This window comes from Aotus nancymaae, unplaced genomic scaffold (genome assembly GCF_030222135.1).
Source record: "Aotus nancymaae isolate 86718 unplaced genomic scaffold, 86718_ANA_hifiasm-v0.15.2.pri h1tg000020l, whole genome shotgun sequence".
Taxonomy (NCBI): domain Eukaryota; kingdom Metazoa; phylum Chordata; class Mammalia; order Primates; family Aotidae; genus Aotus; species Aotus nancymaae.
The window spans coordinates 56,666,932-56,739,020 of NW_026988432.1; the positions used below are offsets into that span (position 1 = coordinate 56,666,932).

At 41.8% G+C, this 72,089-nt stretch overlaps 1 protein-coding gene and 1 long non-coding RNA gene across 2 annotated transcripts; both read left to right on the forward strand.

The window, feature by feature from the left end:
* The first annotated feature begins 1,812 nt into the window (after window positions 1-1,812).
* Window positions 1,813-8,447, forward strand: LOC105712076 (uncharacterized). Its single transcript, XR_001106235.1, has 3 exons — window positions 1,813-1,918; window positions 7,253-7,350; window positions 8,043-8,447. It is a non-coding gene; the product is annotated as an uncharacterized LOC105712076 (long non-coding RNA).
* Window positions 8,448-53,495: 45,048 nt separating this feature from the next.
* Window positions 53,496-59,825, forward strand: ADCYAP1 (adenylate cyclase activating polypeptide 1). The gene is given in 7 exon segments (XM_012445064.2): window positions 53,496-53,746; window positions 53,956-53,985; window positions 53,988-54,254; window positions 54,577-54,688; window positions 56,864-56,995; window positions 57,457-57,555; window positions 58,681-59,825. Coding segments are annotated over 7 exon segments (1,008 nt in total). The 5' UTR covers window positions 53,496-53,565; the 3' UTR covers window positions 58,868-59,825.
* Window positions 59,826-72,089: the final 12,264 nt, after the last annotated feature.

A 72,089-nucleotide genomic window follows, 5' to 3' on the forward strand; every position in this document is an offset into this window, starting at 1 on the left:
CAGTCTAAATGGCCAAAGTCCCCTTGGAGCTGGGGCCTGGGCCAGTGGAAGATACGTTGACTCCCTTGTGCTATGTCACCCTTTGCTCTGGCACCAGGAAGGCACTTTGCATTGGCCTTTCCTTAGGCTGCAATAACTCCATCTACCCTAGGATTTGCAGTGAAATGGCAGATATTCATGTGGGAAGTTCCATTACCCTCAGTCCTAGGCCTTTCTGCAGGCCTTTTTTTGAGGCAGAGTTTTGCTCTTGTTGCCCAGGCTGGAGCACAGTGACACAATCTCGGCTCACTGCAACCTCCGCCTCCCGGGTTCAACTGGTTCTCCTGCCTCAGCCTCCCGAATAGCTGAGATTGCAGGTGTATGCTACCACACCCAGCTTATTTTTTTGTGTTATTAGTAGAGATGGGGTTTCACCGTATTGGCCAGGCTAGTCTCAAACTCCTGACCTCAGGTGATCCACCCGCCTCGGCCTCCCAAGGTGCTGGGATTATAGGCATGAGCCACTGTGCCTGGCCTCCAGTCCAGCTTTTAACAGAGCCAAGGGCTTGCTCAGCTCTTCACAAAGAGCCACTGCCTTGCCTCCTGAAGTTTTCCTGCTGTGCATGCTCCCCTTGTTGGGCTGCAGAAAGGTGCTGGGACCTCTGGGGTGCAGGACTTGCCGTCTCTGAAGCGCTCACACTGTGCTGGGAACTTTCTTTACCTTATCTTCTTTATTCTTCAGAATGACTCTGGGGGATAGGTGCGATCCCTGTTTCAAAGATGTGGAAGCAGAAAATTTGAGACATTAATAACTCCGGGCTACTTAGTGAGTAATAAAGCTGACATTCAGTTTTGTCTGGACTCTAAAACCTATACTTTCAGGACTTTGAAGACAAAGTTGTTTCTTCCATGTTTTATGTTATAGATTCATCAACAAAGCTCTTCTCTTTGAGTTTCTGAGTGGATCCAAAGCTGTTTTTTGAGAGAAACAATTGGTTCTGGTAGCACCCCTCAGGAAGCAGGACAGGCTTCTCTCTGGCAAGAATATAAATCACGTTCCTGCATTTTCTCAACACTTGCAGTCCTGCCATCTGCGTGTCTGGGGTCTAAGACATATGTGTTTTCTTCTACTCACAGCACAGAAGACTGGCATTTACTTACTCGCCACTATGAGTTGGTTGCAACTCAGCATTTGACAGAAGTTTGCTTGTGACATCTGGTGAGAGAGGGAGGGAGAAAGAGAGAAAGGAAGAAGTTTAATATGAAAGAAGATTTGTGGGAATTATATATGTCTAGTGTTTTAGGGTCTCTTATCTGACTGATATATTAGGTGATCAGAAATATTTTATTTATTTATTTATTTTGAGACGGAGTCTCTCTCTGTTGCCCAGATTGGAGTGCAGTGACGTGATCTTGACTCACTGCAACATCTGCCTTCATTCAAGCGATTCTCCTGCTTCAGCCTCCCTAGAAGCTGGGATTACAGGTGCCTGCCAACATGCCTGGCTAATTTTTGTATTTTTAGTAGAGATGGGGTTTCGCCATATTGGCCAGGCTGGTCTCGAACTCCTGACCTCAGGTGATCCACCTGCCTCGGCCTTCCAAAGTGCTGGGATTACAGGTGTGAGCCACCACGCCTGTCCTAGAAATAGTTTTTGACTCTCTCTCTCTCTGTCTCTCTGCAGGTGTGTGTGTGTGTCTTCTATTTCCCTTAGAAATATCAATCTAAAAGTAACCAAAAAAACACTTAGGTGTTTTTAGGTTAGGTGAAATCGTTTGTAACATCTGTCATTTTTCTAGTTACTAAAGCTGCTTTAATTGATCCTGCAGGAATGACAGGTGTCTCCTTTTCTCACTCTTGGGGTCTGCCTCATGAAACTGGATGTTTGGTGGAGGAGGTCGTTCTTTTCAGATACGGAAGGCTGGCTCTTCAGTCAAGGTATACAAATGTCTGGGCTTTCATACTCGTTAGAATAATTATTCACTACTTTACTGGAGGTATTTATGCAAGCATCCCTGTGAGAAATTCCTGCTGAAGTCCAGTTCACTTTTATGAAACAATTCATGTACCTTATTCCATTTGGAAGTGAGACCTCTAACTAAATATCTTTTTTTTTTTTTTTTTTGGGACAGAGTTTTGCTCTGTCACCCAGGTTGGAGTGTAGTGGTGCGATCTTGGCTCACTGCAACCTCCGCCTCCCAGGTTCAAGTGACTCTCTTGCCTCAGCCTCCTGAGTAGCTGGGATTACAGGCACCCACCACCATGCCTGGCTAATTTTTGTATTTTTAGTAGAGACGGGATTTTACCATGTTGACCAGGCTGGTCTTGACCTCCTGACCTCAGGTGATTCACCTGCCTCAGCCTTTCAAAAATGCTGGGATTACCGGCATGAACCACGGCGCCCAGCTCTTTAACTAAATATCTTTGCTTTATTGTTTTGGTTATCAGAAAATTCGGCACCAAATGAGTGCTCAGTTATACTCCTTGATTCCTTACAGATGATAAGTACACATATGGTTCTTTAAAATTATAAATTATTATTATTATTTAGACAGGGTCTTGCTCTGTCGCCCCCGCTGGAATGCAGTAGCATGATCATAGCTCACTGCGGTCTCCGACTCTGGGCTCAAGTGATCCTCCCACCACAGCCTTCTGAGCAGCTGGCACTATAGGTATGAGTCCTCATTTTTGAGTCCCTGGCCTATGTTTAATTTCAATTGTCACTGTCAGTTTTAATATTTTGTAAGTTATCTAAGACACCTCCTCCTTTTTTTTTTTGGCAATAGGCGTGGCATTTTCCTTGATAATTGCAAAGGGCAAAAATACTTTAAAATGGAGACATCTGGCTTTTATTACTTAAATGCAATCAATTTAAAAATTACTAATAGTGGACAAATCAGGCAGGATATGACTCAATGTAAATGTTAATCTGAATAAGATTAAGTCTTTAGGTCTTACTTCTAGTTCCTGGAAATACAGGGGATAGGGAAACAAGTCAAACAATGTCACAAAGAAATAAAGTCAAATCTGGAATGTGGGAGATTCTATTAGTTGGTGTAAAAGTATTCCGGTTTTTGCCATTACTTGGTTTTGGACTTGCTCATGTGGCCATTCCAGCCCAGATGACCTTCTAGGTGACTGCAGCCACATAAGCAAGTCCAAAACCAAGAAATGGCAAAAACTGCAATTACTCTTGCATCAACTAATGCAATGCATCTAGGCAGATCGCCTAAAACACTTAGTTTCATGAAAATAACTGGGTAGATGGAGTCTGTTCTAGAATAAAAGAGATTGGAAGATGTACAGAAACTAGATTAACTTTCATTACTTGTGAGAATGTAAAATAGTGAAGCCGCTTGGGAAACAATTACTGTTTCCAGTATGTGATCCAGCAATTCCATTCCTAGGTATCTACCCAAGAGAAAATATATGTGCACACGAGGACTTGTATATGAATGCTTATAGTAGCATTATTATTATTATTATTTGAGATGGAGTCTCGCTCTGTCACCCAGGCTAGAGTGCAGTGGAGAGAGCTCAGCTCACTGCAACCTCTGCTTTCTGGGTTCAAGTGATTCTCCTGCCTCAGCCTCCCAAGTAGCTGGGATTACAGGTGTGCGCCATCACACCCAGCTAACTTTTTTCTTTATATTTTTAGTAGAGATGAGGTTTCACCAAGTTTGCCAGGCTGCTCTTGAACTCCTGACCTCAAGTGATCCACCTGCCTTGGCCTCCCAAAGTGCTGGGGTTACAGGCATAACAACTGTATTTAGATGGTGGATAGATGATTATTTATTGTACTTGTTCTAGTTGTGTTTGAAAAATTCAAAATAAGAAGTTAAACCCAAATAGGCACATTTGAGAAATCATACTTGGAAAGGGAAATAGGAATTGGGGGTGGCTGTAAATCCTTCCCGAAATTCATGTCTGCACTTCTTCCCAGGCAATTCTTGGACACTTGGCAGAAGTCTTGAGTGAATAGCCACTCAAGGGAAGGCAGAGGGGATTCTGATCAGAGGACAGAGCAAATGTAGAGAGAAGGAGGAAAGGGTGTCATTCATTTGGGGATTACTCGCTTATATATTCAACAAAAATTATTGGCCTCTCTTATGTGGTCATCGGTACTGGGAATTGAGTGGTGAACAAGTGAGACAACATTCCTGCCCAAATGGAGCTTATGTTGGAGTGAAGGGAGACAGGTACTAACAAATAAACAAACAAGTGAGCAGTGCATATGGAATATGAGATAATCAGGAGTGGATCTGGGTTTTGTGAGGTCTGGAGCTTACACAGATTTGGGGCATATGTTAAGAAAATTAAAACCAAAATTATCTTCTACGGCAAATTTTGCAAAACGTACGACCATGAGAATACATGACTAGGGCCTGTGCCAGGGCCGTGGAAGGAGCCTCCGTGAGTGAGGGCTCTGGCTCGATTCATCAATAGCTTTGCGCTGAATCTGCTGAAGTGTCTTGGTTTGAATTTCTCCAGAAGAAGGACTGGGATGAGAATTTCAGTGTTTGTGGTTGATATGGGAAGTAACTTCAGGAATCGCTAGTAGGTGATGAGGAAGTGAGGTAGGAAAGGAAAGTAAGTCAATGCACGTGCTTAATCCTAAACTGAGGCCTGGAAGACAGCAGAGAACAGGAAGTTCAGGTTTTTTTTTTTTTTGAGACAGAATCTTGCTCTGCACCCAGGCTGGAGTGCAGTGGCATGATCTCAGCTCAGCTTCCTGAGTAGCTAGGATTATGGGCACGCGCCACCATGCCTGGCTAATTTTTGTATTTTTGGTAGAGACGTGGTTTCACTATGTTGGCCAGGCTGGTGTTGAGCTCCTGACCTCAGGTGATGCACTCACCTCAGTCTCCCAAAGTGCTGGGATTACAGGCATGAGCCACTGCACTGAGCCAGAAAGTTCAGATTTACCTCATTTGAAAGTCAAGGACACTGGGGCATGATTGTGTATGCTTCCTTCTGTCAGTCACTGGTTGAAGTTTGCTTCCATGGGCATATTTTGGAGGCATTCCAGCCTGCAGTCAGGGGTGTGGGTGCTAGCAGCTGGAAGTCAGACTGGCTGCATTAAGAGGCCGGAAATACGGGTGTCACATTGGGGGTGTCGCTGTTGTCCAGCGTTTATTTGCACCGCTCAGATCCATTCATGCCCACGATTGGTTCATGGCATTTTGTCACCAATTCCTCTGGGATGACCAGTCAAAATTCTAAAGACTAGACTTACAACAGGAGGCAGGAAGTTCACGTTACAGCTTCCTCTGCTGCGGTTGGTACCCACATTGGAACTGATATTCACCATTTCCCTTGTCCTCCATTCTAAATTCCCCTCGCCCTTGGCTAATCTTTCTGCTAGTCTCCATTGCTTGTCTAGTGGGAAACCCAGATCTTTTGCTGTGAGGGACCTGAGCCCTTAACTCCTGTGTTCTTGCCAGGCATAGTTGCTATGTAGGGAAACAAGGGATGGCCTAAGAATCCCTGAGTTCCAGACATATTCTCCCCTGCCTGCATTAGGTAGAACAATCTTACTTCCTCAGGATAACCAGGGGAAACTGCTGCCATTAGTATATGACTCCCGCACTGCTTTCTGATTCACTAGCATGAGAAGCCCCAAATGGCAGTTGAAGCTCCAGGTTCAGTGGAACCCTTACTTAGTCCTTTGGAAGAACCAGGACCTGAGGTCCAGCAGAGTCTAAACTTGCAGGGACAGCCACTGCTCCCATGCTTTGAGTTCCAAGACCTGTGAACTCCACCTAACAGTGATATAGCACCACATCATGACCATTGGTTTAGTGCAATTTTACCCTTTTGCACGTATAGAGAAGAAATACTGTGCCACAAAAGTCCATGCAGATAAAAACAGGTTGTCTATAAGGAATGAAACAGAGGCTTAGACCTCAGTGAATGCTGGAAGAAAACCAGATCAATGCCCAATGCCATCACTGCTTGTAGAGAAAAGTGTCCAGTTAGAGAAGGTGATGCTTGGCCAAACTATTGTCTGTCTGAGAAGATTAAAGAAATATGTAACCATATGTGCAAAAGCTCTGATATAGCTTATTCATAAAGCGATAAATTGAAATTGACTGGGTACTGTGACTCAAGCTTGTAATTCTAACACTTTGGGAGACCGAGGTGGGCGGATCGCTTGAGTTCAGGAGTTCAAGACCAACTGAGTGAGACTCCTCTGTGACACTCACACTTTGAATAATTATTTTTTTTCTATTTTGTATGCGAGACATACTGTTCAATATGTGTGTGTATGTGTGCGTGTGTTGAGAGACAGGTATCCCCTGTTGACCAGGCTGGATTGCAGCTGCTTGGCTAATTTTTAAAATTTTGTAGAGACCGAGTCTTGTGATGCTGCCTAGGCTGGTCTGAAGCTCCTGGCCTCGAGTGATTCTCCTACCTCAGCCTCCCAAAGTGCTGGGATTATAGGTGTGAGCCACTGCGTCTGGCTCAATGTGTTTTTTGATGAATCTTTTATTTGATACGTGAATCTTAATGAGTTATGTGACTTCTCACAGTTTTCTTTCACGTAGATGTTCTCAGAGCGGTAGCACACTCTGCGTGAGCTGTAGCTTCTTATTCTTTTGTTTTGACAATTTTCTAATAAGCTGCTAGTTGTAGCTTGTTACTCTTTTGTTTTGACAATTATAAGGATTAATTTCTCATAGTCTAAGAAATGAAGTCCATATGCTGTATACAAAGAGAATTAGCATAGTAATTATCTTCTCTCCTCTCTTCCTTTTCATTTTGTGTGGAATTATCTCTTAGGCCACGGCCAGGCAGCAGGAAATGAAGCTCAAGTTAGCAGGATGTAGTGAATTTTAGCCTCTCAGGCAGTCAGTGTGGTAATTTCAGTCCCCATTTTGACTTCACTTGGAACTGTGTACAAACTCTGAAAATTCTAGTGCTAACTGTAGTAATTCTAGTTTTGCAGGTTAGGCTGCAGAATTTGATTTCATTAAGGTTGATTTATTAGGTTCCTGGAATTATTTTTGAACAATCTGGGCTTGTGATGCCATTTAAAAGTGTAATACCATTTTAAAACAACACTCAGGTGTAAGAAAAACAGTAGGACACAAGCAGCCTCGTTGTAAAATTCGATTCAGTGTTGCTAGTCTTTTGTCAAAGTCTGTCTACTTTACATATTTGTGGTGAAAATGTATCCATAGCAACCAAGATCATTGGTTTGCTGTATAAAAGAAGACCCCAGACTGTTCTATTTTTATTTTTATGTAACTTTTTTCTTTTTTTAATCAGACAGAGGTTAAAGCGTGACCCAGACTGTTCTAACATCTAAAGATTCAGCTGCTTGACCCTGAGTTTGCTTTTCCTTCCCAATGATAAGGACTCAGATGGTAAGACACGGCGGTGGAAGTGCATGGGCCACCAGGAAGCATCTATTAATTTTGTAAATAAGAAAAATAGAAGAGGGCGATCAATGATAATGAAGAAAAACCTTCCTTTTTTGGCTCCTAGGTTTTGCATAGCCATTTCCTGAGTCAGCTTTGGTTCTCTTTAGCATCTGTATAATTATAGAAATTGTTTCTAGAATTGGTCATTCACACGTGTATTAGAAACATCTGCACTGACAAGTTATTTCAGAGTTATTTATTTATTTATTTTTAAATAAGTTAGTTAAGATTTTTTTCACCTTTTCTTTCTTCTTTTTTTTTTTTGAGGTGAGTCTTGCTCTGTCACCCAGGCTGGAGTGCAGTGGCGTGATCTCTGCTCACTGCAGCCGCCACCTCCCAGGTTGAGGTGATTTTCCTGCCTCAGTCTCCCGAGTAGCTGGAACTACAGGCACACACCACCATGCCTGGATAATTTTTGTATTTTTAGTAGATACAGAGTTTCACCATGTTGGCCAGGCTGGTCTTGAACTCCTGACCTCAGGTGATCCACCTGCTTCGTCCTCCTAAAGCGCTGGGATTGTAGGCATGAGCCACCGTGCCTGACCTCGCCCTTTTTTTCTTTTTTTTTTTTTTTTCTGACTGACCATCAAGTGACATTGGCAATTCAGGCAATGCTTTGTATTTCTGACCTGTAGGATAAGGAAGAGCAGCCCGAGGAAGCTCATTCTCCACAAGGCTACCCAGAATTCCCAGGGAAGACTCTGTTCCTTCCTGAAATGCAAAAATGCCTGAGATATGCAAGGAATTTCTCAGAACTTGTCTTGTAGAATGAAGATCCATTTTTACAATCTCCCAGTTTATGAAAGCCCAAGGTCACTTTCAACACGAGGCATCATCCAGTAACTGCTGGCAAGTGTCTGAAAGAGTAATCTACACACAGAAAGTGGGAGAGTCTGAGACTGCCAGTGTTTGCACTCATGGTTTTTGTGTTTTAAAACCCGGACATGATTTGTTGGATTCCTTTCTTGTGAATGAGTTCTTCTTAAGGCACTAACTCAAGCAGTTCTATTTTATTTTTTTTTCCTGCCTGAAATTACCAAATTCACTCTTACACTAATCAAATAAAACGTTGTTAAAAGTTACTTTCTGTTTTTTTTTTTTCCCCTGTGGAAAATCACTATGTAAAAAACTGCAGGCTTCTCTTATGCAGAATAAAATGCATGAACTACTTGGGAGGTAGAGTGTGAAGAGCAAAGTTTGGCCATTAACTTGGGATCCACCAATCAACCAAGACTCCTTCAGGCTTCATTCCTCCACTGTCAGTCTTTAAGGGTGAGGAGATTCTTTTTAAAAACGCCACTTTGGGCCAGGCACAGTGGCTGATACCTGTAATCCCAACACTTTGGGAGGTCCAGGTAGGTGAATAAGTTGAGGCCAGGAGTTCGAGACCAGCCTCGGCAACATAGCAAGACCCCCGTCTCTTCTAAAAACACAAAAAGTAGCTGGTCGTGGTGGCATGTGCCTGTAGTCTCAGTTACCTGGAGGCCAGAGCAGGAGAATTGCTTGAATCTAGGAGGCAGAGGTTAAAGTTAGCTGATATTGTGCCACTGCACTCCAGCCTGAGTGGAAGAGTGAGACTCTGTCTCGGAAAAGTCATTTTGGCTTACATCTAAAGAAGATGAGTCCAAATAAGCACAGCACAAGAACAGGTTTTTTTTTTTTTTTTTTGAGATGGAGTCTCACGAAACCGCCCAGAGTGGAGTGCAGTGGTGCAATCTCGGCTCACTGCAACCACCGTCTCTTGGGTTCAAGCAATTCTCCTGTCTCAGCTTCCCAGCATCATGCCCTGCTAATTTTTGTATTTTAGTAAAGACCGAGTTTCACTATGTTGGCCAGGCTGGTCTTGAACTCCTGACTTCAGGTGATCCACCTGCCTCAGCCTCCCAATGTGCTAGTGTGAGCCACCACAGCTGGCCAAACACGAGCTTTTATAAAGTTCCACTTCACATACCACTAACAGCCAAGCAAACCTGGAGAAAAATATCTGGTATTCCCTTTTGTTCTAACTATATTCAAAAATAATCAAGTTCCTCTTTGGTGCAGGATGTCGACTTTAGTATATACATGCTGGTCAAATAAATGCTGTATTTTCTCATTTTATTTTTGTGTTCTCTTTTCTGTCTCATGAAGGTTTCTGTAAAATGCTGCACTTCAGATTGCTGCTGTAAATTCTAATTTTGTCACCTTTTACATAGGAAGCAGCTGGAAAAAAACACAACAGTGCAGTTTAAATAATTGCGATGTTTATTCAAAGTGAAAGATATAAAGGTTGAGGTCTCTGCTCAACAAAATAAATTGTTTCTGGTCCCAATTGGCTTTATCACAGATGATTCCTCTGTGCTAGATGGAGTGTAATCTGTGGATCAGACGCGTCCTTGTAGTAAGGTAGAAATAATTTCAGGACCGCATCCTGGTCCCGATCATTTAAAAAGATCCGCAAACCAGAAAGGTCAAGGACTGAGCTTTTGGCCGCGTGAGTCCTTCAAAAGGCCACTAGGTGGCAGTGGTACACCGTAAGTGCCAGAACACCGCTCGTCCTGGTGCTTTCAGGGCTGGGAAATGTTACTGTAGAGAGAACTCTGGTAACTGGAGTTTGTCTCCAGGAGCCGTTAGGTTGGCCCAGCAAAGGCGGTCTCTCTGTGTTATAGATCTTGTAACCGAATTTTCTATTTAGCTTTTGTTGAGGCTGTAATTCATTAAATCATCAAACTACTGTTTGTCTTTCTAAAAGCTGTGATTGGCTTTTTTGAAAAATTGGCAAGGAACTTGTAAAGCCAAAGTTCAGATTTTGTAAAGATTATTAGCAACATTTCATTTCATTTCAATCTATCTATCATCTATCTATCTATCTATCTATCTATCTATCTATCTATCTATCTATTTTTGAGATGGAGTCTTGCTCTGTCACCCAGGCTAGGATGCAGTGGTGCAATCTTGGCTTGCTACAGCTTCTTGGGTTCAAACCATTCTCTTGCTTCAGCCTCCTGAGTAGCAGGGATTACAGGCGCGCACCACCATGTCTGGCTAATATTTGTATTTTTAGTAGAGACGGGGTTTCACCACGTTGGCCAGTCTGGTCTCGAGCTCCTGACCTCAGGTGATCCACCCACCTCTGCCTCCCAAAGTGTTGGGATTACAGATGTGAGCCATCGTGCCAGACCTACAATTTTTTTTTTGAGTCTTGCCCTGCCACCCAGGCTGGAGTGCAATGATGTGATCTCAACTCATTGCAACCTCCCCGTAACAGGTTCAAGTGATTCTTTTGCCTCAGACTCTAGAGCAGCTGGGATTATGGGCGTGTACAACCATGTTCAGCTAATTTTTGTATTTTTAGTAGAGACAGGGTCTCACCATGTTGGCCAGGCTGGTCTCGAGCTCCTGACCTCATATGAGCTACCTGTCTTGACATCCCAAAGTGCTGAGATTACAGGCATGAGCCACTGTGCCCAGCCAATGTATAATTTTTTAAATTTTTTTAATTAGCTGGGTGTGGTGGTGCACACCTGAAGTCCCAACTACTCGAGAGACGCTGAGGCAGGAGAATTCTTTGAGCCCAGGAGGTTGAGGCCGCAGTGAGCTTAGATTGGGCCACTGCACTCCAGCCTGGGTGACAGAGTGAGACCCTTGTCTCAAACAAACAAACAAAATGCCATTCGTTTTTTGTTGAATGATTAAAATTATGCTACAACTGAAGACACTTGATGGCTGAATGGAAAAGTGAAAAACTGGTGGCCCAAGTGGCATTCAGGTGGCCCAGGCTCCCCCACGGAATCTGGATAAGGAGTTGGCAGGTTGCTGGGTGAGGCACCTGCCTGCTGGGCCTCTTCTACCTGCAGTATGAGAGATTTGAACTGGAGACTCCAAGGTCCCTTCTAATCCTGGCAGCCTTCGATTATCTTATTTTAAGCAGTTGCAAAATAATCAAGTGTAGGAGATTTTGAGAGCCATTTAATTTGATTTCAATGTCTTCATTTCATAAGATGGTGCACACACACACACACACACACACACACGTGAATAATGTTCTTCTTTAATACCAGAAGTGATTTTTCATTCCTGGAATTCCAAGACACAGAATGAAAACTCGAAGTTTTAGTTAAAGAAATAATAGTTCAAGAGTTAAAGAGGCTGGGCTGGGCATAGTGGCTCACCCCTGTAATCCTAGCACTTTGGGAGCCTGGGCTGATCACTTGAGTTTGAGACCAACCTGGCCAACATGGTAAAACGCTGACTCTACTAAAAATACAAAAACTAGCTGGGCATGGTGGTGGGCACCTGTAATCCCAGCTACTCAGGAGGCTAAGGCAGGAGAATCACTTCAACTTAAGAGGCAGAGGTTGCAGTGAGCCGAGATCACGCCACTGCACTCCAGTCTGGGCGACAGAGAGAGACTGTCTTTCAAAAAACAAAACAAAACAAAACAACAAAACAACAACAAAAATAACAGATTTTTTAATACCTTGTTTTTTTTTTTGAGACTGAGTCTTGCTCTGTTGCCCAGGCTGGAGTGCAGTGGCTCAATCTTGGCTCACTGCAACCTCTGCCTCTTAAGTTCAAGAGATTCTCCTGCCTCAGCCTCCCAAGCAGCTGGGATTACAGGTGCCCGCCACTAAGCTCACTAATTTTTTGTATTTTTACTAGAGACGGGATTTCACCATGTTGGCCAGGCTTGTCTTGAACTCCTGACTTCGTGATCTGCCAGCCTCAGCCTCCCAAAGTGCTGGGATTATCGGTGTGAGCCACTGTGCCTGGCCAAAGAATCTATTATGATAGCATCTTAGTGCTGTAAATGTTTTAGAAACATTAGCCTTCTACTCACTATATTTAAAATAACTACAGAATTTCTGTATCACATATCTGACCTTGAAGAATCTGTATACAATTTTCTTTTGGAACCATGATATATTTTGCAAATGTCGTATGTATTCCCTTTGAATTAACATCATTGCTTTTCTTTTATATAACTTATTTATTGAGAGAACCAGTTATGGGCTCTGCCTTCACGTAGACTACATTTTTCTGGTCAGACAATTAGCCAAGTAATTATAAGAATGTGTAGTAAGTGATCTAAGTGGAGAAATAGAAGAATATCTGTGAGAACATAACAATAGAGATGAAGATTACTATTTATAGCAGCTTCATAAGGAAGAACTGTATGTTACATTAGATTGTACACAGATATTTATAAAAAATCCTTTAACAGAAAATAGAAGAAAAGCATTTTGTGTCTGTGCAAAATTTATTTATTTATTTATTTTTGCCTTTGGAAACCTGGAAACATATATAATTTTTTTGAACAAATCACTCATAGTCACTAGTGTAAACTTATGAAAATAAATGCTAGGGTAATATTTTTCTTTTAGCTTTTAAGGCATGTAAATAGTTGTATCTAACAAAACTTTGTTTTATTCTAGCAGGTGTAGCTAAAAGAAAAACAACTTTAAAAACTAAAAAAATTAAAAAAACTCTAAATATCAGTAGGCTTTTCATCCTCTGTGGAACCTTTTCCCCCATTCCTCATGGAGAATATCCTTTCTTTAGGAGATTTATGATCCTAATTAGAAACTCATAGTTACCCCCAAATTGACATTTAAAAAGCAACAGTTTGCATTTGCAATATAGACCATTTCAGGTTCATGGTAACTTTTGCTTATTTAAGAAATAAATATATGGAGATTTGTCATTCACACTGTGAAAAAAACAAGGGAGAAAATATTCACAGAATGAATGATTCATAGTTATTTTTGTTAGGGTGAAAAACCATCTCTTGAGAAGGACAATAGTTCAATGAACAAATGCCACAGTGCATGGGATGACACAGGCTATACTCTTACCTGAATGGAGGAGGAAGTAAATTTTTTTTGTTCAAGGGCAGTTTTGATGCAATTGAAATATTACAAAGTCCTACTCATTGTTCATGACTAATCTGATTTTAATAATGATCCTTTGTGTGAGATGCATATATTCTGACAATGAACTCCCCTTTCTACTCCCCAAATAGAATGTGTGAAGTTTCTTATTATTCGTTATTTTTTTTTAAGACAGAGTCTCACTGTGTCTCCCAAGCTGGAGTGCAGTGGCATGATCTGTGCTCACTGCAACCTCTGTCTCCAGGGTTCAAGAGAGTCTCCTGCCTCAGCCTCCCAAGTAACTGGGAATACAGGTGTGCACCACCACACCTGGTTATTATTATTATTTTTTGTATTTTTAGTAGAGATGGGGTTTCACCATCTTGGCCAGGGTGGTCTCTAACTTCTGGCCTCAAGTGATCCTCCTGCCTTGGCCTCCCAAAGTGTTGGGATTACAGACGTGAGCCACTGTGCCCAGCCAAAGTCTCCTATTATTCCTTATGAACATTTCTGTATTACTTCCACAGCTTGGGCTTCTTCTAAGTGCCAAATTCACTTTTAGAAATCACAATCTACTGTGACCCCTTCTCCCAGGGACAATTTTCAGAGTGTTTATATTGAATTGGAGAAAATTAGAGGTGGACATAGCAGTAAAGATCATCTAATCCCTTATTTTACAGGTGGAAAACTCAATCTTCAGAAGTTTAGTTCCATATCTGATAGGTTCAGTGCTCCAGCTAGAACTCAGGAAAGATGAGAAGGGACAAGAAAATGTCTGCTTATGAAGAATTGACTGTGATAGCCGTGGACACTCCTGGTTTAATTTTAGTCCTCACAATAATCTTATGTTGTTGGCAAATTCCTAATCTTATTCCACCACAGCATTATTGAGAAATAATTGACAAACAAACTTGCAGAAGTTTAAGGTGTACAACCACTGATTTGATATGCATATACATTATGAAATGACCACCACAATCAAGTTAGTTAACACATCTGTAACTTCACCTGCCTACCATTGTTTTTGGTTTTGTTTTGTGGTGAGAGCATTTAAGATCTATCTCTCAGCAAATTTCAACTATACAAATTCCATGCATTTAGTACATTTGCAATGTTGTCCAACCATTATTGCTATCCACTTTCAGAACTTTTTCATCATCCCAAATGGAAGCTCTATGCCCACTAAATAATAACTTCTTATGCTCCTTCCCGCCAGCCCCTGGTAATTTCTATTCTACTTTCAGTCTCTATGAATTTGCGTATTCTTGATGTTTAATATAAGTAGAATAATAAAATATTTGTCTTTCTATGTCTGGCTCATTTCACTTAGCATAATAGTTTCAAGATTTCAAGGGTTGATAACATGTATCAAGAGTTCATTTCTTAATTATTATTTGTAGAGACAGGGTCTCACTATGTTGCCCAGGCTGGTCTTGAACTCCAGGGCTCCGGCTACCTTCTCACCTTGGCCTCCCAAAGTGCTGGGATTCCAGGTGTGAGCCACTGCACCCAGCCTCATTATTTTTTTATGGCTGGATAATATTCTGTTGTACGCATGTACCACATTTTGTTTATCCATTCATCTGTCAGCGAGCATTTGAACTGTTTCCACCTTTTGGCTACTGTGAATAATGCTGCCATGAACATGGATGTACAAGTATCTGGCATGTAGTTTTATCATACCCTCAGAGAGTGTATATTTCCTCCCATTATTCTTCTCTTTAAACTTTTTTTCTAGCAATTCCTTCATGTTAGTATTTTCTGGTTAATCTGAAAATAGTTTGCTGGGTTTCTGCCCTTTAATTTCCAATGCTTTTAAAATTTTGTTTTGTGTAATATCAGAATTAATATTGGTTCACTATTGAAACTTCCCATTAAAGTATTATGGCTTTCCTTTCTATTATTCAGGTTTAAATAATTGTGCCCTCAATAGAGCTTTCAGCATGTTAATATTGCTCCTCTGCATTTTTGTTTTTTGAGACAGAGTCTTGCTTTGTTGCCGAGGCTGGAGTGCAGCGGCACCATTTTGGCTCACTGCAACCTCCATGTCCCAGGTTCAAGAAATTCTCCTGTCTTGGTCTCCTGAGTAGCTGGGATTATAGGCATGTGCCACCACTTCCAGCTAATTTTTGTATTTTTGGTAGAGACGGAGTTTTACCACGTTGGCCAGGCTGGTCTCGAACTCCTGACCTCATGTGATCCATCCGCCTTGGCCTCCCAAAGTGCTGGGATTACAGGTGTGAGTCACTGTGCCTGTCCCCTCTGCATTCTTTAAGATTATTCTTAGTTATGTTCTTTGATGGTTATTTATTTATTTATCTTGAGACAGGGTCTCGCTCTGTTGCCCAGGCTGGAGTATAGTGTCGCGCAATCTTGACTGACTGCAACCTCCACCACTTGGGTTCAAGCAATTCTCCTGCCTCAGGCTTCCAAGTAGCTGGGATTACAGATGCATGCCACTACGCCCAGCTAATTTTTGTATTTGTAGTAGGGATGGGGTTTCACCATATTGGCCAGGCTGGTCTTCAACTCCTCAAGTGATTGACCTGCCTTGGCCTCCCAAAGTGCTAGGATTACAGGTGTGAGCCACCGTGCCTAGCCTTTGATGGTTATTTTTAGTGGAATATTTATCATTTTATTTTCTACTGCTTATTGTTGGTACACAAGCCATTAATTCTTGCATAGTAATGTTACTGATACCATACTTTAATAATATTTATATGATACATTCTAAACTGTTATTTAATGTTTTAAATTGGTAGTGTGCTTAGGATCCTTCTCTTCATGGATTGCTTTTGTACTTACTAAATATATATATTTAATAGAAAGAACATATGCTTTAAAAGATTAAATTGTTGCTGCACATTATCCATATGTAGGGAGTAGCAGCATTTATCTTAGAGGCAGATGGTTTGTTTTTTTCTTTAGGCAAAATCTTAGTGGATCTTTTGGTTATAGAAGTCTTAGACTGTTAAAGATTGAAAAAAGGAAAATGAAGCTGTTCTGTCTAATAAAATAATATCATGAACATTCTCAAATTCCTTTGCTACATAAAGAGGGAGGGCATGGGAAACCCCAAGGTTTAGAAAAGAAAAACCATGGGGAAACATGGCGCCAGTGGGGAGTGGAGTCCCATGCAAATACGGCTGGTAAGAAATTCCCTTTAAGGGAATGTCTGAGTGACAATGATAACTAGTATTAAGTTATAAGTTGGTTCCTGTTCTGTGCTCTGTTGTGGTCTGTTCTAAAAGAAAATACATTAATAGAAAATCTGAGGTATAGTAAGGACAACAGATCGGGAAATGATTGCACTGAAAGATAGTTAATTACTCATAGTTCCCAAGGGGAAGAGGGCAGGGGCAATGAGGAAGGCAGGAGGCCCAGGCAGGGTGACTCACGCATGTTATGCTCCAAACCAGGCACGCTCAGCATACGCACATAGGGCAGATATGACAGCATCAAGTTCACAGGCGCTAGAAACATGGTCAGTACACAATCCTTCTCAGTTGTTCTAAACCTTCAATAAAGTTCTATCTATGTAACTAGCTTATGTTAATAATACTTTGGAGAATAAAGGAAACAGGGCTGTTTTTCAGGTTGCAAATGTTGCTACAGGAAGTGAGTAGAGTAGAAAATCCAAGTGAGAGGGGACCAGGAGAAATGCAACCACTTCCCACCAAGAATTCTTACAAGTACTGAGGAAGGCTGCAGACATCACGTGGGATGGAGGCCCAAGTCAACTTATTTGGGGAATAAATGCCTCAAGAAGGCTGGGGAAGTTGGAAATACCCAGTTTCAGGCCCTTGGGTTATGATGGCAGGAATTCTAGCTTTCAAAGCTTGGGGAACTTTAGGAGATGGCTTGAGGGATGGTCTGTTCTTAAAGGAAGGATCCTTTACAAAACTGATTCTGAGGTCATGGGCATGAATTTTGGGAATTGGAAAAAAATGATGCATTTTCTCTCCATAGAAACGTATAATATTTTATATATCACATCAACAGCTAACAGAAAGCTCTAGAGCCCATCTATAGATGTTGGTCCATGAACCTTGAGTGAAATATCTCTGTCTTAGAAGTCACAGTAAAAGAAACAAACATATGTTCTCTTTAAATTGGTCGTGACACACCTGGTTCAGTTATGCATCTTTAGTAGCAGTACATGTTTTGATTGAGATAACTATTTTTTCTTTAATCAACTCTATTGTCTGCGTTCTTACTTATAATGTAGTAAGAAATTAGGTCAACTTAAAATGATAGAAGTTCGTCGTAAATGCCAGTGTGAGGCCGGTTGCCTCTCTGGGAGCTCGGACGCACATCCCCCGACTTTTTTCTGAAAGCTCAGACATGCTCGGTATGTTCCCTTCTCCCCTTCTCGCACAGCCTGGCTTTCCCTTAAAGAACCCAGTATGCAAGCAGGGTCTTGTGATTCTAGCCAATAAGCAGCCAAGTCTTTCTAGCCAATAGCAGCCAAGTAATTCTAACCAATAGCAGCCAAGTCCTGTATGCAAACAAAGGCTTGTAACCTTACCCAATAGTAGTCCTGCTCTCCCACAACCAATCGAGGTCCTTCACTCCCTATAAAAACCCACATTTGAGAGGAGTCCGTGTGACTTCTCTGACCCCTCCTGTTGGACCACAGAACCTCGCCAGGGAGCCTGAGTAAACCTTTCATATTGGATCTTCTTGTGTTGGCCTCAGTTTCTTCCTTTTAAATTCGGCAAGAACCCAAGAACAAACCTTACAGCCAGGACAGTTTTCTAGTATTTATTATTAAGGGGTTATTATTTCTTTCTAAAATAAGTTGAGACTCATTTTCTTGTCCTTCTTTCTATTTAAGAGTGTGTATCATATTAGAAAATGTGGGTCCTTAAGTTCTGAGAAGAATCAAAGGAAATAATTACCAAAAGGGAGACTTTGCCAGGTGCAGTTGTGCACACTGGTAGTCCCAGCTACTTAGGAGGCTGTGGCAGGAGGGTGGCTTGAGTACAGGAGCTCTGGGCTGTAGTGCGCTATGCTGAATGGGTGTCTGCACTAAGTTTGGCATCAATGTGGTGACCTTTTGGGATCAGGTCAAAACTCCTGTGCTGATCAGTAGTGGAATCACACCTGTGAATAGCCACTATATTCTAATCTGGGCAACATGGTGAGACTCTGTCTCTGAAAAAAAAAAATTAATTAAAAAATAAAAAAAGATCACTGTCATGGTGGCTCATGCCTGTAATCCTAGCACTTTGAGAGGCTGAGGGTGGTGGATCCCTATGTCAGGAGTTCAAGACAAGCCTGGCCAAGATGGTGAAACCTTGTCTCTACTAAAAATACAAAAATTAGATGGGTGTGATGGCAGGTGCCTATAGTCCCAGCTACTCAGGAGGCTGAGTCAGGGGAATTTCTTGAATCCAGGAGGAGAAGGTTGCAGTGAGCCGAGATTGTACCACTGCACTTTAGCCTGGGAGACAGAGAGAGACTCTGTCTCAAAAAAAAAAAAAAAAAAAAAAAAAAAAAACAAAAGGGAGATTTTATTTTGAAGTTGTGGAAAAGTTTTCTGAATAGTTCAAAGGAGAAATAAAAATCACGTAATGAAATAATAAAAGATGGCTTGACATTTCCCTTAAAATTTTAATAAGTAATTTGATAATTTAATGTTGGTTAATACCTGCTTTGGGACCATAAATTAGAAGTCATTTTACTGGTAAAATGATACCTAGAGTGACTAAAACAAAGCAGTCTACAAGAGTTTCATAAGATACATCTCAACAGTCTCCATTTATCTATAGGCGTCATCTTAAGTCACATTAGGTATTGTATAATAAAGAATTTGTCATGGCATTAAACATGCACAATATGTTGGAAAAAAAACAAAAAAAAATTTGTCTAGTGTTTGCCTCAGGTTCCTGGGACAGAGAATTTAAACCACTGGCATCTCCTCAGTGATAGGAGTGTCTCCTTTTCCTGCTGGGCCCCTCAGACCCAGCCTGAGTTTACACTAATAAGGTGACTTACGGTGGGCCCCTAGTTTTGGAACGGGAACTGGCCATGCTAGAAAGACCAACAATGTGTTTAGAGAGTTGGAGCTTTGAGCCAAGTGGTATCAGTCCAACTTCCAGGAAGGGGAGTGGGGCTGGAGGTTGAGTTCAGTTATTTGCCAATGATGCAGTCAATCGTCCCCACATAATGAAACCCCAATAAAAACTATAGATGCTGAAGCTCCAGTGAGCTTCCCAGTTGGTGAACAAACACATCGATGGGCCAGGAGGGTGATACATCCTGATTCCACAGGGAAAGGACATGGGAGTTTCATGTTTGAGACCCTCCCAGCCCTCACTCTACAGGTCTCTTCTTTTGATTGGTCCTGATAAGTACTTTTTATAATAAAATGGAAGACAATAAGCTAGGTGTGGTGGCTTACACCTGTAATCCCAGCACTTTGGGAGGCTGAAGCTGGTTGATCACTTGAGGCCAGGAGTTTGAGACCTGCCCGGCCAACATGGTGAAACCCCTTCTCTACTAAAAATACAAAAATTAGCCAGGTGTGGTGGCACATGCCTATAATCCCAGCAACTTGGGAGGCTGAGGCATGAGAATCACTTGAACCCGGGAGGCAGAGGTTGCAGCGAGCTAAGGTCATGCCACTGCACTCTAACCTGGGTGACAGAGCAATATTCCATCTCAAAAATCTCCACATCCCCCCAGAAACCCCCAAAACTGAAGACAATCAATACAGTGCTATCCTGAGTTCTGTGAATTGTCCTATTAAATGATCAAATCTGAGGGAGATGAAGAACTTCCAGGTTTTTAACCAGGTGGACAGAAGCATGGGTGGCCATGGGACTCTGGAGCTGGTGGCTGGTGTCTAAGTGGGGAGGTTCTTGTGGAGGACTGTGTTCTCAGCCTGTGAGTTCTGTGTGATCTCCAAGTAGCTAGCATTGGAATTGCGCTGCAGAAGGAGTTCAGAGGAATGAAGAAAAACTTCTCAGCTGGGTGCAGTGACTCATGTCTGCAATCCCAGCTTTTTGGGAGGCTGAGGCAGGTGGATAACTTGAGGCCAGGAGTTTGAGACCAGCCTGGGCAACATAGCAAAACCTTGTCTCTACAAAAAATAAAAAATTATCTGGGAGTGGTGGCACACGCTTGTAATCCCAGCTATTTGGAAGGCTGAGATGGGAGTCACTTGAGCCTAGGAAGTAGAGTCGTGGTTGTGCCACTGCACTGCAGCCTGGGCAACAGAGCAAGACCCGGTCTCAAAAAAAAAAAAAAAAAAGGAGAAAAAAGAAAAGTTTCCCAACTGTTTGAGGTGGCTCATGCCTGTAATTTCAGCACTTTGGGAGGCTGAGGCAGGAGGTTCACTTGAGCTCAGTAGTTTGAGACCAGGTGGGCAAGATAGGGAGACTCCATCTCTACAAAAAAATAAAAAAATTAGCTGGGTGTGGTGGTGCATGCCTGTAGTCCCAGCTACTCTGAAGGCTGAGGTGGGAGGATCACTTAAGCCTGGGAGGTCGAGGCTGTAGTGAGCTGTGATCATGCCACTGCACTCCAGCCTGGGTGACAGAGTGAGATCTTGTCTCAAAAAAAAAAAAAAAAAAGAAAAAAAAAAAAGAACTTCCTTTGGTGAGGTAGTTAGATACTGAGACTGGCTACACACTGTCATGTTCAGGAGGATTGCTTGAGGCCACGAATTCTAGACAGGCTGAGCAACAGTGAGACCCCTGTCTTTATAAAAAAGAAAATATTAGCTGGGTGCAATGGTGTGTACCTGTAGCCCCAGCTACTTGGGAGGCTGAGGAAAGAGGATCATTTGAGCCCAGGAAGTTGAGGTTTCAGTGAGCTATGATCATGCTGCCACTGCATTCTAGCCTGGGTGACAAACTGAGACTGGTCTCCAAAAAAAAAAAAAAAAAAGAATATTTGTTTTGTGTGCCTGGGTAGTGGGTGATATGGTTTGGCTGTGTCCCCATCCAAATCTCATTTTCAATTGTATGTAACTCCCCATAGTTCCCATGTGTTATGGTAGGAATCCAGGGAACATAATTGAATCATGGGGGTGGTTTCCCTCATACTGTTCTCATGGAAGTGAGTAAGTCTCATGAGGTCTGATGGTGTTATAAAGGGAAACTCCTTTCACTTGGCTCTCACTTCTTTCTTGTCTACTGCCATGTAAGACGTGTCTTTCACCTTCTGCCATGATTGTGAGGCCTCCCCAGGCATGTGGAACTGTGAGTCTATTAAACCTCTTTTTCTTTTTAAATTACCCAGTCCTGCGTAATTTATCAACTTTGTCAGCAGTGTAAAAATGAACTGATAGAATGGGTAAATAAAAAGCATGAAGGAACTCCAGAAACCATAGAGCAAACAATCTCTGGAGATTGCCACGCATGCTAAGCCAGCTCTAAACACATATACAAACTAAGTGAAGTTTGTCTTCAGTGCCATTTGGGGACCTGGCCTTCACTCAAACCACCATCCTCCCTCTGTTCAGTTTCCCAATGCCATCAAGCTATCCAGGCAGACCAGAGTTGTCCACACAGTTGTCTTCCCAACTTCAAAACATGTTCTTCCCCTTCCTTGAATCAGAAGTAGCTTTCAATTATCATATTGGAAAGATCTGATAAACTTACTCTCCCTAAGCTCTACTCACTGACTGAGTGAAAAACATGATTCTTCCATGAGCATTTCTCCAGTCCCTTTTATGAGAGTTGAACTGTGATTGAGAGATTTCCTTTTCACCACCTGTTATATTTCCTAAAATCCTACCATTAACCTGATTCCTGAGGGTGTGAAGATTTTTGGCTTTTAATAGACCTCTATTAAAATATACTTTAGCACTCTACCAGCCAAAACCAGCTAGTTGAAGAGGTGCGAAAAGAATGGGTAATAAATGTTGAAGGAGGGCATGGGTGATGTGTGGGTGTGGAAGCAGAGGCAGAAGCCTGCCTTGTTGAGTGGAGTTAATTTCTAAAACTTTGATTTTTATGGTCTTAGACATGGCCATGTGGAAGGAAATCTGGAGGAAAAGATACAGGTAACTGTGTGACTGCTTCATCCACCTAGAGGAAGGTGGTCTCGGTCCAAGTTCTAGAAACAGAAAAGCAGTGGGAATGAGGCACAGTGGAAAAAGCATGGGCTGGTTCTGGTCTAACCTTTGCCACTGGGCAGCTGCATGAACTTGGTGCAGTCATTTAACCTTCCTGGGTCAGAATCTTCAAAGGTGACATACGGGGGTCAGACTAGATGACTGATTTCTAAGGCACCTCTGGGTAGAAACCCACTTTCTGATACTCATGGATATAGTGAATGGGATTCATCCCTTCTTTGCAAGGATGGTACAATACTGTAGGGTTTGAGCTCCTCTGCCTGTGAAATCGCTCATTTCTTAAAAGATCCCATCTCTGTCTCCTGTTGCCAGTCATATCTTCTTCAAGGGCCACCAAGCTTAGCATATGTCATCTTTCTCTTTTACTTTGATAGTGATCATTTTGCCTTAAACCTTTCAAATCCCTTTTGTTGCCTTTGGCTTTAAATTTAGTACAGCTTCCATGGGACTTTGGACTTAGGTCATCTCCCAGGGAGGGACACTGTGGGCAGCAGTGAATCCTGGAAGCAGGATCAGAAGCAAGACAGAAATAGCAGAGGTGAGTCTGGGGTTTAGATTGAGAATAGATCAAGTGAAAAACTCCCCTTAGGGGTGAAGAGCAAGTAACAAATCAGGAGCAAGCATCGATTCAGAAATGCAGGCACAGACACAATATCCATAGATCAAGGAGCCTCTAAACCACAGAAGACTTCTCACATAATCCCAGATGCACCAGTACCCAGTGTTTTGCCTTTTCAGGACATGGCCAAGCTAATGTTGAAAGGCTGCAGAGAGCTGGAGGCCATTATCCTAAGTGAATTAATGCAGGAACAGAAAACCAAATACCACATGTTCTCACTTATAAGTGAGATCTAAACATTGGGTACTCATGGACATGCAGATGGCAACAATAGACACTGGGGACAGAGCGAGGAGTGGAGAGGGGTGAAAGGAGTGAATAATGAACTATTGGGTACTATGCTCACTACCTGGGTGATGGCATCACTCGTATGCCAGACCTCAGCATCACACAGTATACCCATGCAACAACCTGCATGTGTACCTCCTGAATCTAAAAGTTGAAATTATAAATAAAATAAAATAAATAAAATAAAATGTTGCTCTAATTTCTAGACCAAAAAAACCCAACCAACTGACCAAACAAAAATACTGAACATAAAAGAAAAGCTGCTGCAATGTAAGAGCTGACACTCTGGGTAGATTCTGCTCTGCTGGTTGTGAAATAGAGTTTATGGAGTAGATATAATGTACGTGTGCATGTGTGGAAAGGGGTAGGGAGGGGTGAGTGACTGGCCTATGAGGTCATCCTATCTTGAATACTTAGATATTAAAATATCTTCAAAAGTATCCTGAATAGGTGGTTATTTTATCATAATTTCTTTTGTAAAGTGAAAGCAAGTTTATTGAGAAAGTAAAAGAATAGGCCGGGGGCAGTGGCTCATGCCTGTAATCCCAGGACTTTGGGAGGCTGAGGTGGGTGGATCACCTGAGGTCAGGAATTCGAGACCAGCCTGACCAACGTGGAGAAACCCTGTCTCCACTAAAAATACAAAATTAGCTGGGTGTGGTGGTGGGCACCTGTAATCCCAGCTACTTGGGAGGCTGAGGCAGGAGAATCGCTTGATTAAGGAATTTAATCTTGCGGTGAGCCAAGATTGTGCCATTGCACTCCATCCTGGGCAACAAGAGTGAAACTTGGTCTCAAAAGAAAAAAAAAGCAAGTAAAAGAATAAAAAAATGACTACTCCATAGAGCACCCCAGAGGGCTGCTTGTTGCTCATTTTTATGGTTATTTCTTGATGATATGCTAAACTAGGGGTGGATAATTCATGCCTCCCCTTTATAGAGCATATAGGGTAACTTCCTGACATTGCCATGGCATTTGTAAACTCTCATGGTGCTGGTGGGAGTGTAGCAGTGAGGATGACCAGCGGTCACTCTCCTCATGGCCATTTTGGTTTTGGTGGGTTTTGGCTTGCTCCTTCACTGCAACCTGTTTTATCAGCAAGGTCTTTATGACCTGTTTTTTGTGCTGACCTCCTGTCTCATCCTGTGACTTAGAATGCCTTAACTGTCTGGGAATGCAGCCTGGTAGGCTTCAGCCTCATTTGACCCAGCTCCTATTTAAAATGAAGTTGCTCTAGTTCACACCCTTCTTTTTTATAAGAGAACCCTTAATCCTAAGGATTGCAAAGGGATGAAGTCTTCTGTAACTTCTTCAGGCTGAATAGGGGCGATGATATTCCTGCCAAACTATGAGTCTCTTCAGGGTAGATTGGAGCTCAGTCAGAAAGCATCAGTATGGTAAGGTCCATTCATAAGTCTTGAGTTTTGACAAAAGGTGATATCTGGACGATTAATAAGTGTTTAAGAAAACATTCAGTAAGCTTGTCCTGTATTCCTACACAAAGAGTGTAACAGCAATATATCCCACAAGAGTAAAGCAAATAATAAAGAGTAAAGCAAATAAGTAAAATTATTCCAAGTAAAGTAAATTAGAAATCTTTTTCATGAACCGGGCAACTGTTGGAACTAAGCTGATATGAGGGTTGCTAGATGATTCCAATATGTGCCCAGGATTATCCAGATTTTTACATTACCAAACCTCTTGTTTCTTCTGAGTAGAAGTCAGAGATAACTGGTTGGTTCACAGGAATAAGCAAGGTTAGCCTAAATTGCAGAAACTAACTTAAAAACAACTAATGAAACTAGAATTTTTTTTTTTTTTTTTTTTTTTTGAGACAGAGTCTTGCTCTGTCGCCAGGCGCCAGGTTGGAGTACAGTGGTGCAATCTCAGCTCACTGCAATCTCCACCTCCTGGATTCAAGCAATTCTCCTGCCTCAGCCTCCCCAGTAGCTGGGACTACAGGTGCACGCCACAATGCCCAGCTAATTTTTGTATTTTTTAGGAGAGACGGGGTTTCACCATGTTGGCCAGGATGGTCTCAATCTCTGGACCCCGTGATCCGCCCACCTTGGCCTCCCAAAGTGCTGGGATTACAGGCGTGAGCCACTGCGCCCGGCTGAGACTAGAATTTAATAACAAGTGTACCACAATTCCTGAAACATAGTATTTCTCTCTCCAGTTTCCCATTTTTACTAAAGACAAATCATGGTAAGACTGACTGGCTAGCCGGGCGCGGTGGCTCACGCCTGTAATCCCAGCACTTTGGGAGGCCGAGGCGGGTGGATCACGAGGTCAAGAGATCAAGACCATCCTGGTCAACATGGTGAAACCCTGTCTCTACTAAAAATACAAAAAATTAGCTGGGCATGGTGGCGTGTGCCTGTAATCCCAGCTACTCAGGAGGCTGAGGTAGGAGAATTGCCTGAACCCAGGAGGCAGAGGTTGCGGTGAGCCGAGATCATGCCATTGCACTCCAGCCTGGGTAACGAGAGCAAAACTCTGTCTCAGAAAAAAAAAAAAAAAAAAAAAAAAGACTGACTGGCTTTATTACACTTGGCCTAATTATTCATATAAAATTCAGCAAGAATACTTATTTTTCACATAAGCTCTTTTTAAATTGGCTTTGGTGGCACTCTGTTCCACAGAAGAAATTTCAGATAAGACTTTTTAAAAGCTGAACCCATGAGTCTGTACCCTCAAATACCTATGAATTAGGTAAATTTCTTTCCACTTGAGGTCCCAAGATAACTTGGGGCTCCTGGACTTGTTAGACAGTGACATTCTTTACTTACAACAGGTTAGAAACCCTGTACAGAAACTGTTGTAGGCAAGGTATGAGGCCAGTTCCCCATGAGGCTTTTATTGGCTCTATAAGTTAAGTTTAATTCCTTAAAGGAAAACATACCATTCCAGTCAAAGCCTTGATAAAATAACCAATTTCTCCAATTGTGCCTGTTACAAAAGAAAAGATTCTTACTACACTTATGCAAATAACTATATTGTCATAAGTTAAGAATATTCACAACTAGCTTCCAAATTCTGGAGAAATTAGGTAGAGAGAAACAAATATGCTCCAAATTTTGTTCATGGCTGTATAATTTACTTACTGGCTACAAGCTGTAAATAGCTCAAAAGAAAAGTTTCCTTGACTATGAAAACGAAAACAAAGGATTAGCAACATTTTAAGCAAAGTTAAAAAGATTTACTTCAGTTTTCTGATGGTTTAGCTAATCCAGTTAACTTCTGTTCTATTTGATATTCATGAACATTCCACCTCTTCATGAGAGTTCTGAAAGTTTTTTCCTCTAATGTTACAATTTACAAAGGTATTAGAAACCTGCATTTAAGAACACCTGCTAGAGTTCTATAGTTATTTATCATGATTTTCTTACCATTATTTAATTTACAGAGAAATTTAGCATTTATACCATAGTTTATGTTGACATTGTGCCAATTGGGGCTTTCAAATTTTGCCTAATTGGATTATGAAACCAACATTTTTGGGGATAACAAGAGTAATTCATTTAACTCTCACAAGAAGCCATGAGATAGGTATGGGGAATGAGGAAAATGAATTTCAAAGAGGTTAAGTAACTTGTCCAAGAGCAATTAGAGGAAACATAATGGAACTGGGATTCACGTATAAGCCTGTTAGACCACTAAAACCCAAGAAAATTTCTCTACTATATGTGCCAATATCAATGGGGAACTAAAATGGTTCTCTGTATTAGAATATTGTAGCTATTGCAGCATGAAAGGCCAAAAGAAGGTTTTCTTCACTTTCATTTTCTGCCAAAACTCTCAGCTCATTACATCTGTGGAACTTTGTTTTTTTCTGGTGAGGGGGTGATACAGCCAAAATAAACAACAATCTTTACAAAAAAATATCTTTAGCATTTCCCTCAGGTAGGAAATAGGTTAGAGAGAAAAGCCTGTGAATACTAAGAGTCAGGGGTCTGTGTGTGCAACTCTCCCCCATCCAAGAGAATGATCTAATGGGAAAAGTATGTTTGTTCAGTGACAGTAGAGAGTAGAGTTGAAAAGGGTCCCAGTGTTCTGCCTCCCCTCCCTGGGCTGTGTATGTGTGTGTGTGTGTGTGTGTGTGTGTGTGTGTGTGTGTGTGGTATAATAACATTTGACTCCAGGTAAGCAAGTGGTGTGTGAGTGCTTCCTTTCCCAAGTAAGGCCTAGGGGAGACCCAAGCTTTGCAGAGAAGCCCTTTCCTACCAAAGCTTGGCATGGCAGTGGCAAATGCCTGTGAGGGTAGTGGCCAAGATTGGCTGAGAGAAGACAGATGGAGTAGAAGTGGCTGCCAATCATGATGAAGGGGCGCTGTCAGCAGATGCTGCGTGTCCCATTTGAAAGAGAAACCACAGCTGGCATAATGTCCCCGACTAAAGACCCAGCAAGGTAAGTGCTAGTAGCTCCGTGGAGTCACTGGAGACTGGAGAGCCATCAAGAACCAGATGCTGCTGGACCTGGGGGCTCATGCCTGCAATCACAGTACTTTGGAAGGCTGAAGGCTTTGAGACTAGGAGCTCATTTGAGCCCAGAAATTTGAGACCAGCCTGGGCAACATAGTGAGACCTGGTCTCTAAGGAAAAAAAAAAAAAAAAAAAAAGCCAAGTATGGCGGCACATGCCTGTAGTCCCAGCTACTCAGGAGGCTGAAGCAGTAGAATCGCTTCAGCCTGGAAGGTCAAGGCTGCAGTGAGCTGTGATCACATCAATGCCCTTTAGCCTGGGTGACAGAGTGGGACCCTGTCTCAAAACAACAACAACAACAACAACAAAACCCAGTTGCTTCTCCCACTTAAATATAGGCACTATCACAAGCTCTCTAAAACTCACACCCTTAGGTGAAAGTGGAAATAAGGTCCTTGGGTTTTCCTGGGAAAAAAATTCTGACTTAAATAATAACATCAGTGTTTTGTAATCATTGATTTCACTGAATTTACCTAGAAATTATTAGATTAAACTTTCTGCTAATAGTACTGGAAGCTCAGGGAAGCAATTAAATTCTGTTATAAGAAAATAAAAATACAATTTAATGTACTTTAGTCCTTGACTATAAAAACCCATTCTCCTGTATATAATAATGCAAAACATATCCTAATATTTTCCGCCTGCCTCCGTGTTTTCCCACAGTTTTCCATTTTTTTTTTTTTTTTTTTTTTTTTTTTTTTATTTCCTCCCACACAGGCTGAATTGCTAGGCTGTCCCTGTCAGCTTTCTTGGATTTAGAGGTCAGGAGCTCCAGGGGACCTTGAAGGTGTCAGATTGTTAGTTATTATTGTAATAACTGTTCAGTTAACTAAAAGCTTTATGAATTTGTATATTGAAAAGTTTCAGATGGTTGCTATTTATTTTAGCTTGCTCCTTTTGCAATAAAAGCTTTCTATTTAATTATTAATTTAACTGTTATTCCTGGCAATTCTTGGCTATAAATAAATGTTTTCAAAACACTATCCACAAAGCACTAAGGGTTTTTTCTCTAGTGGTAGAGCTGTTCTATTTGAGACTGTTGATGCTGTCAGTAGTGTTTAACCATGAATAAATACTACTGATAAAAATTAAATTAGTTTCTTCATGATTTTGGGAGGGTTGGGAGCAAATAATATAATTTAGACAAAACTTGTGGTGTCTTAATTGTAATTGGAGGACCAAAAGAATTCTGTTATTTACCAATCATAATGAAAGCAGAAATAACCGTTGGAGATTGTGATGGCTAGTTTTATGTGTCAACTTGGATAGGCTATAGGATTTAATTATTCAATCAAACACTAATCTAATTGTTGCTGTGAAGGTATTTTGTAAACGTGGTTAACAGCTACAATTAAGAGGGTTTAGGTAAAGGAAACTATTCTTGTGTGTGGGCCTCATTTAATCAGTTGAAAGCCGAAGAGCAAAATCAAAGTTTCTCTGAGAAAGAAGAAATCCTGCCTCAAGGCTGTAGCATTAGCTCCTGCCTCAGCGTCTCCAGTCTGCTAATCTTCCCTGTGGATTTTGAACGTGCCAGCCCTCACACTCTTGTAAGCCCATTTCGGGAAACCTCTCCCTGTCACTCCTGCCTCTGTGTCTCTGTCTCTGTGTTTATGTGTGTATGTATGCATGTATGTACCCATCCATTCTACTTACTGCTCTCCTACTGGTTCTGTTTCTCTGGAGAACTTTGCTGGATTGATATAGAGTTTTGTACTGAGAATGGCTCTAGAGGAACACATTTTAATGATGAGTTTTATGGATTGGTATAGAATATGATTAGGTTTAAATTCAGTGGTAAAAAGGACATTGATAATCTGTGGCATAATGTGGCAATAGAGATATGCAAAATGTCACCACTGGATACTCCTAATCAAATAGTTATAAGAGGCAAGGTTATGGGTGGCCATGTAATTGAAGCCTTAGAGCATTTTTTTTGTCAAAGGTAGCATAATGAGATTGGTTGTGTAATGGATGACTTTTATGTGTGAACTTGACTAGGTCAATGTCTAAACATTGTTTCTAAGTGTGTCTGTGAGTGTTTCTGGATTAGATTAACACTTGAATCAGTTGACTCAGCAAAGCAGATTACCCTCCTCAATGTTGGTGGGTATCATCCAATCTGTTGAGATCCTGAATAGAACAAAAGGCAGGGGAAGAGAGAACTTATTCCTTCTTTGCTTGGTTGTTGAGGTGAGACTTCAGTATTCTGCTGTAGGGGGACTGGAATTTACACCATCACTTCCCACGGGTCTCAGGCCTTTGAATTCACACTAAACTACATCACTAACTTCTGGATCTCCAAGTCACAGATGGAAAATTATATGACTTCTCAGCTTCCATAATTGCATTAGCCAATTCCTTATGACAAATATCTTTCTCTCTCTCTCTCTCTCTCTCTCTCTCTCTCTGTGTGTGTATGTGTGTGTGTGTGAGAGAGATATGCCATACAATGATGTTTTGTCCAATGATGGACTACAAATACAATTGTAGTCCTATAAGATTGTAACACCATTTTCCACTGTGCTTTTCTATATTTAGATATTTTTATATGTATTGCTATTATTTGAGATGGAGTTTAACTCTGTCACCCAGGTTGGAGTGCAGAGGCACGATCTCAGCTCACTGCAACCTTTGCTTCCCAGGTTCAAGTGATTCTTGTGCCTCAGCCTCCCAAGTAGCTGGGATTACAGGTGTGTTCCACCACACACAGCTAATTTTTGTATTTTCAGTAGAGATAGGGTTTTACCATGTTGGCCAGGCTGGTCTCAAACTCCTGACCTAAAATGATCTGCCCACCTTGGCCTCCCAAAATGCTGGGATTACAGGTGTGAGCCACTGCACCTAGCCTATATTTAGATATTTTAATATATGCAAATCTTATCATTGTGTTACAGTTACGGTATTTAGTATACTAACATGCCATGCAGGTTTGTAGCCTAGGAGCAATAGGCTATGCCATATAGCCTAGGTGTGGGGTAAGCTATACTATCTAGGTCTATGTCAGTACACTCTATGATGCTCACACAATGACAAAATCACGTAACAATGCATTTCTCAGAACATATCCCTGTCGTTAAGTGGTGTACGTCTGTGTGTATATATATCCTGTTGGCTCTGTTTGTCTGGGGAATGCCAATACAGGCTGCTTGCTCTGAATTGCACTGGAGAAAGTGGAGAAAGAAGAGGATGAGGTCAGGGCTTTAAATTCTCAGCTCAAGTTCTGCATAAATGACCTGAAAGTTTCTATGTCCTCAAAGAAACCTATATCTCTTGTAGGCTCAGAGCTGAGATTTCTGAAAACCAAGCTCATAGTGTCATCCTGCAAGTGGCCAAACTACATCACAAATTGAATTTCAAACCTTGCCAAGCATCTTCTGTTGAAGTGACTGCACTGATTGGGAAGAAATGGGAACCTGGAAATGGGAATGGAACATAGGGAAAGATCCCGATGAAGCTGGGGACATTGAACTTCTACCTTCTTCTGAGTTTTCTTTACAAGTGTAAGCAGCCTCCCACCCCTCTCAGAGGAGGCTGGCCCTGCTTTGCCTGAAGAACCCGTAATGGTCTCCCTTGAGCTTCTTGCCTTGCAAGACACTGCTGATTCTTCTGCATGTTTTTTGCAATTTATACAGACAGAAATCAGGCGAATGGATAGCGAGGGTGTAGGATAATTGGGAAAAGAACAGAAAGCTGAATCAGGATGAATTTATTGCCATGGGCCCACTAACTAGAAATTCTGAATTCAGTGTTGTAACTCAGTGAGTTAGAAAGAGCTGTAACAGTTTGGTATGTTGGTGACTGAAACATGAACTGAAAGGCGAGCCTACTCTAAGCGAAGATGAAATGCCAGAACTACCTTGGTACACGGTAGAGGAAGACATCTAAGGCTTAAGGAGATTGGGATGTATATTAGTCAGGGCTCTCTAGAGGGACAGGACTAATAGGTAGATGTACATGTGAAAGGGAGTTTATTAAGGAGTATTGACTCACAAATCATAAAGTGAAGTCCCACAATAGTCCATCTGCAAGTCGAGGGGAAGGAAGCCAGTCAGAGTCCCAAAATCTCAAAAGTAGGGAAGCTAACAGCTCAGCCTTCAGTCTGTGGTCGAAGGCCCAAGAGCCCCTGGCAAACCACTGGTGTAAGCCCAAGAGTCCAAAAGCTGAAGAACTTGGAGTCCAATGTTTGAGGGCAGGAAGCATCCAGCACAGGAAGAAAGATGGAGGCTGGAAGACTCAGCCAGTCTAGTCCTTCCACGTTCCTCTGCCTGCTTTTATCTCAGCAGCTGATTAGATGGTGCCCACCTAGATTGAGGGTGGGTCTGCCTCTCCCAGTTCCCCCACTCAAATGTTAATCTCTTCTGGTAAAACCCTCACAGCCACACCCAGGAACAATACTTTGCATCCTCCAATCCAATCAAGTTGACACTCAGTATTAACCATTACAGGATATTAGAGTAGATTTATCATGTAGGACCTGCTTGCCCTTCTTGTGGGGAGGGATTCCGAGGTCACACCTTTCATTGTAACTGTGAGAAACAAATTTGTGAAGGGAACCCTAACAGCTTTGAAGTATTCTGTTAGGTGACAAAATCACCTAACAATGCATTTCTCAGAACGTATTTCTGTCATTAAGCAGTGCGTGACTGTCTCTCTTCCATGTAGGTCAGAAATTGCAGTGTAGATTACTGTCACTCAACTGGGATCCTTAAATGAAATGGACTTTGGAATAGCTGGGACCAAGCGGTGGCAATTAATGCCAAAGACTAGGTGGGTTTGGTTTCTGTAAGGGACAGTAAATTTCAAGCAGGAATCAGAATAGTCTGATTCATGGAGACCCATGGCATTGGCTAGTTGAACATGCCATTTCTAAATACAAAAAATAGATGCCAGGTGCAATGGCTCATGCCTGTAATCCCAGCACTTTGTGAGGCCGAGCCGGGTGGATCACCTGAGGTCAGGAGTTCAAGACCAGCCTGGCCAACATGGTAAAACCCTGTCTGTACTAAAAATACAAAAAATTAGCCAGGCATTGTGGTGGGCACCTGTAATCCCAGCTACTTGGGAGGCTGAGGCAGGAGAATTACTTGAACTCGGGAGGTGAAGGTTGTACTGAGCTGAGATAGCTTGCATTCCAGCCTGGGCAACAAGAGTGAAACTCCATCTCAAAAAAAAAAAAAAAAAAAAAAAGATGGGCAGTCTACTAAACTGCTACGTGATCTGTATAAGTGCGAGGGTTCTAGGTCAAGATAACAGAAGTTTCATTTGAATCTCTGAAGCAGAGAGTCAGAGTTCCTCAATTTGTTCCCAGATTTGAGCCAGTTTATAGAGTAGAACCTCTTGAATGAAGAGAGAGCAGGTCCCTTTGAGGAAAAACCTCTACACGTGACAAATATTTACACTGTTACTCTTTCTCCCAGCCTTCCCAAAGAGATGTATGCCTTTTACAAGGGTAATTGTACATTGAAGAAAAAGAAATAATCCGACCTTTTTGGGACTACTGGACACGGACTCTAAACTGACACTAATTCTAGGAGACCCAAAATATCCCTGTGGTCCACCAGTTAGAGAAGTGGCTTATGGAGGTCAGGTGACCCATGAAGTTTTAGTTCTGGTCCATCTCACAGTGGATTCAGTGGGTCCCCAAACCTATCCTGTGGCTACTTCCCTAGTTCAGAATGCATAATTGGAATAGAGATACTCAGTAGCTGGCAGAAACTCCATATTGGTTCTCTGACCTGTGAGTGAGGGCTCCTATGACGGGAAAGGTCAAGTGGAAGCACCTACAATTGCCCCTACCTAAAAAAATAGTAAACTACAAGCTATACTACTTTCCTGGAGGGATTGCAGGGATTACTGCCAGCATTCAAAGTTCTGCCTACTGGGAGGATTACCCTTCACTACTGTCTTTCAGGGATGTCCTAGAAAGGGGCTATAGTGCTGTAGCTGTCCCCACTTTCATATCTGTATATCTGTTGTTTCCTGAGTTTGTAATGATGGCCCTTTGAAGTCTCAATTACAGCATTATCTCGGTGGCATTACCCTGCAGGACTGGAGTAATGTTCTCCAGGAGGCTATATATACCATAAATCAGCATCCAACATACAGTGCCATTTCTCCTATAGCCAGAATTCGTAGGAATCAAGGGGTGAAAATGGGAGTGGTATCACTCACTATTAGCCCTAGTGTTCCACTAGCAAGTTTTTTTCTTCCTTTTCCCATGACCTTACGCTCTGCCGGTCTAGAGGTCTTAGTTTCAAAGGGAGGAATTCTTTGACCAGAAGATAAAACAATGATTCCGTTGAACTAGAAGTTAGGACTGCCTCTGGGTTACTTTGGACTTCTCATGCATTTTAAACAACAGACAAAGAAAGGCACTACTGTACTGGATGGAGTAATCGAGCTTGCATGAAGTGGAAATCGGGCTGCTACTACACAAGGAGTTAAGGAGGAGTATGTCTGGAATACAGAACATCCCTTGGGGTATCTCTTAGTACTATTGTGCCCTGTGATTAAAGTCAATGGCAAACTACAGCCCAATTCTGTCAGGTTGCTAATGGCCCAGACTCTTCAGCAATGAAGGCTTGAGTCACCTTACCAGGCAAAGAACCATGATTAGCTGAGTTGTTTACCAAAGGTAAAGTGAATATGGAAGGGTATTGGGAGAAGGTAGTTATAATTACCAACTATGACCACGTGACCAGTTGTGGAAATGAGTACTGTGTTAAGAGTATTTGTTCCTTATTTTGTTATGAATGTGTTTGTGTGTATCTGTCTGTTTATCTATATCTATAGCAAATATCTGTGTTTTCTTTCCTCCCTTATTCCCCTACTGTACAACATTAAGATGTGTTAATAATAGTTAAGTTAAAGGATATCAAGGAAAAGAGTGAATATCACCCTAAGGACTTTGCTTCCTTTTCTGAGGAAGGGGTAGTGCATTTTTAATTGTATGTTTTGGATAGCTGTATCATGTTAGGCAAAAGTATGACTTTGTAATTGTCCTTATTTGGAGATTAAGTATGGCTTAATGTGTATGAATGCCAAATAAACAGGGGATAAATGGCTTAATTTTGTGTGTCACTTGGATAGACTATAGTACCCAGTGATTTAATCGGATGTTAATCTGTGTATTGCTGTGCAAATATTTTGTTGACATAGTTAACATCTATAATCATTTGATAATGTGGGTGAGCCTCATTTAATCAGATGTCAGGGGAGCAACTGTAGTTTTCCAGAGAAGGAATTCTGCCTGAAGACTGCAGCAGCAACCTTTGTTCAGGAGATCTCGGCCTGCCAACCTGCGTTACTATGGATTTTGGACCTGTCAGCTCCCACAATTACATAGGCCAATTTATTAAAAAATAGTATATTGTTTGGGGACTCTGGAAAACTCTGAGTGATACAGTAGAAGGGCATTTTTTCTCTATTAAGAGTCAATCTTTAATGTTGTTATATTGTCTTTAAAATATGAACAAATTTTTAAGAACACATTATTTTAAGGGAGTAAAAGTAGTTGCTATGCATATTTCACATGCAAATCGGTCATTTTAAAAATGCACTTCTAAGGCCAGGCACGGTGGCTCATGCCTGTAATCCCAGCACTTTGGGAGGCCAAGGCAGGCAGATCACTTTAGGCCAGAAGTTCGAGACTGGCCTGGCCAACATGGAGAAATCCTGTCTCCTACTAAAAATTAAAAAATTAGCTGGGCATGGTGGCACATGATCATAAACCCAGCTACTTGGGAGGCTGAGTAACGAGAATCGCTTGAACCCGGAGGCAGAGGTTGCAGTGAGCTGAGATCGTGCCACCGCACTCCAGCCTGGGTGAAGATGTGAGGCTCTCTCTCTCTCTCTTTCTGTCTCTATCTTTCTCTGTCTCCCTCTCTCTCTCTCACACACACACACACACACAAACAAACACACACACTATAAATGCACTTCTTTTTTTCTTCTTTCTGCAACGGAGTTTCACTCTTGTGCAGGCTGGAGTGCAATGGCACATTCTCGGCTCACTGCAACCTTTGCCTCCTGGGTTCAAGCGATTCTCCTGCCTCAGCCTCCTGAGTAGCTGGGATTACAGGTGCCTGCCACCACTCCTGGCTAATTTTTTGTATTTTTAGTAGAGACAGGGTTTCACCATGTTGGCCAGGCTGGTTGCAAACTCCTGATCTCAGGTAATCCACCTGCCTAGGCCTCCCAAAGTACTGGGATTACAGGTGTGAGCCACCATACCTGGCCTTAAAAATGGACTTCCGTACATACACAGGCTATGACATTTTGGGGTATTGAAAGATGATTTGGGCTTATATCTGCTACAACTAGCTCTTGGTGCTTGAAAAGAACAATTTTTAAAAGGATCTAGGCCTAGGATGGAAAATAAACTTCATTGATATGACGATTTTGATGGATTTCAGATGCCTAGAATGCTGTATTGAGAAGGTTTATGACTCTGAGTCTGGGCTCAGGAGGAAAGAGTGCCATGATTAATCACCTATGTCTGCCATAAGACGGTGAGGGGAAAGAGTGATAAATGACTCATTAACTTATTAGTATCTGAAATTCTCTTGTTAATTTATTTGTTGGCTTGTTTACCTTCTGCCAACCTACTTCTAGGATGTAAGCGCCATGAGAGCATGGGCCTTGTCTGTTTTCTGTATGGATCTGTCTTCAAAACCTAAACATGTATCTAGGTTTACAAAGTGTTCAAAAATATTTATAAATAAATATTCAAAAAATAGTTGTTGAATGTGTTTTCTTTTCTTGATCTGGCTTATGCTTGTTTTAATAAGCAATTTAAGTAAGAGCCAATACTTTGCAAGCTCTTGATTCCAGGGTTGGCTTTATGAATCTTTTCTTTTTTGTATAAATTTAAGGGTTACAAGTACAGTTTTGTTTTGTGAATATATTGTGTAGTGGTGAAGTCTGGACTTTCAGTGTAGCCATCACTTGAATAATGTATGTTGTACACATTAAGTAATTTTTCATGTCTCATCCCCACCCACCATCCCACCATTCTGAGTCTCCACCATCTATAATTCCACACTCTATGTCGATGTGTACACATTGTTTAGCTCCCACTTATAACTGAGAACATATAGTATCTGACTTTCTGTTTCTGAGCTATTTCACTTAAGATAATGGCTTCCAGTTCTGTCCATGTTGCTGCAAAAAACATGATTTCATTCCTTTTTATGGCTGAGTAGTATTCTATTATAGAGGCTATATGAATCTTAATAAATATCGATTAGATGAGATAAAATACATGAAATCACAGTAGCCGAGACATTTTAAGGTACTCAATAAATAATACTTGAATCTGCAATCTGCAGTGTTGCTGCATTCTATTCATTCAGATAGAATGGTTTATTAAATATCTATTATGTCCAAAGCCCTTTAGTTAATGTTGAGGAATAAAATACAAACATTGGCTTCAGTAATCCCACCTTTTTATTTAAAGGGAATCAGGAAAATGAATGTTGCAAATCAATGTGATAAGTGCTTTAATAGAGCTAAGTTTATGGTGATTCCAGAGATAGTACAAAAGAAGGAATAATCAACTTTGCCAAATTTAGGGAGAATCAGTTCTTAGGGAAGTTTTCATAGAACAGAAGATACTTGAGGGATGAGAAGAGCATTCTGATAGGGGAAACATCCTTTGAAAGAGCACAGAGATGTAGAATGAAATCCTGGGTTTATGAAATGCTAATATATTGCAGATGCCTAGCTAGTAGAATGGGTGGTTGAGGACGGGGTAAGGACTAGATCTGTTCTGTTCAACGTGGTAGTCACTAGCCGCACATGGCTGTCAAGTGCTTGAAATATGGCCAGTTAACATTGAGACGTGCCATAAATAAAGTACACATTGAATTTGAAGAGTTAGTGAAAAAAAGTATAAATGACCTCATTAATAACTTTTCAATTTTTTCAGATTTTAAATGGTAAGTGGTGGTGGCATGGTGGCTCACCCCTGTTATCCCAGCACTTTGGGAGAACAAGGTGAGAGAATTGCTTGAGCTCAGGAGTTCAAGACCAGCCTGAGTAACATGGTGACCCCCTATCTCTACTAATTAAAAAAAAAAAAAGAAAAGAAAAAGAAAAAAATAGTAAATGAAGGTTGTCTAGGCTAACATTTGAGGATTGGCTCTGCTGCAAAAGGACACTGAATTTTTCATAGCAGTGAACCAACTTCAAGGAAATTCTTTCCAGCGTCACAGTGTTGGGAATGGAGAGAGTTGGGTCCTGGGAACCTGGACCACATCTGTCAATTATTTATCCCTTTCCTGTGATTTGCATACAAGCAGAAGGCAAGAAACCGGAATGGTATTATCTTCCATGCCGAGCCCTCTTTTTGGCCCCCGGGAAGGGTGTTTCTCTTAGTGTGTTCTGTGACTGAATTCAGTATTCAGGCCTTGCCTGACTGGGGCTGAGAAACTGCAATTCATTTTTATTAGGGGCAGTATAACTGCCCCTGGGGCCTCAGGTTGCAGGAGCCAGTTACAGGTGGCTTTAAAGGTGACGTGAGTCTGGTGTTCAACAGGGGTTGGTCTTGCTCTCCCTGTGCTCATTGTGCTTTCGCAATAAGAAAGGAATTAGGTTTTAGGAAACAAACTTTTTCCACTCTGTTGATCCTTCAGATTCAACTATTGCCAACAAATATCTAGGCTTGGTTTTATGGCTAATCTATATTCATGGCCATGTGGTGGATATTTAACCATTGCATACAGGCTTCAAGGGATTTCATAACTTTTTTTTTTTTTTTTTTTTGAGACGGGGTCTTACTCTGTCGCCCAGGCTGGAGTGCAGTGGTGCTGTCATGGCTCACTGCAGTCTCAACCTCCTGGGCTCAAGCAATCTTCCTACCTCAATCTCCTGAGCAGCTGGAACTACAGGTGTGCACCACCGTCCCCCACTAATTTAAAAAACAATTTTTTTTTTTTTTTTTTTGTAGAGACAAGGTCTCACTATATTGCACAGGCTGGTCTCCAACTCCTGGCCTCAAGTGATCCCCCTGCCTTGGCCTCCCAAAGTGCTGGGATTATAGACATGAGCCACAATGTCTGGCTGATCTCATGACTTGTAAAATACAATAATTTTATTAATTCTTAACTTATTAATCTATAGGTTATTACTACTATAGCTTGACATAATATTGATTTATCTAATTTTGGGTAGGAATACATTTAATAGGCAGAAATAAAAATTTTTATTGTGGTATAACTTAAAGTGCACAAATCTCAAGTCTACATGTCGATAATCTTTTACTTATGTTTAAGTATATGAAACCATCAACCAGATTAAGGAATAGCACCATTCCAGAAGTCTCTTTCCTGTCTCTACCTTGTCAATATCTTTCCTTTAATGGAAACCACTACACCATTGTCATCGTAGGTTAAAGGCAGACATGATTTTAGCAACTTTTAAAGCATTGTAGATTTTTCTGTATCTGGCCAACTGCATGTTTTTAATTTCACAGCATTGTGGCTTTAAAAAAAAACCAGTGAAAGCAAGGAGATAGCAGTCATAAAATCATCTTCAGTATGTGTTCATGTCCTATAAGACTTTGGGGAAAACTCTAAGAGAAATAACATTGTAAGTAGAATGACATTTGATTTCTGCCTCTTCTATGTATTGTAATTTAATTGTTGGGTGAAATCTGCTATGTGGTATGAGAGTAAAGTAAATGAGGATGTGTGTGTGTGTGTGTGTGTGTGTGTGTGTGTGGTATGCTATTTGTAACAGAAAGATATATGCTATCTTTTTTTTGGAGACAGGGTCTCAGTTGCCCAGGCTGGAGGGCAGTGGTATGATCGTGGCTTACTGTAGCCTCAACCTTCTGGGCTCAAGTGATCCTCCCATGTCAACCTCCTCGTAGCTGGAAACACAGGCACATGTCACTGTGCCCATTAACTTTTGTTTTTTTTTTTTTTTTTTTTGAGACGGAGTTTCGCTCTTGTTACCCAGGCTGGAGTGCAATGGCACGATCTCGGCTCACCGCAACCTCCGCCTCCTGGGTTCAGGCAATTCTCCTGCCTCAGCCTCCTGAGTAGCTGGGATTACAGGTGCGCGCGCCACCGTGCCCAGCTAATTTTTTGTATTTTTAGTAGAGACAGAGTTTCACCATGTTGACCAGGATGGTCTCGATCGCTTGACCTCGTGATCCACCTGCCTTGGCCTCCCAAAGTGCTGGGATTACAGGCGTGAGCCACCGCGCCCAGCCAACTTTTGTATTTTTTGTAGAGATGGGGTTTCGCCATATTGCCAAGGCTGGTCTCGAACTCTTGAACTCAGACAACCACCTCGGCCTCTCAAAATGGTGGGATTAGAGATATGAGCCACTGCACTCAGCCTATTGTGTTATTTCTATTGTGGAACTGAAAGAGAATAGCCTGGGTAAAATCTGTATTAGGAAAATGCACAGTTTGCAGGCCACACAGTCTTCAGAAGCACAGTGATTTTCTTTCTTTTTTTTTATTGCGAGCCCACAACGAACATCATAGGCACAGTGATTTTTAAAAACAATTTGCAAAGCTGCTGAAGCTACCATTCATACCTACTGCCTTAGGTAACAACACAGCACTTACCCTTGTGAGTGGCAATATCTTCCCTACTGAATCAGTCTTCTTTAATTGGGATACTTGCTAGAAGTTTCAAAACAAAATATTTCTGGGAGCTGTGTGCATCTGCAGATGTTTTCTGAATGAGGGCAGTAGCAGATAAGTGGAGTGGATCTGACTTAAGGAACTCAACAGACAACTTATGAAAACGCATGTTGATGTTAATTATTTTGATTGCAAACTTCTTGATGACAGGGGTTTTTCTTTCTTCCCTTCCTTCCTCTCTTTTTCTTTCTTCTTTCTTTTCTTTCTTTCTTTCTAACTCTCCCCTCCCCTCCCCTTCCCTTCCCTTCTTTCTTTTTTCAGAGTTTCATTCTTGTTGCCCAGGCTAGAGTGCAATGGCAAGATCTTGGCTCACTGCAACCTCCACCTCCCGGGTTCAAGCAATTCTCCTGCTTCAGCCTCCTGAGTATCTGGGATTACAGGCACGAGCCAGGATGCCTGGCATGATGGCAGGGGGTTTTTAAGTCTTATGCTGCTTCTCTAGCCCCTTCAATGCTTGATGTTGTTAACTGACAAATGCTTGCTAATATTTGTATTCTGACTTGGCTTTAGAAGATGTAGCAGAGGTCTACTGACTACAGTTGTACATATAGTGCTGAACTGTTGACCTCAACCTTCCAGTTGCTCTATGTGCAACCTACACATCATATTACTGTGTTTAGATTTTTACATAATTCTGGGCTCAAGAGATGGGACGTTTGTTTCACGTTTTGGGGGAGCTTGTTCTAAATATAAAAGTTTGCTCAGCATTTAGGCTGCATTAAAAGAGGACAGTTAAAATTATTTCCAACTCTAAAATATGTATTTGTTTCTAGAGGGGGTGCATTTGGAGAGGAAAGATGAATGGTCCTGCCTTCAGAATGAGGCTGACATGAGGCTGACTTTTTTAGAGTGGTGTCTTTCACTGAATCTAGAACCTGTGTATTTTGAGACACCTTCAGGATGCTTCATCTTAAAGGTACTGTGATCTCCTTCTTTTATTCTCTATTACTCTCAGTCATGCAGTTTTCCTAGAGAGATTTTATTTATTTTGCAAATAATAAAATCTTGCCTTCCGGGGACAGCCTTATTTATTAGGTGTCTGTCCTGTGAATCTCTAGGGAATGACCGTCATACACTGTTGCCCAAGAGTACGCAAACCATACAGACAGCTCCATGCAGATCACTCAGCCTGCACCACAACGAGCTGGTGCAGTGGTTTGTTGTTTTAACACACTAGAGAAGCATCGTAAAATTGCAGACCATTTAAACGGTATTAGAGTTAACAATTGGCCTAATGTATGACGCCCTGTAGCTACTGCTGTTCAGCATGTTTAATACAGTTGTCATCCGACTTGGTTCTGTTGTAGTTATGTATTCCCTTCCTTTCCAAAGTGCTTCCCAATATGTTTTAAAGTATTAATTCTGTGCAGTAATCCTGTGAGGATGATCAACCCTTTTTTTCTGTTTAATAAAAAATAATGAAAGGCCAGCATGGTGTCTCATGCCTGTAATCCTAGCACTTTGGGAGACTGAGGCGGGTGGATCATCTGAAGTCAGGAGTTTGAGACCAGCCTGACAAACATACCAAAACCCTGTCTTTACTAAAAATACAAAATTAGCTGGGCGTGGTGGTGGCTGCCTGTAATCCCAGCTACTCAGGAAGCTGAGGCAGAAGAATCACTTGAACCCGGGAGGCGGAGGTTACACTAAGCCCAGATTGCATCATTGCACTCCAGCCTGGGCAGCAAGAGTGAAATTCTGTCTCAAAAAAAAAAAAAAGATGGAAAATGGAAGTTGAGGTGAGGGTGTGTGTATAAAACAGATAGAGGTTTTGCCTACGCATGCAGGCAGGAGACTGCCCGTGCTTTGATGAGCTTTACAGCAGCCAGACTGGCTGGGCACAGTAGGGTGCTCTTGAGTATTTCCCAGCATTCCTTGGGATGCCCTTCTTTTGGAGAGGGGACGACTCTATCACCCGTGCTTATTTCCTAGGGCTGCCCTAGCAGAGGACCTCAAACTGGGTGGCTCAGAACAGCAGACATTTTACTGTCTCACAGTTCTGGAGGTTAGAAGTCCAAGATGAAGGTGTTAGAAGGGCCATGCTCTCTCTGAAACTTGTAGTCAAAGGATCCTCCCTTGCCTCTTCCAGCTTCTGGTAGCCCGGACGTTCCTTGTCCTGTGACAGCACAGCTCCAATCTTCACATAATCTACTCTTGCACCTGTCTATGTCTGTGTCCAAATTTTCCCTTTTAATCTTTTAACATTTTTTTCGAGATGGAGGTCTGTCACCCAGGCTGGAATGCAGTGGTGAAATCTCCACTTACTGCAACCTCCACTGCCTGGGCTCAATTAAGCCTCCCCTCTCAGTCTCCTGAGTAGCTGGGACTATAGGTAGGTGCCACCATCCCTGGCTAAGTTTTGTATTTTTTTGTAGAGGCAGGGTTTTGCTATGTTGCCCAGACTAGTCAAGAACTCATGGGCTCAAGCAATCTACCTGCCTTGGCCTCCTGAAGTGTGGAATTACAGGCGTGAACCCCTGCACCCAGCCCAAATTTCACCTTTTTATAAGGACACCAGTTAAACTGGGTTAGGGTCTGCCCTCATGACTTCATATTAACTATGTTTGCAAAGGCTTTATTTCTATATATGACCACATTCTGAGGTATTGGGGCATAAGACATCAACTTGTCTTTTTTTGGAAGACATTCAACGCATAATACTACCTCTTGGAACTTCTGACTAATGGCCTCAACATGGCCCCTGACCAAGGATGCTTCTAAATGTTGTTCAGCTCTGGTAACAACTAGCCCTGAAACCTTGCATGGAGGAGATGTACTTTATAGGGTGTGTGTGTGGGGAGTCAGGAGAGAGTCACCAGGTATCTGTACCTCCTTGGTCCCACAAAACATAACAAGAGAATTGGATCATAAAGGAGCCAAACACTGACTAAACCACAAGCTAGATGTTCTGCCTCTGAATAATGTGGGGTGAACTGTGCTTCCAAGATACAGCTTAACCTCATTCAGCACAAATTTGATTTCACACATTCAATTAATTTTATCAGTAAAGATTACACATGAGATGATTCAATATCTACGCTGGAAGTGGCCACTGCTTAGAGCCAGGTTGCTTGCCTCTCCCTTCTGCTGTTTCCTCTCGCGCTTGCTTTGCTCAGCTTGCTTCCTTAATATGTTGGTTTGGTGCTCTTCTTTTTTCTGTCCTAGTTTGCTCTCAGCTTTTCTTCCAAGTGGAGGTCAAAAATCAGCATATGAGAAGAATTCATAGATGCTTAGCTCTATATAAGAAAAAAGAAACTTTGACGAAGAGGAAGTATATCTTTGTTGGAAACATAATAAAAAGAAGTCATGCATTATATTAAAAAATAATTTCCATACATTTTTTCTCATAAAAATATACATTTAAAAAGCTTTCTGAAAAAATAAATCAACATAGAAAAATAAAAACACACCATATTCCTCCTCATAGTTCCAACACTAGTGATGGACATTGTTAATGTTTTGGTATAGACCCAGAGGCATGGTATTAATGTTTTGTTTTTAAACAATTGGCATTGTATTGTACATGTGGGTTTATTATATGCTCTCTCTCTTTTCAGTAACATATTGTAAATATTTTCTTTTGTCATTAAATATTTTTCTACAGCATCATGTCATTTTATCATTCCACAATAGAAAATATCTTCCATTATAGGAAAGTACAAAGAATCTAATACATTTAATCAATGCTCTTATAGGACATTTTATGATTGTTTTCAAATATTCTTTATTATCATCAATGGTGCTATGCATAGAGTTGTAGTTAACCTTTGAACAGATTCATGCTAACTTATTTCTTCAGTATAAATTCACAGAAGTAAAATCAGTGGGTTAAATTTATGCATAATTGACAGACTGCTTTCTGGAAAAGTTGGATCAATATACACTCCTACCAGCAGTGCTTGAGAATGCATGCTTCCTAGCATGTGTGACAGTATGACACAGTAGAATATAAAACATTGTTTCAATATGATAGATTAAAAAATGATATCTTGATTTGTACTTATATGACCTTTGGTGCTACATCAAATAGATCAAATGAATAAATATTAAGTACATAAATACAAAGAAATAAAAATGCTATTATGCAATTTCCAATGGAAAGAGTAAGGTACTGGGAGAACTGATCATCTATTTGAAAACAGAAAAAATTCCCTTGAGGATTTTTTGCAAATTTGTTGGCCATTCATATTTTTAATTTTATGAATTGCCTGTTTATGTCCTTAACCCACTTGGCATTTAGGTGTGATTGTCTTTTCTTTATGGATTTGTGTTCTATTTCAAAAATTCTGTTTCTTGACTTTTCATAAATGGTACCATTTCCCTCAAAATTTCATTTGTTATTTAAGTTTGTGAATTTTCTTCTAATATAAAGACACGAAAAACATTTTAGTCAATTTATCAATATCTCCTTTTATGGTTTCTTTTTAACGAGCAGTCTTAAAGTTTCCTTTGCAATCTTAAAATTACTATTTTTTCTAGTACTTTTGTGGTTTTTACATTTAAGTCTTTAATCCATTTGAATATATTTAAGGTTGTAGGATATGAAGTAGACCTCTAAGTTCTCTCTTTTTTTCAAATGATTAGTCAGTTGTCCCAGTATTCTGCCCTTTTCATTGGGGATTATAAACTAGTACTTAGTTTTGTTTATATTTAACTACTTTATATTTATTTATTATTCTATTATTTCATCAGAATCACACTGTTTTAATTGCTGCAACTTTATCACATTTTTAAATACCTGTGAGTGCAGCTTTATTTGTTACTCCTCTTTTGAAATGTTTTTGGAAATGATACTCACATATAACCTCTGTATCTATTTTAAGACGTGAAGAAAAAACAAAAATGATTTTTTCTTAAATGACTGCCTTAAAACTGATGTTCAGTTAAAAAATCAAGTGCTGTTGGGGAAAACTATGCTTCCTGATGATTGCAACTGCACAGCAGTTCCAGGGAGGCCAACTGGGAAGAGAAAGTATGCTAACTTTGGAAACAGCTAGTCCTAGCTTTGAAACCTGGTTTTGTCGTTTGTTAACTGTGTGCTCTGGGCAAATTAATTAATCTTTAAGAATCTCAGTTTAACTGTCAATAAAAATAGGGATAGTAATACCAAATCTATCTCACAGGGCAATAAGAGGATTAAATGAGACAATGTTTGCTAATACAGAGTGTTTCATTGCCATGAAAGAAAGAGTTTAATACATGTTAATTTCCCTTTCCTTCTGCGGACCTAGGATGTTTTGTTTGTAAAACATTTTTATATACATCATCTCATTTGACTCACAAAGGTCTTGACTCACTGGTAATCATATGGTTTCTATCTTATTGAATTATGTGATGATTTAATAAGATATGATGATATAATGGATATTAAATGATGAACCTAGAAAATATTGAGTTTTTGTTATAATTTTTTGTGCTAATATAAAAGTTTATTCAATATATTTTGTTAATTTTTAAAAATTGCAGAACAATGCAAAAAATATATTTTCATTTGTATCAAAAAACAAAGGAAGGAGAAAAACTGCACATTTGAATGTTTAGAAGTAGAAAATTTTGAAAGCTACATAAGAAAACTATTCATATTGCTTTTTTCTTTCTAAAGATGATGAATATTGATCCAGAAGAAAAATTTCTGTTTTATTATAGTTCTGCTGCTTTACTCCTTGGGAAAAAGTATACGGTTTACATGTATTTATTTTCATTATAATTGAAACTAATTATTTAAAATTGCCTATTTACTTTTTTTATATTATAAAAAGTTCTTATATTTAAGTTCTGGGGTACACATGCAGAACGTGCAGGTTTATTACTTAGGTATGCACGTGCTATGGTGGTTTGCTGCACCCATCAACCCATCATCTACATTAGGTATTTCTCCTAATGCTGTCCCTCCCTTAGCCCCTCCATCCTCCAACAGGCCCTGGTGTGTGATGTTCCCCTCCCTGTGTCCATGTGTTCTCATTGTTCAACTCCCACTTTTGAGTGAGAACATGCGGTGTTTGGTTTTCTGTTCTTGTGTCAGTTTGCTGAGAATGATGGTTTCCAGCTTTATCCATATCCCTGCAAAGGACATGAACTCATCCTTTTTTATGGCTGCATAGTATGCCATGGTATATATGTGCCACATTTTCTTTATCCAGTCTATCATTGATGTGCATTTGGGTTGGTTCCAAGTCTCTGTTATTGTGAACAGTGCAGCAATAAACACTTATGTGCATGTGTCTTTATAGTAGAATGATTTATAATTCTTTGGGTATATACCCAGTAATGGGATTGCTGGGTTAAATGGTATTTCTAGTTCTAGATCCTTAAGGAATCACTACACTGTCTTCCACAGTTATAATATTTTTAATTAATTTTTAAAAATAGAGATGAGATCTCATTATGTTGCTCAGGATAGTTTCGAACTCTTGAGCTCAAGGAGTTTCTTTTAAGCACATAAATTAATTTTTAATTTTTTTAATTTTAATTTTTAGAGATTCAGGGGTATGTGCAGGCTTGTTAATAAAATCATTTTAAATGATGACTTAGGGTGGCAATAGTTTTTACTTTTTCAACAACCTGCTATATGTAAATAAGAATACATGGTACACAGTTGATGCACATATTTTTAGAAGCATACTTAGTTTATAAAGCAAAACCCATGAGTATGTGATATGTTTGTAGTCTAATTTATCCAGTTTCAATTGTGTTAATAGCTTTGATCCCTATTACATTAAACATGATTTTTAATTGAAAAATTAATAAGAAACTGATTTTATTCTCAGTTGAGTCACAGATTAAAGCTAATATTAAATTAGTAATTTGAATTTATAACTATCCTAGAGAAAATAAATATGCCAGTATAACATACTATGGTCATTAAGACTGCCTGGAGTCATTGAGACTTGAATTTGAGGTTCAGCATTACAATGTAGCAGCTGTGTTTGGATAAGGTACCTGAGCTCTTTTAGCCTCAATGTCTCATCTGTAAAATGGAGGTAATAATAGTGCCTACAAAGAAGTTTGTTGTGGGGGGAAAGGAAATAAGTAGTCAAGCACTTAGCCCAGTAAGTGTTCATTAAACAGTTATTGCTTTTGTTGCTGTTGCTGTTATTCATTGGTGAGTAGCAAAACCATACAGTCCCTTTGGAAGGAAAGATTTAAAATAATTTAAAGAAATAATTGTTAAAAATTTCAAGCAGTACATTCATGACAAATGTAATAGTATTCCAAGCAGATGATAGTTTTAAAAAAATTATGCCTGTGTTTATTTGGGTAGAGACAAAGGATTATTTAAAAAGTATTTCCAGGCTGGGCATACTGGTTCATCCTTGTAATCCCTGAACTTTGGGAGGCTTGAGTACAGGAGTTTGTGACCAGCCTGGGAAAATAGGGAGACCATGCCTCTGCAAAATAATAATAATAATAATGATAATAATAATAATAATAAAATTAGCCAGGCATGATGGTGGCATGTGCCTATAATCTCAGATTCTCAAGAGACTAAGGCAGGAGTTTCACTTGAGCCCAAGAATTTGAGGTTGTTGTGAGCTATGAATGCACTACTGCACTCCAGCCTGGGTGACAGAGGAAGACCATGTCAAAAACAAACAAACAAACAAGAAACAAACAAAAACACACAAAAAAACAAAACTGCGAAGCTATGATTACCATACACTGCTAGTAATAATGATAATAAAAAACAAAGACTCCAAAATTAATACAAATAAACCTATATTCACAGGTAGATAATGCCAAGTCTGAGCCCAAAGGGCAGAGTGATGCTAGGAGCTCACAGAGCAAGATCCTCTTTTGATTTTACACTCAAAAACCTTGTTTTATTTTGCATACAAATTTCCCTTTCAACATTTTCAGAAGTGGTCTCAAAAGCTTATTTAAGATACTGGTTAAATACCCTAACCAATAAGATACTGGTTCTGTCCAAGCTTTTCCTTCTGCATTTAAGCCTTATATGAGCAGAGGATTTAGATTGAAGTAGAGAGAAGATTTTCTTCTCCCTGGCTTTTTAGAGGAGGTGCTCTGGAAGTCTGGGGAGAATTTGAAAGATGCTACACAGTGAAGTCTGGGGTATAGTTTTTTGGTACCTAGTAAACTAATGTTCAGAGAAGAAGGCTTTAGTAGAGCCATACATGTAAGATATTTGGAATCACCCAAACCTGTAGCAAAGGTTAAATCCTGGTTTCTGTTTCTTGAGTGTCTGCTTCATATCTTAAAACAACTGGCAAGATTTCTTGGCCCTGTGAATATGCAATTCTGTTCTTAGGTTAGAGAGAGAAGCTTTACTCATGTGGTTTGGAAATGCTTCATTTCTTAATTGTTTTCAGTGTGTGTGAAGCACTACATTTTGAAGGTCAGAGAAGTCACAACACATTATAGGTAAGCTCATCAGCTTTTTACTTCACAGTGAGTTCAGAAAGGCATGATGCATGCAGTCCAGTAAGTGATGGTCATGATGTTCTGGTTCAGAACATTTGGGTTTCCCTACAGGTGTAATCGGTATGGAGTGAGTCATTAGTCATTGCATTTTCTGGAAGAGTCAAAAGAGAAAAGTTCAAGTGAAATGAAATACAGTGTTATAATTCATTTTTGTCACTTACAGGAGAGGATGATGTTTTGCATCAGGCTTGTTCACTGAAAAAGCTTATTATAGCCTGGTTCTTATACTAAGTACTGGCTAAAAAAGAATAGAATGAGCTGGGTGTGGTGGCTCAAGTCTGTAATCCCAGCACTTTGGGAGGCTGAGGCGGGCAAATCACAAGGTCAGGAGTTCAAGATCAGCCTGACCAATATGGTAAAACCCTGTCACTACTAAAAATACAAAAGTTATCCGGGTGTGGTGGCAGGTGCCTGTAGTCCCAGCCACTGGGGAGACTGAGGTAGAAGAATTGCTTCAACCTGGAAGGCGGAGGTTGCAGTGAGCTGAGATCGTGCCACTGCACTCCAGCCTGGGTGACAGAGTGACTCCTTCTCAAAAGAAGAAAAAAAAAAAGAATAGAATGAGAATGTACGACTTTTCCAACCTTGATTTAGACTATTTATATGTCTATACTAGGAATGTGTGAGGATGCTTCGAGCAAACATGTCCTTCTATATGGTTGAGAAAATCGAATGTTGTAGGACATAGAGATAGTGGTGGTAAAAGGTAATGGTATAACAGTATGTACCTAAGGAAAGGGAATGTGATGGGAAAACCCTGGGTACTATAGGTGACTGAGCTGAAAGGAAAGTAGTGGAAATCTTATCCAAGTGACCAGGAGCTGCACTTCACTGGGCTGCTTAAAGGCAGAAATACATTTAGCTCACCACTGATTTGCAATATGGGGGTGGAAGGTAGGAGCATTTAAAAGATGTTGAAGATTCCTATGCAAGAGAGGAAAAGCCAACTTCCCAGGTAGTGATGGTTCAAAGGCAGGAACCTGGCACATACACGACAATACAAACACTATAGTATTTGCTAATGTTGTGAAGCCATCTGCAATTCAAACTCCCAGTAAATATACTAGACATATTCCTCCTGTTTAATACAAAAACCCACTTCTTTAAAGGCTAGAGTTCTTTAAATCAAATGTTGATTCAAGGTTCAAAGATTTACCCTTCAACAAAGGCTAATGTGTTAGCAACCAGGAAAAACAATTTGGGGAAGTGTTAGTTTGGCTTTTAACTAGTATTTACCATTTCTAACCAAAACCTGTTTTAACATCTAAAGAACCATCAGGATAAAAGCTGATACATTAGGAACTTGAAATTCAGAGTATTATTAAACCATTTCCAACAAATATATCTAAACAGTGTCTTTGGGCAGGTCAGGGCTTAGCACCGTCACCTTCAGTTGCTGTGCCTCAGGAAGGATGCTGGTTAGACCTCCCACTCTAAGATTTCTATTGTTCTTCTAACTTTCTAGCTGAACATGATTGCCATTAACATAACAATCTCATAGCCTGGAAAGAAACTTTGCCAGCCTGGGAAATCTACTTTACTGGCCTGGGAAGTCTTCTGGTGAGCACTAAGGGGAGGGAGTGGGGGCGTTGGAAAGAAGACTTGAAATTCCTTTGTGTTATCTGTAAATAGACAGTTCTAACTCTTCGGTCTCTTCTTCCTCCTCCTCCCAACTGTCTTTTTCATCATTTTCAATTATATATAGGAGATTGGAAGGTTTGTCTAGCGCTCTTAACCCCACTCACCTAAAATCCCTTTGCGAGGGAAACTGGATAAGAACGGTAAAACTGGAAGGCTCTCCCGCCCTGGTCTTGCTCTTCCCCAATTTTCCTCTAGCTCCTCCTCCCTTTCTCTCTCTCTCCTCCCACAAAAGTGCTTTAGTTGGGGGTCCCTGGGATCCACCCTCTAGCTCCTACCCGCTCTTGAAGCCAGGCTGGGATCTGCACTTGTAATTAGCATGTCTGTTCCACTGAGCCACAGTCTCCCACCTGGCCACTGCCTCAAGCCTCCTCGGTGCTAGCTGGGGCTCTCGGTCTCTCTAGCCTGGGGCTTTGGGCTAAGTGCCCCTCCTCCTTGATGCTCCCCCAAAGTCGCAGACACAAATGCCTCCAGGATGCTGTGTTAATTCTTGGCTGGAGCCTCTCAAGGTTAGAATCAAAGGGGCATTTGGGGGTAGTTTTGGTCTTTGAGACTTCAGTCATCCCATATTCCCCCTACCCAATAGGAAGCAGAAGGGGCCCCTACTCTCATCTAGCAGCTTCTAGTTCCTCCTATCCATTGGCCTTTTCCCTTGGCCCAGGGGCTCAAGGCCAGATTTTCATGAATAGGAAAGCTCCCCTGCAGAGAGATGTCAAACACACTCAACTAGAGACAGCCTTGAGCAACAAAAAATCGGCGAGTGGTCCTGTGGGAGTTTGATTCACCCAGGCAGCTATAGGAGGGGCTGGGTGGGCCTTTAGATTGTGTTGAGCAATAGGTGGGTCTTGAAGCTTGATTTTCTGGAGTTCAGTGACCAAGAATCTCAAGTTCTCTGTTTAGTCTTTTACTCTGGGGAATGGGTTCAGGTCTGAAGGCCTGTGATTTTTGGGTGCTGAGCCCCAAGTTCTGAGTCGAGAGTATCTAAGCTGAGATCACAGGGGTCACAGTCTTGGTAAGTCAGAGGCACAGTTCAGCCTCAGTTGGCCCAGGGAGCCAGCAGTTAGTCATCCTCCCCAGATATTTAATTGTGTTTGTGGTTTTCCCCCTTTAATAGGCCGTGAAGTCAGCAAACTCCCCACATGGTGGCTCCCTTTACTAAAGTTGAGTAGTGAATTGTACAAGGAGTCTTGGAAATTTTCAAATATCTCTACAGATTGAACTCATTTCAGAATTGGTGTGGGAGGAAAGAGTAAGGATTTTAATGGGGTTCACCTTTGACGTGAAGCAAGGTGGAAGACAGGAAAGCCGCAGTGGGGTATAGCTTTGGGCGCTTTAGTAAGAAAGACATCTCTGCTTGATTATCTGGCAGTGTTCACCGCAGGCTCTTTGTGTGCGAGCTTGCTGCAGAGGCAGAGCTGAACACGGAACATACGCATGTAAACATGCCAACATAAATCAGAGGGCATATGTATTGGAGAAAAAGAGACACATTCCCATGTAGATGTGGTTTGGAGCTTTATTAAAGGCAGGCAATCTGAAGCACAGTCAGGAATAAACTAAGAGGAAGCAGACAGTTTTCAGTCATTCATGGCCAGGAATAAATAAAACTTAGTTTTCTTAAGAATGAGGAAGTATTAAATCTCAAATAAGAGCGGGAACAGCATTTAGAATGAGAAACATTATATCTTGGAAAAGCATGCAGAACTAATATAGCTTATTTAAATGTTAGATCCAAATCATAGTAACAGGAAACTCTCCCATTAAACTGGAATTTTCCCTAATTTTTGTGTAAGATCCAAATAATTAAAATGCATGCTAATGGTTATTGATGGCTCTATTTTCTTTTTAAAAAAAAAAAAAAAAAGAAATAGACTTGAGTTCTCTTACTGGAGTAGAAATATATGAATCTTTTTAAATTACCCAGGAACTTGGAAGCCTCTGGGTGGATATGGTCTTCCCTTATTGCTTTCCTCTTCCCACATCATTTTCAGTCAAAACAAATCTAATTGTTTCCAGTGCAGGGATTCCTGTTAGAAACCTTCAGCAAGCGAACTTGTACTGGGAACCTTCATGCTTTCCCAGTCTGTCTGTGTTTCCCAAACAGAGCTCATGTTGTAAACAAAGTGGAAAAAGATATTTCTCACCCCCAAATTCTTAAAATTTCATTTCTCGTGAAAAGCACAATTTTACAACATCAATTTTTAGAATCTGTAAGAGCCACAGAAGGGGTGAAGGTAGCCAGTCAGTCAGTCTAGAGATCCAAAAGCCAGGACTAATGGAGAACAGAATGCTTTTTCCTCAATTCCAGACGGGGATGGAGAGCATTCTCAGTATTAGGGCATTTATGGACACTACAAAGGGAGAAAGGATGTATCTGAATGGTGGGGTGATTTAGGCAATGAATTGCCACGTTAATAGTGCTACTGCCAAATCTTCAAATTTAGAGGCTCTGGTGAAAAATTAAACCAGTGGTAATTTTCAACGTTTGTAGCAACTGTGACGGAACTCTTCAGCACCCGGAGTCTGGACAGCTCCGCAGGCCGCGCTCCGGAGGCAGCTCGAGCTCTCATCAATCTACTCATAGCCGGACTGTCAATGGCAGCCAGACTCGGGAGAGATTTACTGAAAAATCCTCCAAGACTTCCCTTTAAAAACAAACGACTTCTACATTTAATGGTCTATCTGAAAGAACATACGCAAGAAATTGGGAGATCTAAATTAAATTTATTAATAGGAGAGCTTGATGATGCTTAATTCCAGAGGCCAGAGCTCTGATTGCTGGGGCTTGATGAAAAAGTAAAGAGAAATCGTAATTACATAGTTAAAAACATAACTTTTACCATCTTCAAAATTCTACAAATTCTTTACCTGTCCTTGAGAAATGAGTGAAATCGAAAACCATCAAAATAATTGGACTTCTTAAAAATTGGATTGTATGAGTGAAAGGTGTTTATGAGAAGTCGATGACTCCGGATCTTATCATCCAAGAGGACAGCACAGAATAGTTAATATGTTCCTTGAGGGACTAGGATGCTGACGTCTTTTTCTGATACCCGATCATTACGTGACTGAAAAAAAAAAAGGAAGTCATTTCATGAATAAAAATCGGAGCGCAACAGTGCAACAAAATATTCTGTACTTAAAGGCAACAGGCAGACAGATGTTGACAAAGAAGTCTCTCCAAAAACCGTGTTCGGATAGATTTTTGCTAACTGCACGGATAAATACGAGCAGAAGGCCGGTCAACTCTGTAACCACCGGCAGCAGCAGAAGAAGCCGCAGCTTCAGAGGCAGCCAGAGAGACCTCAGAGCAGAGAAGGCGCTGCCGACCCCCGCAGCTGCCTGACCAGCGGCTCCCAGGAAGGCCGGCTAGCCACCGGCCCTCTCCCTTTCTTCTCCCTCTCCTCCCCATCTTCTCTGACATTCCCTCTTTTTCTTAATCACCTGCTTCTTCCTCCGGGTGGACTTACGGCCACTTTGCTAGTCCGCCCTTTACCTCATCGCCCCCTCTTTCTATCTCTCTCTCTTCGCCCCCTTCTCTCCGTGTCACGCTCTCTTCTAGTTCTGCGCGTCTACAAACTTTTGAACAGAATACAAGCCTCGGCAAACAAGTCCTGCAGCTCCTCCTGCTGCTCCTGCTCGTTCCTGCGGCTTCTGCTCAGACACCGACGCCAGACGGTGATGCCTCTCGGGTTGTGACTCCAGCGCAGAAACTTGAAGGAGCCCTTTGCCCCCCGTCCTACTTGGCAGCACACCCTCTCCTGACAGCGGTAAGAGTTGAAGGATAAGGGAAAGAAAATCTTATCAAACCGACCGACTCACTCGACCACTGATTCTTTCGCTGGCATCGCGTCAGGGTAGTTAGTTTTCCTTCAACCAGGTCTGGCTAGTTATTGGGCTCTGGGTATATACATCTATATATTTTTCTAACTATAGCAAGCGAGAAGTGGCAGGGCGCGCGCTGGCTGTCGTTAAGTGGTGTTCAACACTGGGAGCCAGGGCTTCGCTCTGTCCCTCCCCCAGCTTCGAGAGTTTTTTTGGGGGTTGGAGGGTGGAAGGACAGGGGATTTCTTACAGTTGTGTGCCCTCTTTCCCATCCTGCGCAGAATGACCATGTGTAGCGGAACGAGGCTGGCCCTGCTGGTCTATGGGATAATCATGCACAGCAGCGTCTATTGCTCACCTGCCGCCGCCGGACTCCGGTTCCCCGGGATCAGGTAGGTGCTGGCTGCCCTGGCCGAGCAGGAGCTGGGGCTTCCCAGTCACAGACACTTCCTCACGGTCTCCCTCCTGCAGTCCTCTGGGTCCAGACCACTAGCGTCGCCCTCTGCGCCCCCAGTGAGCCCCCACCAGCTTGGATGGACTGCGGGTCCCCATTCTAGCCGGAGGGTCTGGCAGGCTTCGCAACGGTTCGGACCCCTCCCCAGCCAAAGGCGGCTCAGGGTCCAGGGTAGAGCCCTTGAGCTTCTGGTCGCGGAAGAAACCGCCCCTCCCCCAACCTGGCCCGCAGGACGAGGGCAGGGCATGGCCCCTGGCTTGGTTTCTTTGACCTATTCTTAGGATGAGTTAGGAGAACTTAAGCGCTGGAGCCTGGGCGGGGGTTGAGCGTTAAGCTCCCTCGGACTTTGCTTTGTTACTGCTTGTTCTGCACTATCCGGGCGGGTTCTCCCTCTCTCCGCCCTTTCTCTTAATTTCATTCCAATTGTTTCCCCGGAAGAGGTTTCTTTCAAGTGATCCATGTTCTAACTGCATTTTGAATCCCAGGATCTCTTGGGGGGCGTGAGGGGGGAGGGTGTTGGCCCGGTGTGATTGAGGAAAAACGACTTAACAGAGGGAAGAACAAGAACGAGACTGCGAGGGAGGGGAAAAAACAGACTCAAGGGTGGAGGAAGAGAAAGCCAGCAGACAGGCAGGGCCGGGAGAGCAGCCCTGCCCGACCCCGGATGGAGGAACCTTGGCTTTTTTCTTAACCCCGGGTTTCTAATGGGCAGGCGCTGCCCACGTTCCCGGAGGCAGCCCCAGAGTCGCGGACCGATGTGCCGGACATTAGAAGCGCCTTAGGCAGGGCAGGGTCCGCACTCGCGGCGCCTGGGGCAGCGAGGAGCGTGCGTTCTGCAGGTGAAGCTGCCTGCCTTCTCCGAGCCGCGCCCAGGGATATTAGCCTTGGGGGGCCGCTGACTGTTGATCTGCACGGAGAGATGGATTCTGGCTTCTGTATTAGGATTCCAGCATCTGGGCTCCGGGCAGGGCAATATCCAGAAAGACCCAAAGTTCGGGGTACTTGGGACAGGGCTGAGGCGCAACGCGGAGGAAAGGCTGGGTGTGGGGCGTGCGGAGGGATGTGCTTGCCTAGCCCCGGCTTCTCCAAGGATGGAGAAGATGAGAGTGAAGTAACGAAGTACGACTCCAACCCCGCCTAGAGAGTGCTACTAGCGCTGGCTGCATTCCAAGTCTCCAGGGGTCCAAAGCGAGAGGGATTTGTTTTAACCCATCTCTATCCGTCCTGTATAAAGAATGGAGGCTGTAGACGAGGGCGACTGCGAAGTCGCCGGGCACTCGCTGGCTCTCAGTACCCTGTTGAACCCCTCCTTGTGCTCCAAGGTTGAGATGGGGCCCCGCCATCGCTAACAGATTAGCACGAACTATTCTTTCAGTGGCCTTAAAACACCCTCGTTTCACCCCCAGCTATTTTCAAAATCCCGTGTGCCTGGCACTTTCTCCAGGCGAGAGGCACCGGAGGGCGCGGACACGCCACAGTCTGAGCTGCCGCCAAACCCGCTAAGTTTAGGGGCATCTATTATTCATGTTCCTGCCAGATCCTCTCCTGCCCAAAATAGAAACCGAGGTTCTCCGTGACCTACATCTGCGCGGGGAAGGGCTCCCCTGGGCTCGGAGGCTGGGGTGGGGGTGGCTGCGGAGTTGGCCACCTCACACCCCATCCTCTCCTTTGCTTTCTGGGCCTCCCCGTTTGGGTCTTCGCGTGGGTCAGCACCTAGTCTCGTAGGGCCTTTCTCGTCCCCGCCCGTTGCTACTTTGGGGAGGCTCGGACGCCAGGCGGGGAGCGGGGCGGTCCTTTTCAGTAGCCAGGTTTGCGCGATCGGCGGAGACGCCTCTGTTTCCTAGTGCTTTTTGAGGCCGTGGCCCTGCAGGAAGACGCTGCAGTGGCATCCGCGAGAGGAGGGGTCGGCGAGCCGCCTGGCGGGGTAGGAATGGTTGGGTACGTTTCCCTTCTCCTTACCTCTGCTCCCACCTCCCGTCCTGGGAGAAAAGACAATTTTTCGTGGAAGACTTTACCAACTGTGAAAATCAGTGAGATCCCATTTCTTTTGGTCCTCGCAGAGCTGGGGAGGGACTTGTACTGACCACTCCTTCTGTCCCTGGCCACCCCGCAGGCCAGAGGAAGAGGCGTACGACGAGGACGGAACCCCGCTGCAAGACTTCTACGACTTGGAGCTGCCGGGCGCAGGGAGCCCCGCCTCCGCGCTGCGCGATGCCTTTGCGCTGTACTACCCGGTGGAGAGGAGGTGAGATTCGCGCGGCCTCGCGCACACCCGCGGCTGGGCGCTCCGGACGGCGGTGGCGGGAGGGGTAGTGTGGTGACCCACCGAGGATTTTTTTTTTCCATTACCTCAGTTCTCTCCCTGGCCGTATTCTACTGCAGCTGCAGAAAATTAGCCGCGGGAGGGTCTTTGTGGACCTGAGGGCCGCATGGGGACCAAGGGGGCTGTGGCCCAAAGAGTGGCAGTGAGTGGCGTCAAGGAGCCCACACTCCACATCTGCCATTCTTCCAGCCAGGACTAACTCCCGATCCTAGCAGTCACTCTCGGAATCATCCCGGGAGTTATTCTCGAGTTCTGTGCCTCTGGAGGTTTCTCTGTCAACCTCCCTGACTGCGGAGGGGGCGCGCACACCCAACAGGGGGGTCTGGAGCCCACCTGGGGGCAGAATCAGTGACCCAGGGCCGCGCACTTTGCCTCCCGGTTAGAGATGTCGCCCACGGGATTCTTAACAAGGCCTACCGCAAAGTGCTGGACCAGCTGTCCGCCAGGAAGTACCTGCAGTCGCTCGTGGCCAAGGGCGTGGGGTAAGATTTGTGGAAGGGTTAACCCTCGCAAGGTGGCTCGCGCGCGCCGGGGTGGGTGCCAGAGCGGGGCGCGCGCTGGGCGGGCGGCGCGGCTTCCGCGGCCGTGTGTGCACGTTGGGCCCAGGGTGAGTCTGCGCCCCAGGATCTGGGGTGGGTACCGGCCGAGGGTCGCCGGCGAGGTTTTGAAGTGGCACCTTAAATTTACCCAGAAAGTTCTGGAAGAGGGAAAAAGGGAACGCGTGCCAGGGTATTTGATCCGTTTTGAATGAAAGGAAAGAGAAACCAAACCAAACCTCTCAGTCATTCAAAACCTTCAAGCTTCTAGGGAGGTTTTGCTGTAATTTCCTCTAAGCATGATTTTTTTTTTTTTTTTTTTTTTGGCGGAGGGAAGGGGAAAGGGGTGGTTGTATTTACTGAAAATTCAAATCGAAAAATAAATCGCCAAATTTGGACACTTGGGGAACCAAAGAGTTTTTGCTCACGCCAGACAAACCGAGAGCATAGGGCTTGCGTGAAGGGTATCGCGGCAGAAGGCAACATTTTAATAAAGCCCATGGGAAAACAGATTACATTTTCGCTGTGAATAATTCATGCAGTGAAAAATATTGCCTACAGCCTGTCGACTTATATTATTATCACGTTTTTCAACTTGGCGTGAGGAGGGAGAGGAGTGGTCATGTTTGACTGGAAATTGCAGGATCGATGCAAACTCCAGGGCAGCAGCCAGCCTGGCGTATTGAGGTTTCTCTGGTTATTTTCTCTGTACGTCGAGGGAGAGGAAGAGTGAGGACAATTTAGCGCAAACGCACGGATGGCCGGATCTCAAGGGGCAGCATTGGGAGAATGGTTAGGCTTAAAACACGTGTCGTCTGCCTGGATCTTATCCCGGGCCCCTTCTGTAGGGTTTCGTGCCAGGAAATCCTGGGGAGGGAGGGAGGCATTGAGGGGCTTCGATCTCAGCCCTCCCTACGACAGCTTCCTGGCAGAGGGATGCGGTGAGGTGGGCAGAGCGAGCCCCGAGCCCTCCCCAAGGCTCCTGCGTGGGATGGGGTCCGCCTGCTCCCCGCAGCGATTGAACCTTTGTCTCCCGCCCCGCCACTCTCTTCCCGACCCCTTTGCTTGCAGTGAGAGCCTAGGCGGCGCGGAGGACGACGCGGAGCCGCTCTCCAAGCGCCACTCAGACGGAATCTTCACGGACAGCTACAGTCGCTACCGGAAACAAATGGCTGTCAAGAAATACTTGGCGGCCGTTCTAGGGAAAAGGTATAAACAAAGGGTTAAAAACAAAGGACGCCGAATAGCGTATTTGTAGCACTGAGTTACCAGCTACCCTGTGTATACAGCCCCGACGCAATGAAAAGTCCTTTTCCAACTGACTGAATAGTCATCGCTGTGTTCTATCCAAACATGTATTTATGTAATGAAGTAAAGCCATTAAATGAATATTTTGATAATAATATTGTTTTTCTTTTTACAAAGCACTAGAGAATGCACAGATATACTTTGTGGACCAATTATTGATATATATTATAAATATATATAAAGAATATATATATATAGAAGTATAGAGAGCAGTTCATACAAAGCGTGCACAAGGATTGAAAATTCGCCTGAGCTGTTTATGTTTTTATAAAAAGAAATAGAAAAATAGACAATCATTGTTTTGAATATTACTCCTATTTTTGTAAACTGGAATTAAAAGGATAGTATTTTTATCCATGACAGGCCTGAAGATATTAATACTGACCATTTGCTACTGTACATAAACAACGATGCCCTGCTCCAGGGAGATTTTGGGGAATGATTTGGAGAATTGCTGAAGGGCATTCTTTTCCAGTGAGTCTCTGGGGCAGGCTGCTTCAATCCCAGCCTAACTCAGCTGGGCACTGTCCCCCTGGTTGGGTGGCAATTCCAATATTTCTGCTTTCTTTGATTCTCCTTTTATGTGTAGTTGTCTCTCTTCAGACTCAGCCCAGAAGAAAATTCTCCTGATAAAACAACAGCTCGATCCAAATTGTGCTTCTCCTCAGAATCCACACCACTCCCTGGGGGAAGAGTTGAGGAACTGTACAGAAAAGGGAGGCTTCGATAGACTGCTCTCTTTTCTGTACTTCCTGAGTTGCCAGGGAACCTAGTATCCCCAAATTAGGGCAATTGGAACAAAGTGAAGGAAATAGAGGTATATTGGAGGTGGCAGAGCATCAAGTTGTAGGAGGAGGACCCTGGAAAGGGACTGGTTCTAGGCTGCCCCAGGTCTGGGAAGCTGAGGGCAAGTCCAATCCCAAATGGTCCTGACTGACTTTGGACGCTGGGTATTGGAAAAGGATGCAAAGTACAATGTGTTTTTCTCCAGTGCTGTCCATGCTTCTCATCTTGTGAAATGGCCAGGATCCTCCCCTTTGAAACCTGCTCTGTAGGAGCCACCCCTTTCCTTTGTGGTTTTATGGAGACCTCTCCTTCCTACCCTCCTGCACTGTTTAAGTACTGTTTACCATTTTTCAATCACTTCTCTTAAACTTGTGAAACTTTTCACCTTTTTTGTTTGTTTGTTTGATGCAGGCACTTATTGTAAAGTTTAGGAACCCCTGTGTAGCTACTAAGTATTATGCACTAATATGAACCCGTTGTTTCTTGTTTATTGAGTTTGTAGGTAAAATGTATTTTTCTACATTATTGCTTATTGCTTAGTAAAATTTATTTCATAAAACCAACCTTTGTCATATTAGAATGTGTAGTGTTCACATGTTGCTCAGTTTTGCTAACTGATAAATCATTTAAACCTCTTCTTCATATGTATGAGTACTATCTTATATCTGTGGTCAAGAGTGAGGTAAGCAAGCTCCAACAGACCCTGAAAATCTACCCTTGTATCCTTTCTTTGGCTAAAGAAAGCATGTCTGTTTCCTGTCAATTCTTTGAACATATAGAGTAATCTTTATAAACAAAAGAACCTTCACCCAGCAACCAGATCAAGCAGCAACAGACAAACCAGCGAACCAGTCTCCCAAATTTCAGGCACAAGTTTTCGTTTTTTTAAAAAGATGAAGAAGAAGAAAAAAAGAACAAGAAAAGATTAAACATTAGCTTGTAAAGTTTAAAGGACCTTTCCTTTTCCTTTACGGATTTGATCAGTATGAAGTCATAAATCAAAGAAAACAGAATTGGATTTGCATTCCCAGGCGGGATGGATACTGCCAGGAGATCACATTGCAAATAGCGAAAACAGAGGCATTCAATCTATGCCTGAGTCCTGTGTATAGGATCAATCTTCCTTTAATTCTGCAGTCTCCTCAGGCAATGTGACACGGGATGCAGTTTGCAGCTTTAGTGCCTTTCTTCGCCTTTTAAATTGCCACGAATCACAGATGGCTATTTAGTGGCCCTACAATGCTGCAACACATCAGCTTGCATTTTAGTCTTAATTATTTGTTTCTTGGATAATGGGCAGAGTATTCTGTATTTGTGTCAGCTGTTAGTGGTGAAATAGGGCTCTAGTTAACCTTTTATTTATGAAGTCTAATTTAGTGTTCCCGTGGCTAGTTGCAAGCATTTTACAGTGATCACCCAGTTTAATCTTTTGTATACTTTTTAGAAATGCCAAGAGCCTTACCAAACTGAAGCAGATTTATGATATAGTGATCATTTAGGTAGATGTTAGTCTTGAAGCTCTTATTTTGTGTGCAACTGATTATAAAAACATCTTAACCAAGTATTATTACACACATGATATCTATAACTAGGACTTTGATAACTGTTATATAAAGTGTGTAAAATTTGTATGAATAAATTTTTGTAAACAATGCAACTTGGTCTAATGTTTGGAAAAAAAGACATTCAGGAAATAACTACTTTAAAATCTCTTAAAGTATTATATTTCTTTAGCAACCATAAGATTTTTTTTTATGTCTGGAATATTTATCTAAGTAACCTTGAATTTTCATGAACTGCACTTTAATACTTGATGGGCTACTGGATTCTGCTAATCATTTAAAGTAGCTACTCAGATAGAGATGCCTAAGAAGATTTTAAGCTCATAAATAGGCATGATGTTGCAACATTATAAAACACACAATTTAGATTAATTTCCAACCCCCGCTGTGTATATACATTGCTCAACATTCAGAAAGTTATTAGGCAGTAGTGGGAGACAATACTGGAGCTTTAGTTACACATCTAAAACAGCAATCTAACACTGTTTTTTTATTTTTTATTTTAGCAGCCAGGTCTCTCTATGTTGCCCAGGCTGGTCTGAGTCTCGCTCAATTGATCCTCCACCTCAGCCTCCCAAAATGCTGAGATTACCATCATGCCCAGGCTAAAATAGGGATCTAACATTGGTCTTATACGTAACTCTGCAGACTAAACTGGTCTTGATAAAATTTTATATAAAATGATCTAAATCAGATTTGGAGGTTTTAAAATGTGTTTAGAGACATACAAACAACTGTCTCAGATGAACATGCTTTAGGTAGAAGGAACATGAACATGAGTAAGTAAAGAGTTAATTAGATACCTTTAAAAGAAAATGTATTTGAAGCCCAGGACAAAACACAAAAAGTCATGTGTGGATTATATGCTTTCTTAGTTCATATTTACAAACTTTAGAGCAAAGCTTTGGTATGAAATTCCCTCAAATTCCCTAGTGGTGTGTGTTTTGGCACCCTTGACTATTTCTGGCTTAGAAAATGTATAGAAAGTCACGTAAGTGACATATCATTTAATTTAAAATGCCAGGGTTTCATCCTAAAAATTTATGGGCTCAATTAGTAAATCAATAAAGATGTCACAATAGAATTAAAGGATAAGTGAAGATTCTAAAATTATCTTCAGAATTTAGCTCAGTATTTAAGGCTCAGAATCAAATAAGGAGGAGCCCACAGTCTAGAAATCCCATTTGTAGTCAATGAAAAAATGAATCTAGTACAGTTCATATTTACATTGGATTTTATTGGGTAAGAAGCTTTTCTTCTCCATCTTTAACTGCCCCTTCTTGTCCTTGAAGACACTAGTGATAAATGGAAAAAGGAAGAAGAATAATTTATTTGGTTGGGGCTAGGCTAATGACTTGTCAAGAACGTAAAAATAAACCCCAGACTTGACTGACTTCAAGTGAAGTTCACGTATTTAGCAACTTGCTGTATTATCTTCTGTGATAACTCAAATTACAGCTTTTAAAAGGAAGACTTGATCTATTTGGGTATGCAAGAAGCCATAACAGGTGCCTTAATGCTGTTAGGGCTGGGAACACACTGATTCAGTACAATATACACTTATTGAACACCTGAAATCGGCCACCACACTGGTCGAGAGAGCTTGACTAACACCTGGGAGCTCAGGTAGTATTTTTTTCAGTGTTTTTCTGAAATGGGATTATCTGGGGGTGCTTAATAATGTAAATTGTAGGGCTCTGCCAGATCCAGTGAATCTGCATTTTAAATAAAAACTTGAGATTACTGTGCACTAATATTTGAGACTGCCTAGACTTAGAACTGGTGGCATATGTAGGCATATATATGTGCTGGGCTGAATTTTTTTTTCATATTAAATAGGCAACCACTCATGTTACCTGCACACAGTAATAAATACATCACTATGCCATATTCTTCCAAGATGGTCATTAAGCGCTTTGACAATTGCAGTATTTCCTTTAGGTCACTAAAGCCACTAGTTAGCATTATTTTACTTGTACAATCTGGTTGGACCTCTCCTACAAGAGCTTGCGGAAAGAGAGTGATACTCTAAGTTGGGTCCAAAACATTCAATCACAGGACTAAGAGGTTATTGACATAATGAAGAGAACTTGTGCAGCTAGCTGGCCATAATTCTGGGGATCCAGAAGTCAACTTTCAATTGCATTATATCTCAATTTGGTTTGAATATATTTATCACTCCCCAACTGTTTACAAGATGATTTCCGTTTGATGGCTCACTATAACCTTCAACCCAGCCCTACTGTTCACACGATCACAAGATTGGAACCCAAGATCAAGTCATTCCTCTTCTCTTTTGTTGCCATCCTTTTTTGTAGAAGGGAGATGCCAGCTGCCCCTGCTGCTGCAGATTGCATCACTGCTGGATTCTTACACTGGTTTGTAGTTGGTCACTCTGGTCATTTCTCTTGCAACCATATAGTTTTAGTTCCATCTTAGTATCATGTCCCTCTGATCAGATGCTCCAGAGTAGCCTCCATTGTCAAAAGATTTAAGGTAATCAGTAGTCAGTTTTACCCCTGTGTTCTTCAACACGATCTTTCCTCTTTTTTTTTTGAGACAGGGTCTTACTCTGTCACTCAGGCTAAAGTGCAGTGGCACAATGTTGGCTCATTGCAACCTTCACCTCCTGGGTTGAAGCGATTGTCCTGCCTCAGCCTCCCTAGTAGCTGGGATTACAGGTGCCCACAATGTGCCCACCTAATTTTTGTAATTTTGGTGGAGACTAGGTTTCACCATGTTGGCCAGGCTGGTCTTGAACTCCTGACCTCAGGTGATCCACCCACCTCGGCCTCCCAAAGTGCTGAGATTACAGGCTTGAATCACCATGGCTGGCCTTTTTTTTTTTTTGAAATGGAGTTTCACTCAGTTTTTTTTTTTTAAATATATATATATATTTTATTGCATTTTAGGTTCTCGGGTACTTGTAAAGAACATGCAGGATTGTGGCATAGGTACATACATGACAATGTGGTTTACTGCCTCCATCCCCATCACCTATATCTGGCATTTCTCCCCATGTTATCCCTCCCCAACTCCCTACCCCCCACTGTCCCTCTCCTAGTCCCCACCACAGACCTCAGTGTGTGATCCTCCCCTCCCTGTGTCCTTGTGTTCTCATTGTTCAACACCCGCCTATGAGTGAGAACATGCAGTGTTTGATTTTCTGCTCTGGTGTCAGTTTGCTGAGAATGATGGTTTCCAGGTTCATCCATGTCCCTACAAAGGACACGAACTCTTCGTTTCTTATGGCTGTATAGTATTCCATGGTGTATATGTGCCATATTTTCCCTGTCCAGTCTATATGGGCATTTGGGATGGTTTCAAGTCTTCGCTATTGTAAACAGTGCCGCAATGAACATCCATGTGCATGTGTCCTTATAATAGAATGATTTATAATCCTTTGGATATATACCCTGTGATAGGATTGCTGGGTCAAATGGAATTTCTATTTCTAGGTCCTTGAGGAATCACCACACTGTCTTCCACAATGATTGAACTAATTTACACTCCCACCAACAGTGTAAAAGCTTTCCTATTTCTCCACATCCTCTCCAGCATCTGTTGTCTCCAGAATTTTTAATGATCACCATTCTAACTGGCATGAGATGGTATCTCAAGGTAGTTTTGATTTGCATTTCTCTAATGACCAGTGATGATCAGCATTTTTTCATATGTTTATTGGCTTCATATATGTCTTCTTTTGAAAAGTCTCTGTTCATATCCTTTGCCCACTTTTGAATGGGTTTGTTTTTTTCTTGTAAATCTGTTTTAGTTCTTTGTAGATTTTTGATATAAGTCTTTTGTCAGATGAGTAGATTGCAAAACTTTTTTCACATTCTGTTGGTTGCCAGTTCACTCTAATGATTGTTTCTTTTGCTGTGCAGAAGCTCTGGAGTTTAATTAGGTCCCATTTGTCTATTTTGGGTTTTGTTGCCAGTGCTTTTGGTGTTTTAGTCATGAAGTCCTTGCCTGTGCCTATGTCCTGAATGGTTTTGCCTAGGTTTTCTTCTAAGATTTTTAATAGTGTTAGGTCTTATGTTTAAGTCTTTAATCCATCTGGAGTTAATTTTAGTGTAAGGTGTCAGGAAGGGGTCCAGTTTCTGCTTTCTGCACATGGCTAGCCAGTTTTCCCAACACTATTTATTAAACAGGGAATCTTTTCCCCATTGCTTGTTTTTGTGAGGTTTGTCAAAGATCAGATGGTTGTAGATGTGTGGCATTTCCTCCAAGGCCTCTGTTCTGTTCCATTGGTCTATATCTCTGTTTTGGTACCAGTACCATGCTGTTTTGATTACTGTAGACTTGTAGTATAGTTTAAAGTCAGGTAGGGTGATGCGTCCAGCTTTGTTCTTTTTGCTTAGAATTCACTTGGCTATGTGGGCTCTCTTTTGGTTCCATATGAAGTGTAAAGTGGTTTTTTCCAGTTCTGTGAAGAAGGTCATTGGTAGCTTGATGGGGATAGCATTGAATCTATAAATTACTTTGGGTGGTATGGCCATTTTCACGATATTGATTCTTCCTAACCATGAGCATGGAATGTTTCTCCATCTGTTTGTATCCTCCCTTATTTCATTGAGGAGTGGTTTGTAGTTCTCCTTGAAGAGGTCCTTTACGTCCTTTGCTAGTTGTATTCCTAGGTATTTTATTCTCTTTATAGCAATTGTAAATGGCAGTTCATTCTTGATTTGGCTCTCTTTAAGTCTTATTGGTGTATAGGAATGCTTGTGACTTTTGCACATTGATTTTGTATCCTGATACTTCACTGAAGTTGCTTATCAGTTTCAGGAGATTTTGGGCTAAGGTGATAGGGTCTTCTACATATACAATCATGTCGTCTGCAAATAGAGACAATTTGACTTCCTCCTTTCCTAATTGAGTACCCTTTATTTCTTTTCCTTGCCTGATTGCTCTGGCTAGAACTTCCAATATTATATTGAATAGGAGTGGTGAGAGAGGGCATCCTTGTCTGGTGCCTGATTTCAAAGGGAATGCTTCCAGTTTTTGCCCATTCGGTATGATATTGGCTGTGGGTTTGTTGTAAGTAGTTTTTATTATTTTGAGATACGTTCTGTCCATACCTAGTTTATTGAGAGTTTTTAGCATAAAGGGCTGTTGAATTTTGTCGAAGGTCTTCTCTGCATCTATTGAGATAATCATGTGGTTTTTGTCTTTGGTTCTGTTTATGTGGTGAATTATGTTTATAGACTTGCATGTATTGAACTAGCCTTGCATCCCTGGGATGTAGCCTACTTGATCGTGATGGACAAGCTTTTTGATGTGCTGTTGCATTCAGTTTGCCAGTATTTTGTTGAAGATTTTTGCATCTATGTTCATCATGGGTATTGGCCTGAAGTTTTCTTTTCTTGTTGAGTCTCTGCCGGGTTTTGGTATTAGGATGATGTTGGTCTCATAAAATGATTTGGGGAGGATTCCTTCTTTTTGGGTTGTTTGGAATAGTTTCAGAAGGAGTGGTATCAACTCCTCTTTGTATATCTGATAGAATTCTGCTGTGAACCCATCTGGACCTGGGCTTTTTGTGGTTGGTAAGCTATTAATTGCTTCCTTAACTTCAGCCTTTGCTATTGGTCTGTTCAGGGTTTTGATTTCTTCCTGGTTTAAGCTTGGGAGTGTGTAAGGGTCCAGGAATTTATTCATTTCTTCCAGGTTTACTGGTTTATGTGCATAGAGCTGTTTGTAGTAATCTCTGATGGTGGTTTGTATTTCTGTGGAATCTGTGGTGATATCCCTTTTATTGTTTTTTATTGCATCTATCTGATTATTCTCTCTTTTCTTTTTTATTAATCTGGCTAGTGGTCTATTTTGTTGATCTTTTCAAAAAACCAGCTCCTGGATTTATTGATTTTTTGAAGGGTGCTTTGTGTCTCTATCTCCTTCAGTTCTGCTCTGATCTGAGTTATTTCTTGTTTTCTGCTAGCTTTTGAGTTTTTTTGATCTTGCTCCTCTTGCTCTTTCAATTTTGATGATAGGGTGTCAATTTTAGTTCTTTCCTTGCTTCTCATGTGGGCACTTATTGCTATATATTTTCCTCTAGAGACTGCTTTAAATGTGTCCCAGAGATTCTGGTATGTTGTGTTTTTGTTCTCATTGGTTTTGAAGAACATCTTTATTTCTGCCTTCATTTCATTGTTTATCCAGTCAACATTCAGGAGCCAGTTGTTCAGTTTCCATGAATTTGTGTGGTTGTGAGTTAGTTTCTAAATTCTGAGTTCTAATTTGATTGCACTGTGGTCTGAGAGACTGTTTGTTATGATTTCCATTCTTTTGCATTTGCTGAGGAGTGATGTACTTCCAATTATGTGGTCAGTTTTAGATTAGGTGTGATGTGGTGCTGAGAAGAATGTATATTCTGTGGATTTGGGGTGGAGAGTTCTGTAAATGTCTATTAGGTTTGCTTGGTCCAGGTCTGAGTTCAAGTCCTGGATATCCTTGTTAATTTTCTGTCTCATTGATCTGTCTAAGATTGACAGTGGAGTGTTAAAGTCTCCCACTATTATTGTGTGGGAGTCTAAGTCTCTTTGCAGGTCATTAAGAACTTGCTTTATTTATGTATCTGGGTGCTCCTGTATTGGGCACGTATATATTTAGGATCATTAGCTCTTCTTGTTGCATTGATCCTTTTAGCATTATGTAATGCCCTTCTTTGTCTCTTTTGGTCTTTGTTGGTTTAAAGTCTATTTTATCTGAGACTAATTGCAACTCCTGCTTTTTTTTGCTCTCCATTTGCTTGGTAGATCTTCCTCCATCCCTTTATTTTGAGCCTATGTGTATCCTTCCATGTGATACGGGTTTCCTGGATACAGCACACCGATGGGTTTTGACTTTTTATCCAATTTGCCAGTCTGTGTCTTTTGATTGGGGCATTTAGCCCATTTACATTTATGGTTAATATTGTTATGTGTGAATTTGATCCTGCCATTTTGATGCTAGCTGGTTGTTTTGCCCATTAGTTGATGCAGTTTCTTCATTGTGTCGATGCTCTTTGCCATTTGGTATGTTTTTGGAGTGGCTGGTACTCGTTGTTCCTTTCTATGTTTAGTGCTTCTTTCAGGAGCTCTTGTAAAACAGGCCTGGTGGTGATGAAATTCCACCACCAGGTGCTTGTTCATAAAGGATTTTATTTCTCCTTCACTTATGAAGCTTAGTTTGGCTGGATGTGAAATTCTAGGTGGAAAGTTCTTTTCTTTAAGGATGTTGAATATTGGCCCCCACTCTCTTCTGGCTTGTAGAGTTTCTGCTAAGAGATCCACTGTGAGTCTGATGGTCTTCCCTTTGTGGGTAACCTGACCTTTCTCTCTGGCTGCCCTTAGCATTTTTTCCTTCATTTCAACCCTGGTCAATCTGACGATTATGTGCCTTGGGGTTGCTCTTCTTGAGGAATATCTTTGTGGTGTTCTCTGCATTTCCTGGACTTGAATGTTGGCCTGCCTTGCTAGGTTGGGGAAGTTCTCCTGGATAATATCCTGTAGAGTGTTTTGCAGCTTGGATTCATTCTCTTCGTCACATTCAGGTACACCTATCTAATGTAGATTAAGTCTTTTCACATAATCCCATCTTTCTTGGAGGCTTTGTTCATTTCTTTTTACTATTTTTTCTCTAATCTTGCCTTCTCGTTTTATTCCATTGAGTTGATCTTCAATCTCTGATATTCTTTCTTCTGGTTGGTCGATTCGGCTATTGAAACTTGTGTATGCTTCGCAAAGTTCTTGCGTTGTGTTTTTCAGTTCCATGAATTCATTTTTATTCCTTTCTAAGCTGTTTATTCTCATTAGCATTTTGTCAAACCTTTTTTCAAGGTTTAGTTTCTTTGCATTGGGTTAGAACGTGATCTTTTAGCTCAGAGAAGTTTGTTATTACCCACCTTCTGAAGCCTGTTTATGTCAATTCATTGTACTCATTCTCCATGCAGCCTTGGTCCCCTGAGGAGTTGTGATCCCTTGAAGGGGGAGAGGCATTCTGGTTTTGGGTATTTTCATTGTTTTTGCACTGGTTTCTTCCCATCTCTGTTGATTTATCTACCTGTGGTCTTTGTGGTTGGTGACTTTCAGATGGGGTCTCTGAGTGGACGTCCTTTTTGTTGCTGATGAAGTTATTTCTTTCTGTTTCATAGTTTTCCTTCTATCAGTCAGGCCCCCCTGCTGTAGGACTGCTGGAGGTCCACTCCAGACCCTGCTTGCCTGGGGATCACCTGCAGTGGCTGCAGAACACTAAGGATTGTTGCCAGTTTCTTCTTCTGTTATCTTTGTCCCAGAAGGATACCTGCCAGATGTCAGCCTGAGCTCTCATTTATGAGATGTCTCTTTGGTTATATGGGGGTCAGGGAGCTGCTTGAGGAGACAATCTGTCTTTTATAGGAGCTCAAGTGCTGAGCTGTGATCTCCATTGTTCTGTTCAGAGCTGCTGGGCAGGTACATTTATGTCTGTTGCAGCGGAACTCATAACCACCTTTTTTTCCCATGTGCTCTGTCCTGGGAAGGTGGCACTTTATTTGTAAGTTCCTGTCATTCTGCTGCCTTTTTTCAGAGATGCCCTGCCCAGTGAGGAGGTAGCCTAGTCACAGTCTGCCAGCAGAGGCATTGCTGAGCTGCCATGGGCTCTGCCCAGCTGCTGCTTGAACTTCCTTGTAGTTTTGTTTATAGGGGTATAGTTAGAACTGACTCGGTAATGGCAGTCTGCCTCAGTAATGGCGGACTATCTCTGTAATGGCGAACTGTCTCTGTAATGGCAGACTGCCTCAGTAATGGTGGACTGCCTTAGTAATGGCGGACTGCCTCAGTAATAGTGGACTGCCTCAGTAATGGCGGAGTGCTTTGGTAATGGTGGACTGCCTCAGTAATAGTGGACACCCTTCCCCCTACAGAGCTGGACCATCCCTGGTCCAGCTTTGCTTGCTGTGAAACTCTCAATCTAGAGCGTTTCAGATTGCTGGTCTTTGTGGGGGTAGGACCAGCTGAGCCAGATCACCTGGCTCCCTATTTCAGCCCTGTGTATTTCAGTTCAACGGATGACTCTGTCTCTTAGGTATTCCAGTTGCCAGTTGAAATGGCACCCGGATTTGTGTGAGTTTTTGTGCAGAGACCTGCTGGGCTGGCTGAAACAGCTGCGCTGGAGACTCGTGGTACTTTTCCTCCCAGGAATCTCCTGGTCTGTGGGCAGTAAAAATTCATTTGGAAAAGCGGTGATCACTCACCCTCCAAGTTTTCACTGGGAAATGCAATCCAGAGCTGTTCCTATTCGGCCATCTTGGATCATCCCCCAAGATGGAGTTTCACTCTGTGGTGCAGTGGTGCAATCTCGGCTCACTGAAGCCTCCATCTCCCGGGTTCAAGCCATTCTTCTGCCTGAGTCTCCTGAGTAGCTGGGATTATAGGCATGCACCACCATATCTGGCTAATTTTTGTATTTTTAACAGAGATGAGGTTTCACCATGTTGGCCAGACTGGTCTCAAACTCTTTACCTCAGGTGATCTGCCCACCTCCCGCTCCCAAAGTACTGGGATTACAGGTGTGAGCCACCATGCCAGATCAATCCTTTCTCTTTAAAGAAACAGGTTCTTATCAGTTTTTGAAATACAAATGCTCCCTATCTGCTCCCCACAATCCCCCCTACCCATGACCACAATGTCCTTTCTCTATCATCCAACCTCAATATTCTGTAACGCCCAACTCAAGTTCTCCTTTCCTAGGCATCTCCCTTAGCCTCTCAGAGTCACTGTTGTCTTCATTCCCCTTTCCTGAGACCCGACACTGTTTTTCCATGACCGTTCTACTCTGTATTGCCACTTCTGACTTTTAATTCCACACTGCTCTGTCCTATTCCGTAACTGTATTCTAAGAGCATGACTTGTCTCCCAACTGGATGACTTTCTAGAGGGTGTGGACAATATACTGCACTCTAGTGCCAACACACTTCTGGGAACATAAGACATATCTTTTTTGAGTGATTGGAATAACTAGACGACCTGTAGAATTCACCATGATATTTCTCCTTTATTGTAATAGGACAGCTGCAAAGCATATATAGGAGTAAAATTAACTTTTTTTCCTTTTAGTTTGGAAGAACCAAAGATCTGAAAAATTAACTTATCAATTAGATGATAATTAGATGATATAGTTTCATCATGAATGAAACTATATATACCTCCAGGAAAAGCTACATAGAAAAGAATGCCAAATTAGTGTGTTTCTATTAGTTAAGATAAGCTACTAAATTAGTTAAATTAGTTAAAATTCACATACAGGCAAAAGGCTACAATAGAGTCAAGCCACACAGGCTTTTGTTTTTTTCATTCTCATAGAAAAAAGAAGAGTCATATTTTCAAATTAAAAGAGAATTCACCTTATGCTTCAAGACAATAATACATTTTTTCTAGAATGAAGGAAAAGGGGTATCTTGAGAGGCACACTGGAAACTGGACTGCTCTCAAAGTGATAATTAACAGAGCAGTTATCTGCAGCTGCTGAAGAAACTTCCCCCATCAACCGAAATGTAATTTGAAACATGAGTTCATAGATAGGAAAAAGAACATAATGAAAAAACATTTTTTAACAGTTTAGCATTATAGCAGGTGATGTCATCTGGTCCAAGTTAAATTTTTTCTTAATTATGTCTTTGCTGTATATTACAGAATCCTAATTCAGAAAGGAATATTGCCCATAAACTACAAAGAAAATAGTATGATATGTATCTGTGTGTATTTCCCTTTCTCTTGTAAACCCTGATTTTTGCTTGGTTAACCACACCTACCTCATGAAGGATATGGATTTTTATGGGGACAACAACTCCCCACTTTTAAATATAAC